The sequence below is a fragment of the Eublepharis macularius genome, chromosome 5, assembly GCF_028583425.1.
Source record: "Eublepharis macularius isolate TG4126 chromosome 5, MPM_Emac_v1.0, whole genome shotgun sequence".
Classification (NCBI taxonomy): Eukaryota; Metazoa; Chordata; class Lepidosauria; order Squamata; family Eublepharidae; genus Eublepharis; species Eublepharis macularius.
In genome coordinates, this window is record NC_072794.1 from 166,922,483 (window position 1) to 166,994,571 (window position 72,089).

At 46.2% G+C, this 72,089-nt stretch overlaps 1 protein-coding gene across 1 annotated transcript; it reads right to left on the minus strand.

Annotated features, from left to right (window-relative positions):
• Positions 1-11,171: 11,171 nt before the first annotated feature.
• On the minus strand, positions 11,172-55,149 carry PRPF6 (pre-mRNA processing factor 6). Its single transcript, XM_054979340.1, has 21 exons — positions 54,926-55,149; positions 52,639-52,807; positions 50,620-50,738; positions 50,117-50,195; positions 49,314-49,490; positions 48,672-48,827; positions 48,206-48,300; positions 46,047-46,203; positions 44,702-44,864; positions 36,842-36,960; positions 34,107-34,325; positions 32,817-32,939; positions 31,755-31,876; positions 31,506-31,644; positions 28,965-29,084; positions 27,437-27,613; positions 26,778-26,911; positions 26,589-26,680; positions 23,609-23,723; positions 13,808-13,934; positions 11,172-12,837 (listed from the first exon to the last, which is right to left on the minus strand). The coding sequence occupies exons 1-21, from the start codon at positions 55,129-55,131 to the stop codon at positions 12,685-12,687; spliced, it is 2,961 nt and encodes a 986-aa protein (XP_054835315.1). The 5' UTR covers positions 55,132-55,149; the 3' UTR covers positions 11,172-12,684.
• Positions 55,150-72,089: the final 16,940 nt, after the last annotated feature.

Consider the following 72,089-nt stretch of genomic DNA (forward strand, 5'->3'; position numbering starts at 1 on the left):
GGTCTGGGGGAGCCCAGTGACGCCTGGTGTGGGCTTTCGGGGACCACAGTTCTCTTTGTCAGATGCATCTGGCAGGGAGAGCTGTGGTTATCGAGGGCTTATACTTCATAGGAATTGGATGCTTTTACTGCTGCAAACTAACACGGCAAACTGACTCCACACCAAAAGGAGATGTTTACATTTACTAGCAAAGGAATGTTTTGGTTGCCTCCCCGCTAATTGCATCCTGTCCCCTTCTGATATATGTCTCCTTCTCTCCCCTATCTCCCCTCCTCTTCTGTATTTGACCAGTTTGGATCATGCATCTGACGAAGAGAACTTGATTCTCGAAAGCTTATGCTACAATAAAATTGGTTAGTCTTAAAGGTGCTACTGGACTGTTTTTGATTTCACTCAGCATGGCTGTGTTATGGGCACCAGTGTTGTGTGGCCAGCGAGGAAAAGGCCACTTTATGGTTAAGAGCATGTCACTGAGACAGCGGAGTTACAAGAATAGAAAGGTCAAGGAAAGATCAGCCTGGTAGCTAGTCTGTAAGGAAACAAAACTTCTTCTTCAGCAACTCCAAGGGAAGAATAAGGAACTCCGCATGTTTATTTTGTGGTTTTGGGCGTTCAAGGCAATGACAGTGCCATCAAGATAGCCCTTCTTTTGTCCTCTACGTTTACTGTATGTAATCTTTCTGCATTGCCTTGCTATTCGTTTCAGACTCCCGCAACGAGAGTGCAGCCGATGTCTTTCCAAGTGTGTGGAAACTGCTTTTTCGCTTCACTATGTACATTTACAGCATTAATTGCTCAAAGGTGTTTGGAGATAGGTTGCTGGCTTTTCACTGGCCCTGATCCTGAACGTTCACTGACAAGAGTGTCAACCTTCTTCCTTGGCAGGGCTCCTGCACTTTTAACACCTGGATACTAAGCAAAGCCAAAATAAGGCAAGCTTTGGTCATTTCTGCATGGGCGTGATTTTGTATGAAGACAGCACGGAACTACCCTCAGCCTCTGGAGTTTTTTAAGCAGTGGTTAGATGGCCATCTGACAGCAATGCTGATTCTGTGAACCTAGGAAGATCATGAGAGGGAAGGCAGGAAGGGTTACATCGGTGCTTAGTTCTCGTGGCCCCTTTTTGCATGCCCAGGGTAGTGCCAATCGCCACCTTGGGGTCAGGAAGCAATTTTCACCAGGCCAGTTTGGCTAGGGATCCTGGAGGTGTTTTGCCGTCTTCTGGGCATGGAGCAGGGGTCACTGGGAGTGTGGGGGGAGAGATAGTTGTGAATTTCCTGTGCTGTGCAGGGGGTTGGACTAGATGACCCTGGAGATCCCTTCCAATCCTATGATTCTATGAAGGAATAAAACGCAATAGAGATTCTTGACATTCAGACCTTCTCACGTTGGTGTTGAGACTATTCCACACTTTCCACCACACTTCTGTAGTTTTTTGTATTATATATGTACCTCTAAAATTCCTCTTTATATATTTATAACCATTTACAGACCCCTGGTACTTAGTACCTTCTTTTTGCTGAGGAGCAATCCCCCGAATTCCTTGTGGATTGCTAGGCTGCCACAACGCTCATTAACCATTGCCCGGTCAACCAACTTGGTGGGTACATATGCTTGGTGGGTACATATGTTCCTACACTTCCTCTAACAGAAGCAGTAAACCTCTGAACACCAATGGATGAGGGCAACGTCAGGAGGATGTGGCGCTAGCAGTAGAGCAGTGGGAATGAACCGAGGGGAGGGGGGTTAAAGAGCAGGAGAAAAATGGGGCAGATACACAATGTCCCGTCACCAAGACATCACTTCCGGTGCAACCCCAGAAATCACATCACGGTATCAGTACAATGCTCTAGGAAACCAAGAATTCTGCACTGGTGTGACGACATCACTTCCAGGATTGTGCAGGAAGTGATGTTGCAGAGTCAGAATGTCATGTGTTTAGATGACCTCAGCTAGTCCACCTCCCATCACTTGCCCACATCGGGCTAGCAACCCTAGATGAAGGCATCTTTGTTCTGTTTGTTGGCATGCAAGAGGATGGTGGACTGGACAAAACTACGAGTCTGACCCAGCGCGGCTCTTTTTATGTTTTTAAGTGAACACACTTCTCCAAAAGATTTTTATTTTTATTTTATTTGGATTTCTATTTCGCCCTCCCCACGAAGGGCTGAGGGCGGATTACAACATATTAAAACACATTAAAATTAATTTATACAGTTAAAACCATACATAGATTGTTAAAACATATAATTAATATATTTGCATATAAAATGTACATTCAGATGGCGGCAATCAATAGCAGCAGAAACAACTTGACGCAATAAGGTGGTGGACAACCTTAGTAGGGAGGGATTCAGATTTTATACTTCTCCATTTTTCATTTTTCAGCTGGTGGAGGCCAGGCCTGACCTCAGCCATATGCCTGGCGGAACGTCTCTGCCTTACAGGGCTGGGGAAATGGTAATACATCCTGCCGGGTTCTGGTCTCAGTGGACAGAGAGTTCCACCAGGCTTGGGCCAGGACTGAGAAAGGAAAGATGACCAGGTGTTCCAGCTGTCTTTTCCGTCGTTGGCTGGCAGGGATTGCATCTTTCTCTGCTTACAGAAAAATGGTGATTGAGAGACTGCAGGAAAGCTCTGAATTGTTAAAAAAAGTTCTTGTAAACATACAGTTCAAAATGGAGCTTGTGTCTATGCATGTTTAGACTTCTATGGAAAAGTGGTGCCAACACAGCAAGGCATCGTACAGCTCACTGCTGCCCCCTTGTGTCCCACCTGTGACATAACACCTCACATTTTCATTTAGGAAGAGTTTATGAGATAAACATTGCTTCCCACAGTGATAACCTCGTGCGGAAGGTGGTAGATCGCTATAGCAGAATAACGTTGCAATGATCAAATTTCACTCTACTGTTTTTTCCGGCATCATTTTTTAAAGGACAACTCCTCTTTTCATTGCACAGATATAGGGATAGATCCAGAGGAGTTATCCGTGTTAGTCTGTAGTAGCAAAATAGAAAAGAGTCCAGTAGCACCTGACGAAGAGAACTGTGATTCTTGAAAGCTTATGCTATAGTAAAGTTGGTTAGCCTTAATGGTGTTGCTGGACTCTTTTCTATTTTGCAGATATAGGGGGCATCCTTTCTGTTGGGAATTAGCAAGTGTTCTTCGTTTAGTCATGAAAGAGTTAAACTGCTGTTGTGTTACTTAGTTAGTAAACTTATTTGCATGTAACTATTTAGCTTTTAAGTTTGCCATCATAGAAAAGGGAATCTTTATGCTTAATGAAGTTGATGTGGGATTCTCTGTTGGGCAACCAGTTTATTGGGGGGCAATTAGCTAGAAACATATACTGGAGGTTTATTGCTTTGTCTTATTTATTTATATCATTCATCATCCGCCTTTCTCACGGAGACTCAAGGTGGATTACATAGTGTGAGATTAGTACAATCAGTATCAAGGACATTTCCATAAACAATGTCATAGGGAAAATAAATACACATTTACAAAGACATCGTTTTAATTAGTGGACGGATAACTGCCTGTTTGAGTGGCTGGGGGAAGGAGCCCCGAGTTAGCAATTGATTTGCAATAGATCTCAGTGGTTCAGTTATAACATGAGTGGCCAAACTGCGGCTCAGGAGCCACATGTGGCTCTTCTAGACATAGTGTGTGGCTCCCGAAGGTCTCTGAGTATCACCATGGCCTTACAGTTTAGTTATTTCCCTCTCTCCCTTCTCTCCCTTTCCTCCTTTCTTTCCATGTCTTTCCTTCCCTTTCCTTCTTTCTTTCCCTCCCTTTTCCTTTTTTCCTTCTTTCTTTCCATGGCTTTCATATTTCCAATAAAAATGTTGGGGTTGCCGGGTCTGACTCAGAAAATACCAGGGAACTTTGGGGGTGAAGCCTAGCAAGGATGTGACATCACCTTTGTGATGTCACTTCCAAGTCAAAGGTCAGGTGATGGCTCTTCCCAAGCTCCACCACTTCCGATGATGTCACCTTCCAGCATACTGCACCAAAACCCCACCCCTTCCTGTGATGTCACTTTCAGGACACTCCCCCAAACCCGCCTCTTCATCTGAAGTCACTTCAATGCATCCTGTCTTGCGGCTCTCAAACATCTGATGTTTATTCTATGTGGCTCTTATATTAAGCAAGTTTGGCCACCCCTGAGTTATAATAACAACAACATTCGATTTATATAACGCCCACTCAGAGCGGTTTACAATGTTATTATTATCCCCACAACAAACACCCTGTGGGGCTGAGAGAGCTCTGGAAGAGCTGTAACTGACCCAAGGTCACCCAGCTGGCTTCAAGCGGAGGAGTGGGGAATCAAAGTCGGATCTCCAGATTAGAGTCCCGCGCTCTTAACCATTACACCAAACTGGCTCTTTACTTGATTTTTACTGGCGATCTACTTGATTTTAACAACAAGATGGGCAAGGATCAAGCACACAAGTAGTGGCTCTCATGGATGCCAGGATTCTGTTAAGGTCTGTCATTGTAATTGGTTCAAAGCAGTCCAAAGTTTTTCTGTCTAAAATGCAACAGTGTGCATTAATCAGTGCTTAAGTCTAACCTCCCAGATATAGCTAAATAGCCATTCTTTATTTTCTACCAATGTAACCCTTCTTTTTACTCTATGTAGTAAAGTATTTTATAGAGCTAAACATCGGAGTCTGTACTTATTATGTCCATTGCTCATATTCTGCACTCTGCTAACTAATAACCAACACTTTCCCCTGGTATATCCACAGTGAAAAGGGCTACAGATGTACTTTTTCTTTTAGAATAAAAGCTAGGAATTCAGATCAGCTAGCAGATCATGACAAACGATGGCAATGTTATCTGAAAAAAGCCCTCCAGGGAGGGAGGAGGGCATTGAGGCTGTGGGGCACACAGATGAGGAAAATGGCACCAGAGTGGGTGGGACCTTTGAAAATGCACAGCTTTGCATTCACAGGGCATACCAAGGTACTTTGACTGCAGTCTTTCCAAAATGATAATTCCAAATCAGGTTTAGGAAAGATCACATCAAATGGTATTGAATGCACACTTCAAAAAAACCTGTTCTGGTTTGGATGTCAAACTGGAGAAAAACCTCTGAGTCGAAGCGACCCCCCCCCCCAAAAGATATATTTTAAAGTACTGAACACAACACTCATGGCAAGAGCCTAACAGAGGTGGTTTGCCATTGCCTGCCTCTGCAGGCCTGGTGTTCGCTGGAGGCCTCCCATCCAATTACTAACCAAGGCTGACCCTGCTTAGCATCCAAGATGTGGTGAACTCAGGCTCACTTGAGCTATCCAGGTCAGGGCATTCAACATGTTTTATAGATCCCAGCACAATTTTGACCACTCTCCAACACAAAAATGTTTGCACGTGGAACTAAAAATATATGTGCTTCTTTCTTATAGCTCTGTGGGATCTATATATCCACCTTTGGTGGGTACCTTTAGATCCCTGGTGCGCAGTCCCAGACTGCACCAAGTTCCCTCTGCAGTCTTTTCAGAAGAAAGGAGCAGAGATGGCACACAAGGAATATTTAAAGAGGATGATTTCCCCTTTTTGTACAGCAGATGGGGCTGGAAGTTAATTTTTTTAAAACCTTTTATTCAGCAACCGGAACTGTTGAGAAACCAACATTTTGCTTTGTCTTTAATATTTGCAAAATAATGCTTGCACCTGCTGAGCTTGCAAATATTCAAAACTGCATCTCAGGAGTCAACTTCTGAGATGAAAGCAACCTTTCCTATGATATACAAGAAGAGAAACGTAACAGCACCCCTGAAGAAAAGTCGAAAGAAACACACACAGTACACAAGCCCCAACTCCTTGAATCCAGAAAATTTCATCACTTCTGCACTGGGACTTGAGAATTGCAAGATTTCCCCCCTAGGGACTAGAAACTTGCCCTAAATTTTTGTACATTTGCCTTTTTTTCCCCCCATAGGTACATGTTTAGGTTTACCTTGTTTTTCAAGATTAGCACTGACACTATGGGATGGAAGCCCTTCACCACTGCTTAAATGCATTCACCCTTCTCAAAAAAACGACCACCACAACTACCTAAGGTAGAAACTGAGGCCTTAGTCAAGAGGAGAGGGCTTTGGACTGAATGAACTAGTCTAGCATTAATTTGCTTCTTTTTAATAACAAAGGGTCTTCTCAAAGCGAGACATTAAGAGGGAAGTGCTGAATTAAAATTCATCCTACTCCCATACAAACTTACCCAACTACTTCTGCCATATCCCAAGGCTTTCGGTGCAGAGATTTGACGAGTGGCAGAGAAAGGGCCTTCTTAGTTACGGAACCAAAACTATGAAACTCTCTCCCAAGGGATATTCGTCCATCCTCTTTGGTCACTGTCTTCCTCCAGGGTTGAAGACTTTTTTTGTTTCACCTGGCATTTCCTTAATGATCCCTCCCTTCTGGCATGTTTTAACTATTGTTTTTATATTTATAACCCTTGTTTTAACGGTTTTCATTGTCATGTCTGAGCCCTATCCATGCCAGTTTTGATTCTGTTCTGCTGAACACAGTGTATCTTGCCATAGCTCAATATCACTTTGCTAGTGTCATAACTATTCTTTTCTCAGGCTTTCACAGGTGTTTATCTGTTGGACTGTAACAGCTTCCAGTGTTTATGACCTCGTGCTCATTCCCAGGCAGTGCTGTGTCTTGCCTCCTAGTAACTCATCGTGATATCACAAATATGTGAAATGTTCTCACACCAAGAGAGCGCCAAAGTATTGTTTGCGGTTGGGAGGGGAGAGAAAGGAGTAAACGAGAATGTTAAAAGAGAAGTTCCTCTCACATGATGTCATGTCTATCAACTTCTACTCTTGCTGCTTAGATGTCTACCTTGCTTCTAAGTAGTCCTATGGACCTGTATATAGAAAAGATCTGATTTCTGAATAAAAGCCATTTGACCCAAGAACCTGTGTCTTGATGCAATGGTCCAGGGATCTATCTGCTGTATCCTGTCATCCACAGCCTGACGTTCATAATCCTTGTTTTAACTGTTAGCCACCTTGGTGGCCTTGATGGGATGGTAAAGCAGAGTATAAATTTTGTAAATATGTTTGCCAGGACTGGCCAGAGGTTCAAAAGGTTTCACAATTTTCTCAGTCTCTGTTAGGGATGGTGGTATCAGACTGCTGAATTTTATAGTCTACGGGGTGAATGACTCACCACTTTTCAGTTTTGCACACAAATGTCACCGGTCAAGCTTTTTCATCCCATTTTTTTTTTCCATTTCCACTCTGTGTATTAAAAAAAAATCTCGCTAACTGAAGATTCACTTTATCTGCGTCTGAGGAAGTGGGTCCAAGCTGACAGAAGTTTCTGGTGGAATAAATATGCTAAAACAATGTATAAGAGGTTCCTCCACCCAACACAAAACTACATGAACAGAACAAACTGTATGTGAAGGAGATTAATAATAGTAAACAGTCAATCAGATATATGAAACTACTAAATTATGTGTTTAAATACAATGAAAATGGAAAGTCACAAAAACCAATCAAAGATGTGTTCAAAGCATACATTCATACAAATAAAACCGTTCCAAGAAGTCAAAAGTGGAGTCTGATCCAGCGAAAGCAAGTCCAGGGATAAACAGCACAATAAGAGAAAATCTCAATCAATGTAAGTCAACACAAATAGGTCTTTCTGTTTCTTCAACAAGTGTGAGGAGCGTAGCAGGAAGCAAACGTCCCGAAGACGTGTCTGTACCACCCAACGACCAGGGCCAGCAATGTTGCCTGTTGTTTCGTCCAGGGGCGGGCACACATCTCACCAATGAATTATCCTGAGAAATCCTATCAATCAGTCAAAGAGCAAAATCAACAAACAGAAGCTAGAACGGCAGAACAGAAAGACCTATTTGTGTTGACTTACATTGATCCGTTTTTGTGACTTTCCATTTTCATTGTATTTAAACACATTATAATTTAGTAGTTTCATAGATCTGATTGACTATTTAGTATTACTAATCTCCTTCACATACAGTTTGTTCTGTTCGTGTAGTTTTATAATAAACCTGCTAGCCTTTAAGGAGCTGCCGTACCTTTCTTTCGTTTTCTCTTGAACATCAAGATAGTGGAATGAAAAGTTCACACGCTATGTTATTCTGGATAGAATCTAGTTTCAAATACTATTGCAAAGGTGAAGACGTAAATGGGAAAAAAGATGACATAGTATGGAGATGTGGAATGATAGCTGTTATGTACAGTTATAGCCTATTGCTTTTGAAATTTCAACAGTAGCACGCTATCAGCACTCACACTGGTGAGAGAGCATGTGCACACAAGAGTGTGTGCATGCGTACATGTAGGGAAGAGATGCATAATAAATTGCAATGTAAGACCTGAAGCACTGCCTATTGAACTGATTCAACTTGCAGTAGGAAGAGGATGCCAGTATTGGCTGGGCCTAGAGACATGAAAACCCGGGGGAGGGGGAAACAGAACCCCCCCCCCCAGAGAAAAGGAAGGGGTCCCCTCCCCAATTTTTTCTAAACACTGGAAATTTGCAGGGGGGGTGTTCTGAAAAAAAAAACCTTGTATGTTTTCTCTTTTAGATTTCGTTAAATGCTTTTAAAAACAAGGTGGGCACACTGTCGACCTACACGGCTCTTAATCCCAAGGCGCATTTTCTGCACCTAGAAAGTGTGAAAGAGGAGTTTGTTTCAATTCTTGCAACCCTCTTCTTGAGAGTTGCATAAGGATAAAAATGAAAGCTCAGAAGCGTAAGCTTCAAAATCGGATTCTGATCAGACTTGAGCAGCTGATACTTTTATTTTTAAATAACTAATGTCGTACATAATTAAAAGGCTATAAATATGCTGATAATACACTACTGAATAGTTCAATGCTTTAATGTTATGAAGTTAACTATGTATCAACATGTTATTCGTTTTAACTGAGTGTATGACCCTTTTTCTGACCAACTATATTTTATTTACCACAAAGCTAGTTTTTTCTGTTTATCACCCGTTTTTCCTACTTTACAGATAGCAATAATTAAGATTGTGCTATGGTGCTCAGGTGCATCTGCTTGCAGTTCTCTCTCAAGTATATTTGCAATTTTGCTTTTAGAAAACAAAGGCATTTATAACTTCTGGGTCAAATATTGTAATTTTATATGTTAAGTAAGTTATAAAGGATATATTTTATGTTGCTAAGGAAGTAAAATTAGTTTAGGTTTGATAGGAAAGTAAGTGTTGCATACAGGTCAATTTTTCCCAGAAAAAAAGGGTGGGGGTCCTGCAGCTTAGGGACCATAGACTTCAGTGTTGCTTTAAATATGTATTCCTATGTACTCTCTTTGCTTCGTGCTCTCTAATTTCAGTCCTTGAACTGATTATGTTCTGTTTCAGCAGTTCTTCTGCTCTGTATTGGAGTCTTGCTAATGCTACGTCTTCGGAAATTTGTATCTATTTACCCTATGGCATTGTTTATAGAAATGTCCTTGATACTATATGGAAATATACTTGATACTGATTGTACTAATCTCATACTGTGTAATCCGCCTCGAGTCTCAGTGAGAAAGGCGGACTGTAAGTGACATAAATAAAAATAAATTAGTTCAGGTTTGATAGGACAGTAAGTATTGCATACAGTTCAATTTTTCACAGGAAAAAGGGGGCAGGGGTTCTTGTGGCTTCAGAATTTCCAGAAATTTCACATCTGTAGCCAAGTCCAGCATACAATGTGCAAGACACACAGATCACCAGGGCTGAGAAACTCTGGGTTAAGGATTTGTGATGTACGTACCAGTTGTAAGGGACCTGCATGCCACGAAGAAAGATCAGTATGAATTTAATTGGTTACTTGAACGCTGGCCCTAAAAGATCACTTTGGAAGAGCTACTGTTATCAGCAGTAATTATCTGGTAGCAAGTTTGGTCCTTGGTACAATCGGTTTGCTGGTTGCAATGCTAAATGGACAGGGTAGCCCTTATTTACTGAGCCCTTGATGTGGATAGGGCAGCACTTAGTGACCGCGAGCATTTAGCTTTCACTTTTCTACCTATATTGGATCCCAATCGATGTAGGTTTTAAAATTCCAACCAAAAAACCACCCCTTTAAAAATAAAAAACTGAGGCTGCAAGCGAAAACCCCTTCCTCTGTGCCTGCCCAACGCAAGGGGGCTGTGATATCCCCCTCCCCCAAAGCAGCAAGGTGGAAGGGCCACAAACAGACCCCCCCCCCTTCTGATAGTGTTAAAGCACAAATTATCTCAGCAAGGCCAATGGAGGGGAGGGGGCCTTGCTCTCTCTCACCTTGGATCCCCACCTCATTCAGTGTTGTGTATGTTATGTGCCGTCAAGTTGCTTCCAAGTTATGGTGACCCTATGAATGAAAGACCTCCAAAACGTCCTATCACTAACAGACTTGCTTAGATCTTGCAAACTGGAGGGCGTGGCTTCCTTTATTGAGTCCAGCCACCTTGCTTTGGGTCTTCCCCTTTTCCCATTCCCTTCAGCTTTTCCTAGCTTTACTGACTTTGCCAAAGAGTCTTGGTCTTCGCATGATGCGACCAATTAGTGTTGCTGCATCCAAAAGCTGCCTGCCCCCTTCCGCACTGGCAGCACATAGTATCTGAGACCCTAACTGCACAGCATGTCAAGAGAGGCTGTGTGCAAACTCAACTCAGGCTGCCGAGAATTCGGCCAGGTCCAGAAGACCAAAGGAAACTGTCGACACAGCCGGACCGCCCCTGGTGGACAACTGCCACACCCTCTCTTCGTTTAGCTAGTTTTTGCATTGTTGAGATGGGAGGAAGCCAGGTCACTCAGCCAATATAAGGAAACAGACCAGGACAGGGATGCTGGATGACGAAGGCAGCAAGAGACTCCACGCCACCAACACCCACCGGCGTGCAGGCTCCCTCCGCTTAACAATACCAACAGGGCCAAGCTTATACGCAACTCCATGAACGCAATGAACACAATGACTTGTCTTCTTGGGGCAGCAGACAGCCAAGCGGGAAACCTCTCTCCTTGTGGGCTGTTAATTGCTAGCACGGCTTTTTGCTTCTATCCTGCTCCCCTTTCCACCATCAGGACACTTGAACCTCAAAACCCCTTTGAGGAGATTAATGACCTGCCCGACCCGGTTCCATGGCTGAAAGTTAGCAAGGGCAGAAGGGAACAAAAAAGATAAAACGCAAAACAGAATTGTATTTTTACAGCTTGGTACTTTGTACAGTCATCATTGGCTAAAACAGTTTTTCCAATCAAGATGTCATGCAGAAGCACAATGGTAGAAATCCCGCTACATCCTAACACACAAATACATGTTGCACCAAAGGGGGCTTGGGGGTGCCGGGCTGCTCCATCGGAGAGCAGAGGGTTTTGTTGTGTTGAGGGGTGGGGGAGAACGGGACACGCCTTTTGATAGGGAGTAAAGAGTTAAAACTGGGAATGCATTTTTAAAAATACATCTGTACAAACGGGCAAAACCTTTACCCAAGCAGAGGGAAATTCAATGGACGCTTCTGAGCAAGATCCCACAAAATCGTGGTCCTACACAGCACCCAGTCATTTTAATGGAACTTTTATGCTGGAGAAATTCTGGGCTGTTTCTCTCCAGCGAAGACCCTCCAACAACCAATTGGTTCTCCTCCCCTTTGGCGTGGAGAAAAGATGCTATTTGGGCTCCTCCCTATGGACTCCTGTGGCTAAAGAGCTCCCTCTATCTGAATGCCACTAAAGCTCCTCCAACATTTGGAGGCATTTTCCTCTAAGGAAAAAAAGACCTAACGCCTCCCCCCACCCCTTCCCATTTTCAATGGTTTGGTGAAAAAAAATTATAACCTCCATAAATAGCTGCTTATTCTGACTTTCCTCTAAAAGCCATTAAGGCATTTTGACGGCTTAGTCCCCGTGCCCCAAGGAAGCCGCTCCTGTTTGGGCCTCTCGTGCCTTGCAAAGAACATTTTCATCTTCCGCCTGGTTCTCCTCCCACCCTTTCTGTGCTTGGCTGCCTTCAGGGCCGCTAGCAAGTCAGGTCTACAACGCAATCTCTGAACTGGTCTCGGGGTCACAGCTTCCAGCAGGGAACGACAGAAGATGTCGCTTGGTGACAGCTCTTCAGGACTGCCTTTTGCTCACCCAGTGGAGAAGTTCCAAGAACCCCCTGCAAAATCACGGTTCCTTTGGAACACCGCAATGGGCTTAAAAGACCAGAGGGTCTCTCCGCTGTTGAAACAGACGGTCTGGTCACTGTAAACTCAAAGCTAGGATAGTTTTATTGAAAAAGTGATAGGAGCAGACAAATGTAACATCTAGATAGCCCACAAACATTGGCAGATGCCTGAGAGGGAACCTGGGGGCAAAGCAACACCAGAAGTTCAGGCATCGTAGTAGCGATGAAACCTGCCAGCTGGGCCTCCTGAGTTATTTCCGCTTCAGTTCAGGGACTGAACTGAACCAAGCAGGCATCTGCCCGTGCAAATGTCATTTTGCTCATTGCTATTACCGGTTCTGTGCACAAAAGTGGCTCATGGCCAGCTTGGCTCCTCTTAACCACTTCACCAGGAAAAACCTGGCCACGTCCATCCTTTCTCCTCCAAAGCTCTGTTGCTTGTTCTGGAGAGATAAAGACCCACCCCCCCGGCAGTGGTGCCAAAGGGAGAGAGTCCAAGTCCCATGGGCTTGACGCTGCCTGGGCTCTAAAAGGTGTTTTTGATCTTGGCTGCCACCAGTATTAGGATCTCGCCAATCTTCCTCTGCCAGTTGCTGATGTCCTTGGAGACCTCACACCACAATTCTCCGTGGCGGGGCTCTGCGTTCTCACAGCGCTTCCTCACCTCTTCCTGCTGCTCCTGTGTAGGGGAAGACGAAGCGCGGGGGGGGGGGAGGAGGGGTGTTACCATCATCCTTTGCGGCATGAAGTGTCCCACCCCAGCCCCCCCTCGGTCCCACCCCCCAGTCCCATTCATCAAGCCAGCTGCCGAGGGGCCAGTTCCATCCTCTCTTAATAAGAGCAGCATCCCCCACTGTGGGTTTATCTGCTTGCCAACCAGATTTGCAGGGCTAGGTGCCAATGGGAAACTCTATACTCTTCACTGGCATTTGAACACACACACACCACACACACACCACACACACACACACACACACACACACACACACACACACACACGAAGCTGCTTTACACTGAATCAAACCATCGGTCCATCAAGGTCAGTATTGTCTACTCAGACTGGCAGCGGCTCATTTAGGGCCTAAGGCAGAGGTCTTTCACATCGCCTATTGCCTGGTCCTTCTAACTGGAGGTGCCGAGGATCGAACCTGGGACCTTCTGCATGCCAAGCAGATGCTCTTCCATTGAGCCACTCCCCTACCTGGGGTCTCACCTAATCAGAGGACTCATGGAGGAGAGCCACAGCTTAGTGGTCTCTTGCATGACACATCCCAGATTCAACGACTGCCGCTTCCAACTCAAAAGGGAAAAGCGGCAGGAAGATTTCTGCCCAGAGATCCTGGAAAGGAGCTAACAGGTTGGAGTGGAAGTAAGAATGTGCTTCTCCAGCACAGCACAGCACAGGTTTGTCAGTGGGGAGAAAGGGAGCCGTCCTTCCAAATGGGCTCCAAGTTGAGGGATCTACAGCCCCTCCGAAGCCCCTGCCCAAGATCCCAAGAGTCTGAGAACAGTCCGAGACCCGTCTTGATTTTCTTATACTTGGAAACAAAAAGCGCTCCCTTTTCCTGCAGCCACGGATGCTTCCCAAGACTACGAGGTCCTCCTCATTAGGTCCCACTGAGTCGGCAGATCTCCCCCCTCCGGATTACCTCTGTGCCGTGCTGAAGCTCGAACTTGTAGAAGAAAGCCCAGGCGTCCCCCAAATCAGAGTCGATCTTCACCGTGCGATGGAACCACTCACGAGCCTTGGTGATTTTACGCTCGCTCCAGAACAGCCTGGGAGAGGGAAGGGTTAAGCAGAAGGGTTGTCGCTGGGCCACCAGCACGCCCCTGACTAGCCACCGTTCACCCCTCAGCCCTTCCCATGCAGAGAGGGCAGTTTGGGGGATGTTCCTAAGAAGGGACTTTTGCCCTTTCAAAGCTTTCCAACAGACACAAAACAGAAGTGTAAGAGCGAAGGTGTGCCAGCCTAAAAAACCAGCTGCATCTTGCCCACATGGAGGAGAGGCTCTCCTACTTTATTTGACTACCACCCATGTGGTTTTTCTGTGCACAATTCCTCCCCTGCATGGCAAGCCCATAAACGCAAGGGGAGCACACACAGCCCTGCTGCTACCGAGAGGCCCGAAGATCAGGCGCTCTCAAAAATGGTCACTTGCGCATCTCACCAACAGCGGACACCTCCGCCACCCACTCAAGACCCTCTGAAAGGCAGATCAGGAGAGGGAGGGCAGGAAGGGTTGCATCAGCGCTTAGTTCTTACGTCCCCTTCTTACATGCCCAGGGTGAGGCCGATCGCCACCTTGGGGTCAGGTTGCAATTTCCCCCAGGCCAGTTTGGCTAGGGATCCGGACGGTGTTTTGCCATCTTCTGGGCATGGAGCAGAGGTCACTGTGTGTGGGGGGGGGAAGGCGAGGTAGTTGTGAATTTCCTGCACTGCGCAGGGGGTTGGACTAGATGACCCCAGAGGTCCCTTCCAACCCTAGGATTCTAGGAAAGTAACAAGAGCCCCACAGAACGCCTGCTCGTTTAAGCATGATGTCAACATTTGACCTAGTCAGGCCCTCGCCCTTCAACAGAGTGCCGCCATTAATTCTGGAAACTCCCCGAGAAAGAAGCCAGTCAAGGCCTTGGTGCCCCAAAGGAGGCAGACCGTGTCAAGTGAGCCAGAGCTTTCAAGCTTAATTCCAACCTTTCAAGGATTCACTGTCCCCCGCCCCCCCCCCATGTTCCAAAACGTGCTTCTGCCTTTTTAAGACTTCTCCTCCGAAGAGCCAGCTGCACCATCCCTATTTTAAAAGGGCCAATTTCTGCACATCAAAACAACAGCTCAATAGAAACCAGCAAGTTTTCCTTTGCTTTTATGCCTTTGAAAGGTCATCTGGCAGGCAGAACTTTGGGATGCCGGATAAACAGGATTTTCTTTTTAAGCTTCTGGACGCCTGGCTTTTGAGAGGAAGAAAACAATAGCCCTAAGCCTCTCTGATTAGGGCACCGTGCCACCTTTTCAAAGCACGCGGACCATCAGGGGCTGTACGCCACCTGGCGCCACCTGGAGATCCTTGTCTATGATACATGACCCTCACCCACACATCCCACCCTGACCCAGAACATTTTGCACGCAGGTTTACCCTGCATTCCCTCAGATACTCCCCCTTGGCATGAATCCTCCACAACCGCCTTGCAATTTTACTTGTGCTGCTGTAGCACGGTGGTTAAGTGGTTTGGCTGCGAATCAGCACTCTGCTGGTTCAAATCCCACTACTGCCCTGAGCAAAGTGGGTGGCCTTAGGTAAGCCGCTCCTCTCAGCCCCAGCTGTATTGTGGGGATAACAGCAACACTAGCTTGTTCACCACTCTGGGTGGGGCACTAATCTGTCTAGAAGAGCGGTATATAAGCGCGGTTACTACTACTTTGGGTGAAACCTGGCGGCATCTCTCGTCTGGGCTGTCCTGGACGACCCCAAACGGTTTACAAAGAGAAGCTTCTTCTATTACCCTTGAGCTATGCCTCCAAAACAAGTGTTCCAGGGTCTTCCAAACCATCACGGAACCCCAGTCCATTGGAGCACAGCAATGACAGAGGCGGGGGGATCACGGCCAGCTCTTCAGAGCCCCAGCTGGTGCCCCATATTAACAGAGATCATGCCCTTCAACATATCCAATAACACACAGGCACTGCAGGGAAAGATCTTTAGTGGTGGACAAGCTGTCGTTGGGGAATTTCATCCACCACTGATTTTCCCACTGAGGGAACCACATACCTCCAATAAGTTTTTAAGGGGCTTGAAGAAGTTCCGTGGAGGAAAGGCCCCTTCGAGGCTACTCAACATAATGGCTGCATAGAACCCCCCCCCCCCCCGCCATGTTCAAAAGCAGCCACCCTCTAAATGCTGGGAGACAACAAGGGCCTTCCTGCCATACTTGCCCTACGTGAAACTATCTGGTTGGCTACTATGTGAAACAGGACGCTGGACGAAAGGTGGCCATTTTACAATCCAGCAGGTCTCTTTGGATATTGCTCAATTTCAAAACAAACATTTGGCAATACTGGACAGGTCAACCAACCAGCATTCTGAACCCGCCAAGAACAAACAGCGTTCTAGAAAGTGAAATAGAAAACTTCTTCGTTACGTGCCAATCTAAGCCCATCAGGCATCACTAGTATCTTGCCAACCCCTACACTACAGTTTACTCACATGGAGCGTATGTAGCTTGCTGTATATTCCTATTACCTGTTCTTGTAACAGGCCCCAAGCCCAAAAGATCTTTTGTTTTTTAAGTTGCAATGTTTATTTTATTGTGGAAAAGTTAAAAAGATAGAACAGAAAGGAAAAAGAAACACATATAACTAATAAAGGCCTACAATGGCCTACACAAACAAATAGATAAAACTAGCTTACATTGTTAGTCAGTACAGTTTTTCCCTTACGACACTTCATCCTTTTCACAGCAGTCAGCTTGTGGTCTAGTTAATTTCCTTTTAATATATATATATATGTCTCATCTTGTCTCCTTGACATCCACACCCAAAATAACTTGAGGCTAAACTTTTCTCTGAGAGTTGGAACGTGAGAAGAAGTGAAGGTCTGGAGCTGGGAGCTGAGCAAGGCAAACTGTCCTTAAACTGTCCTTAAGCTGCTGCTATGTTCAATTGTACTGTGGCATTATTTGTTATTAACTGTATTGCTGCCATCAGGAAAAAAAGAGTGCTGCTATTTTTTTTATTTTTGTATGATGCTTTTAAATGTTTTATATGGGATGTTTTAAATGTTCTTAATGCTGTTATCCGCCATGAGCCTGCTCGCGGGGAGGGCGGAATACAAATACGATAAAATAAATAAATAAAATAAATAAAACAAAGTCTCGGCTCCAACGGGCCTTAATGCCACTTCTGACCTCTCGAGCTTTTTGCAAAATGCAGCAAATCCCATCCGCAGGATGAGAAACGTGAAGCTACCAGAGCCAAATTACACGAGGACAAACATGTGAAGGGATTTGCAATGTTAGCCGGGAAGCTGAGTTTTAAAAGAGATCGGAAGGCTGTGTCAATTTCCCCTCTCTACAGAGCCAGGGAAAATCACTCCTTAGACAGTTTGTTAATTTCCTCTTTGCCTCTGTCACTTTCACCTCCCCTTCTAGGAGGTGAAGAGGAAATTAACAAACCCTCTTGAGTAGCATCTCCCTGGCTCTGTAGAGAGCGGAAATTCACAAAGCCTTCCGATCTCTCTTAAAACTCAGCTTCCTGGCTAACATTACGACTCCCTTCGCGTGCACGTCCTTGTGTAATTCATCTCTTGTAGCTTAGCTCTGAGTTTGCACGAGGGATTCAGGTTTTGCCCTCTGCAACATACATCAGAACACAAAGCTGCTTTACAATGAATAAAAAAACAGGTTTTACTTACCATAACTGTTGTTCATCTAGGTCTTCCGTGCAGGCACACATGGGACTGCGCACGCGCAGGCCTGCCGATACCGGAGATTTTAATAGCTAAACACCACCAGGGGGCGCTCCCGCCTCTCAGCGCGCATGCGCGGCCGCTTTCCCGCCGAAACGGACCTTAAGAGGCGGAGCGCCCCTCACATACCCTCAGTTCCTCTTTCGCCGCCCCCTGCAAGGTAAGTACCAAGAGAGTTAGCGGGGAAGGAGGGAGGGCATGTGTGCCTGCACGGAAGACCTAGATGAACAACAGTTATGGTAAGTAAAACCTGTTTTTCATCTACGGTCTTCCTGTGCAGTCCCACATGGGAAGATTCCAAAGCTAAATACCTGGGTGGAGGTGACGCCAAAGCATCACTCAAAGATGGAGTGCAGAACTGCTGTGCCCACCGCTGTCTCCTTTCTATCTAGGATGTCCAGCGCATAATGCTTCACAAAGGTATCCGCCGAGGCCCACGTCGCCGCCCTACAGATGTCCTGGAGTGGAACACCTCTGAAGAGAGCCGCTGACGACGCCTGGGACCTGGTGGAGTGGGCATGCACTTGCAAAGGACAAGGTAAGTTAGCAGCAGAATAACAGGTCAGTATAGCCTGGACCACCCATCTAGAGATAGACTGAGCCGAAGCCCGGTTACCCTTCTTCGGTCCAGCAAAACAAATAAACAAATTAGAGTCAATCCTAAATGGTTTTACCCTATCTAAATAAAATAAAATGGCCCTGCGAACATCCAAAGAATGAAGGGCCGCCTCTGCCTCAGAAGCCGGAGTCGGAAAGAAAACCGGCAGAACCAATTCCTGAGATAAATGAAAACGGGATACTACTTTAGGTAAAAACTCAACCTTTGTACGAAGAACGACCTTCTCAGGGTGAAATTTCAAATAAGGGGGCTCGCAAGATAACGCTGCTAGCTCCCCAACCCTCCTGGCTGAAGTAGCCGCAACCAAAAAGGCCACTTTCATGGACAAAAAACGAAGTGGACAGGAAGCCAAGGGTTCAAACGGCTTAGACATCAAACGAGTCAGAACCAGGGGCAACGACCACTGAGGGACCAAAGCCCGCACAGGGGGAAACAAATTATTCAATCCCCTCAAAAAGAATTTGGCAGAATAGTGGGAAAAAACAGACTTTCTATCCACTGGAGGGTGAAAAGCAGAGATGGCTGCCAGATAAACCTTGACTGAGGAGTTGGCCAAACCCTCCTGTTTTACCTCCCACAAAAAGTCCAAAATCTCAGAAAGGGTGGACTCAAAAGGATCCAAACCCCTGCGACTACACCACACAGAAAATTTGTCCCACTTAAGGGCATAAGACTGCCTGGTAGACAAACGTCTAGCATTTAAGAGAACATTAGTCACAGCCTCGGAGAAGGCAGCCCCGGCCTGATCAACCACGCTGTGAGTTTGAGTCTCCTGATGTCGTGGTGAAGAACCCCCCCGCAGGTCAGGAGATCGGGAACCACCGGGAGACGGATCGATTGAGTCTGTAGACTCAGAAGGGAGTGAAACCATGGTTGCCTCGGCCAATACGGGGTCACCAGGATGACGGACGCTCTGTCCCTCTGGATCTTGCTGAGGACCCGTGCCAGAAGCGGGAACGGAGGGAAGGCATAACACAGGGGACCTGACCAACTTAACTGAAACGCGTCCCCACTTGATTCTGGGCCTACTCCTCCTCTGGAACAATAAGCTAGGACCTTGCGATTTTCCACAGTCGCAAACAGGTCCAACTCCGGAGTCCCCCATTCCGAGAAGATAGGGGCGAGATACTTGTCCTGGAGGGACCACTCGTAGTTTTCCCTGTGGAGCCTGCTCAGGTGGTCCGCCATGGAATTCTGCACCCCCGGGATGTGAACTGCATGCAGCCAGACAGCATGATCTATGGCCCACTTCCAGAGTCTCATCGCCTCTGTGCAGAGAGCCACAGACGCCGTGCCACCTTGCTTGTTGATGTAAAACATCGCCGTCGTGTTGTCGGTCAGGACCTGAACGGACTTGTTCCGCACGACATCTGTAAAGGAGATCAATGCATATAAAATTGCCCGTAACTCAAGAACATTAATATGTTCCTCACGTTCAGATTCAGACCATAACCCATGGGCATAAAGGCCAGCACAGTGAGCCCCCCAACCGAAAAGGGAAGCATCGGAAGTAACTGACAGATGAGTTTGGTGAAAACCAAACTCCATCCCTTTAAATAAATTAGCATCATCCAGCCACCACTCCAGGGAGGACAGCACCCCCCTAGGGACGGAAAGTCTCCTATTTTGAGAATCACGGGCCGGTGAGAATACTGAATTGAACCACAATTGGAAGGGTCGCATAAATAACCTGGCCAGCGGAACCACAGCCGTAGTAGAAGCCATGCAACCCAAAAGGGTCTGGATAAAGCGAACAGATTGGAAACGACACCTCTGAAGGGTCGAAATAAGCCTCTTAATTTTTGCAGCACGCTCTGAAGGCAAGAAGCCTGCATCCCGAACACCATCCAAAACCACTCCAATAAATTGGATGGAGCGCACCGGGGTCAACTTGGACTTCTTCTGATTAACAAAAAGACCCAGGCGTAAACATAAATTTAAGGTGAGATACACCTGATTGGACACAGAGTCAGCAGAATCACCAACCAAGAGCCAGTCATCCAGATAAGGAAAGATCTGGCAGCCCTGGAGGCGTAAATGAGCCACCACTACTGCCACACACTTGGTGAACACCCTAGGTGCAGTGGCCAACCCAAAGGGTAAAACATTGTATTGAAAGACACGTTGCCCATAGACAAAACGTAAAAACTTCCTGTGTTCAGGGAAAATTGAAATATGAAAATACGCATCCTTCAGATCCAGGACTGCAAACCACGACTGTTGGGGCAACAAGGTCAAAACCATCTGTAAAGTAACCATTTTGAATTTACGAACTCGTATAAATTTATTCAAACCCCTAAGATCCAGGATAGGCCGAAGCCCACCATCCTTCTTCTCCACTAAAAACAGGTTGGAATAGAACCCCAAACCAGCTGAAGCAACCGGAATCTCCTCTATAGCCCCTTTCTGCAATAGGGCTGAGAGCTCTCCCAGGATCTCTGAACGAGGGGGGTCAGAAGAAAACACAGGGAGACGTAGGTAAGGTAAACCAAGAAATTCAACTTTATAACCAAACTGGATAATAGACAAAACCCAAACATCGGAACAAACTGAACACCAGGCATCCAAAAAAGCATTAAGCCTGTCCCCATCCTGTGATTGTCAGAATTGCTTAAGCAATTGGTCCTGGTCCTTGGCCTGATGCTGTTGGGAACCAGGCTTGGGACGTTGGCCCTGCCTTCGTCTGGGAAAGGCAGATTGTGGGCTCTGGTAGCTCCTGCGCTGCTGGTAAGCATACCCTTGATAGGGCTGATAGCGGTGTTGTCTGCCACGCTGGAAGGAGCGATAGTATGGGCGAGAAGGCTGCTGCGACGGCTGGTGTAGAACCCCATACGAGCGGGCTGTCAAACGGTCAGTCCTCTTCTTAGAGAGGAACTCGTCAGTTTTCTCTGAAAACAGAGTGGTGCCCTCGAACGGCAGGTCCTCAACCCTGTTCCTTGTCTCAACTGGCAGGGCGGTCGTGCGAAGCCATGCGTACCTGCGCAGTACCACCGAGGAGAGAAGTGATCGAGACGCAGTGTCAGCCATACTTCTCCCAACATTAATTTGGTGTCTGGATAGACGAACAGCCTCCTCCTGAATGACCCGAAGCAGAGTGCGCTGATCTTCGGGAAGCTTAGGAAGAAAAGACGCCACCTTCTTCCATAAAAACAGCTGATAAGCCGCCATCATTGCGGCATAATTCGCCACTTTGATGCCAAACGTAGCCGAAGTATACAACTTCCTACCCAAGGCATCGATCTTTCTACTATCCTTGTCAGTGGGAGCCGATAGCGAGCCCTGGCGAGGCCGAGCTTGCATCTCCTCGGTGACAAGTGAGGATGGAGGAGGGTGAACGGCCAGGAACGGATGAGCATCGTCCTTGGTTCTGTACAAGCTCTCCACTTTTCGATTAGTGGCGGTAGCAGACGCAGGTCGAGACTGCAGCTTCTTCCATAGATCAGCAAACCCCTCAATAAGGGGAAAGGCAATCGAGGGAGTAGAACCCGAATAGATATGTTGCAATATCTTATCAGTAAATTTAGATTCAGTGGAAGTCACTTCAAGGTCCAGGGCTTTCGCCATTCTTTGGAGCAACTCGTTGTAGGCCCAAAAATCATCAGTGGGCGAGGCCTCATCAGATGGCCCAATCTCCTTTTCAGGTGACTCCGACAGAGGAGAAACACTGTAACGGGCCCGGGGTCGAGGAGAGACCCGATCCGACGGGAGGCGGGACGGGTCATAGCCAACATCGGAACCGACTCGAAATGAGGGAGACAACGAAGCACCTCTATAATGCCGGTCCGAGTAGTATGAACTCTCCCTACTAAAGTAACAAGGGACAGGATCATCTCGACGTCGATTCTCCCTGGATCGGCTCCGATAGGACCGTGGGGTCCGACAGCTAGAGCGACGGGCAGACCGACTCCGTCGACTCCGAGCCGACTGAATAGAGTCCGATTCGTACGAGGCCGATCGAGCCCGACCGGAAGGGGTAAGAGGCTTCTCGAGGAGAATGACATCGTCCTCCTGAGCCACCCGGTCCGGAGGAGTCTTGGACTGCGGACGATCACTCGCCTCTGCCTGCTGCTCCACTTGGACGGGAGCGGAGTCGACCGGAACCGACGGGGAAGAGATGAGTAAGCCTTCCAACACTGCCTTATCATGCTTACTGGAATGCTTATGCTTCTTCTTTTTCTTTTCAGGAACGGCCTTCGATCTCACAGAAGGATCCGAAGTCATCGGAACCGTAGAGGTGGTCTGAGTTGGCGGAGTCGACCTCGGAACCGACGGGGTCGAACTTCTATGGGCGCCACGAGCAGGTGAAGCCGAGACAGCCGACGAGATCGAAGGAGGTCGACTTGCTAGATGTCTCGGAACCGAAGCGGTCGGTTCCGACAAACTCCGACCCGAAGGGATCCTCTCGGACCTCGACTCCGAGCGACTCGGAGACGGCTGAGAACGAGGAGTCTTGGAACCCGAAGGTACAGGAGGACGAGAGGACGCAGACGGAGCAGACGAAGACTTCGGTGGAGGGTCCTCGACCGACATCGCACGCTGCCAGAGAAAGGCATGCAAACGATCCGTCCGTTCCGCCCTGGCCTTTGAGGTAAACGCGCGGCAATGCTTGCACGCCTGAGTGTTGTGAGTTTCCCCAAGGCAATATAAACAAATGGAATGGCCATCCGACCTTGTCATCTTACGACTGCAGGTCTCGCAACGCTTAAACAAGGCCTTCTCAGACATCGCGAACGAAGAAAGCTGTAAACCTCAACGATCGGCGGCGAAAGAGAAACTGAGGGTATGTGAGGGGCGCTCCGCCTCTTAAGGTCCGTTTCGGCGGGAAAGCGGCCGCGCATGCGCGCTGAGAGGCGGGAGCGCCCCCTGGTGGTGTTTAGCTATTAAAATCTCCGGTATCGGCAGGCCTGCGCGTGCGCAGTCCCATGTGGGACTGCACAGGAAGACCGTAGATGAACCATGGTTCCATCAAAGTCAAACGTCTCTACTGAGACTGTAAGAGGCTCTCTGGAGTCTCAGGTCTTTCACATCAGCTACTACTGGAAATAACTGGATCTGGATGGCCCAAGCTAGCCCGACTGCATCAGATCTTGGAAGCTAAGCAGATCTCTCCCTGGTTAGTACTTGGGATGGGAGACCCCAAGGAAGCTTAGGGTCACTCTGCAGAGGCAGACAATGGCAAACCACCTCTGTCGGTCTCTCGCCTTGAAAACCCTCCACGGCCACCCTAAGATGGCTGTGACTTGATGTCACTCTACATGCACACTATCGGAGATGCCAGGGACTGACTGGGGCTTTCTGCATGCAAAGCAGATATTCCGCCACTAAGGCTCGGCCCCTCTATCCATGGGAAATTAACAGGCGAAGTTACTCACTTGGCCACCGCCAGGAGGACGTGGGGGTCGTGCTCACACTTCTTCAGGGCATCCACGCTCTTGGTCTTCCTCTGGGGTCTGGCCTCTAGGAAGATTGCTTCCGACCACAGGATCCCTAAAAGCCAAGATGCGGGAATCGGCATGAGTCGAAGACTCCACTGGCTTACCAGTGCTGAGCAGCAGGGGGCGCCACAGTCGCAGAGCCAACAAGGTCACCATGGAAAGAGTTCTTCTTTCCCGTTTCAGCCACTTCTGCACCCTCTGGCATTAGCCCAATGTGCTTCAGGAGCCCAGCGTGCCAGGAGGCCTCTCCTACTGCAGCCAGCCTTCTACAGAAACCCACTAAGAGCTGGCACAGAGCAGCTTTGGCCGTACGATAAACCACGACACACTCAAATTACAGGTCATCACATTCCTGATTCAAGAAGCTCCAGGAAAAAGAAACTGAAAGATGTAAGGGGGAAAGACCCCCCCCCTTTCTTTTAAGGACTGTTTTTCCAATGGAAGCCTTGGAGATTTGGAGGAATACTGGGGAAAAAAAGTCATCCAAAGTATTTTCTCTTTTGGAATGAAATTTATTTCCCAAACGAAGTTTTTATTTAGCCAAAGCACTTGTCCACATACTCTCCAGTGATGCAGCTGGGGGGATTAGTTGCCAAGACACCCCAAATCCAGATACAGCACCAGACAGTAGAGCCCACATGGGATTCTACCAGTATGAACATGCAGAGGAGAGAAGAATTACTTCTGGTGGAATAAAGGTCAGTTTTGATGCATCTCAGGGCACGACTTGGGAAAGCCGCACCTTGCCCACCCAGCAGACTGTTGTGTTGCAGTCAACATACTACGGAAGGTAGGTATATCTCCACTTAGCACATTGGCATATTCCCTACAGGAAGTAGGAATGTAGCGTATAACCTCTTGGGAGGAGGAGAGATTACCTACAGGGACCGGATGGGGCTGAGGCAAGCAGTGCACCTGGGTGGCAAGGATCAGAATAGAGCCCTGCCATGAAAACTGCATGGACACACTTTCCACCCTGCTTATGAAGATGTTCTCTACCTGCACTCAAGACACACATTCCCCTCCCATCACAGGAAGCTGCCTTATATATCTAATCAAGCCATTGGTCCATCAAGGTCAGTACTGTCTACTCAGTGGCTCTCCAGGGTCTCCGGTCTTATCACCTACTACCTGGTCCTCTTCTGGAGATGCTGAGGACTGAACTGGGACCCTCTGCGTGCCAAGCAAATGCTCTGCCGCTGAGCCAAAGCTCCTCCCTAAATTGTTCTTGCTTCATTTAGTTCCTACGTTTCCAAGATGGAACTGCCCAAAGCATCCTACTGATCCTTGGGGATCATTTCCCAGTCCCCTCATCCATCTCTCGACCCTCAAGGACAAACCCTGGGACGATCCGCTCCACAGGAGGCAGCTCGGACAGGGAAGATCTCTACCAAGGTTGTTCCTGGCATTTTGCTGTGGACACTGGCAATTAATCCAGACCACACAGACAGCCGAGAAGCCGGGAGGTGTGGAATCTTAATTGCGGCCGACAGACCCATGCAGAGTCTCTCCCAGCCATCAGCTCTCATCTCTTCCCCGATAAGCAAACAAGACCCGAGGACAACCCTCAAGAGACAGCCGTGTCACAAAATGGAAACAGGGACCATCTGGATGCTGTCTGGCAAGCTTCACAGCAGAACAGAACGAGGAGGAGGGGGGCATTCTGCAGTGGCCTGCTGTAAACTGGGAGTTAGTGGACCAGAAAGAGAAGTCAGGGAGTCCACTCAGACCCAGGAAAGCACAAGGGATTGCACTCATCTCCCCAGAGGGCTCTGCTCCTTCACACCCTCTTGGGAGGCAGGAGGAAAAGAGACAGGAAATCACCAGTGCCGCCCCCCCCCCCGCCAAAAAAGAGCAGCTGCACATATTTTCTAGCCTGAAGAAGGAACAAAACTCAACTTAAAAGTCTGGCATTTGCATGGGAAAGCCTGCAGGGCGGTCGGTGGGAGGGCAAACCAGACCTGGATCTCCGCCCCCAACTCCATTAAATACGTTTGACTGGAAGTGTGCAAAACTGAACTATCCAAAAAGGCTTTTTACTCAAATGGGAGGGCTGCATTGTAGGGAGAGGGTCTCAGGTGCTTCACTAACGAGTTGGGGATCATAGACTTCATCGCTATTTTTGCCTTATATATTATCTGCCGCTTTAAATATGTACTCCTGTGTACAACCAGCGCTCCATGTTGTCTAATGTTAGTCCTGGAATTGATTACATTTTGCTCCAGTATTTTTTCTACTCCGTCTTGGATCCTTGCTGATGCTACGTCTTTTAAACTTGTATCTGTTTACCTTATGGTATTGTATTGAAATGTACTTATACTTGATACTGATTATATTAACCTCATACTGTGTAATCCGTCTTAAGTCTCAGTGAGAAAGGCGGACTATAAATGACGTAAATAAAATAAATAAAATTCTCCTATTTGAACACTTTATTCTAAAATTCAGGGGGTGGATACACAGAAGGCTAACAGCCCTGCCTAAGGGAAAATTATACCATTGATTTTGCCAAATGAAGGCACTGCTGCAGAGAGGCATCCTTGGCAGAGAAATTCTTTTGGAACCAAGGGTTTTTTTCCCAGCCTGTGTTCTGGCCAGTTTTAAACATTTACTCTCCCCTTCCCGCAAGGCCTTGTGCAGCCAGCGTTTCTCATTCTTTAAACCCCGCAGGCCCATTCAGCGTCTCCTCCATCAATTCCCCCCCCCTTCCCAATTGCTTTTCAGCTGTGGTGCAGCACTGTAAGCCAGCACCAAAATTAAAACTCACCACAATCATGAACCGCAGGGCAGATCCTGCATTCATAAGAATATGCCATCATCTGGCCATGATGTGAAAAAGTATCTGAGGGGGTATTTCCCCCCTCTGTAAAAAAAGGAAAACCTGGAAACTGAGTAAAAGGAAAACGAATCACGTTACCGGAATTGGGGCACTCCTGCAGAGCTTTGGCCATCAGGGTGTTCGCAATGTTCTTCAGTCCGGCTCTGTATTCTAATCGGACGGACTCCAGCCTGATGTAGGGAAGAACATCAAGATATTATTGTATGCTGAGAGAGTCTCAAGAACGACGCCACCGAGAAAGACCGGCCTCCCCTGTGTCACACTCACCACAGGTCTTGGTTCTTCGGATTCTTTAACCGAGACTTCTCCAAGATGGCCCTGGCTCGGGTGAGCTGCCCCACCTTCTCCTCCAGTCTGGACAGCAAGAGCCAAAGGGGGATGGAGCCAGGGCACTTCTTCAGCTGTTGAAAGCAAGAACTGCTGGATTAGGGAGCACGGGCATGAGAAAGTGCACACCAGAACGACAAGGCACCACCACCGCGACAGGAACACAGGGGTTTTTTCCTCCCACACTGCAAGGAAGATGGATTATCCTCTTGCCATCTCAGAAGGAAAAAGACAGATGAAAGTAAGTTTGTCCCTTGGTGATTTTCCCAGTAGGGCACAGGCAAGACCCCCTGATTTATTATTTGGTAGTTACAGGCGGTCCTGCCAATTAAGTCACTTTCCCCAGTACAAGTCATTTATCTTTGCAGAAAAGAATTGCTGAAGCAAAACGTACCCGGAAGGCTCGAAAGACTGCTGATGCAACCAGTCACTTTTTGATACTTTGCTGCCAAGTTGTGCTTATGCATGAAATGCCCTGAGCATTTCACTTCAGTTGCTCTCTTCCGGTTAGATTATACCCAGGCTGCAGAGACAGTTATAAACCTCCGAAAGCTCTCTAAGGCGCCCTGCATTCTGTGGGAAACCGATTTTGGCCTTACCCCTTGGTTATAGGCCTCTCGGGCCCTTTCCACCAGGCTCTGCTGCTCCTCAATCTGCCCTTTCATCATCCATAGCTTGGGGAACTCTTCGTAATGCTTCAGGGCTTCCTCGCAGAGCTCCTGAGCCGCAGGGATGCTGTCGAGCACCCACTCAAGCTTGACAGACTTCATAAAGACCTGAAAAGAGAAAGGCACGTTCCAGGTCAGGGAAGCATTCCACTGCAGAGATTTTTCTGAGTTAAAACATGTGTACAACCCCCTCTGGGGCTTTACGACCGCTGACTGGCAGTTGATTGCAATGGATTAAATTGATTTTACTAGACTTAGTAATGTAATTGTTAAACATAATGCAAGTCACCTCTCAAGTTCCAGAGGAACAGGGTAGGAATGTTTAGGACAAATGAATAAATATGGGGCCATATTCAGATTCTGCCACATCCTGAGGCTACACGGAAAAATAATGTGCTTCAGAAAAGCAGACAAGTAGGAGAAATGAAGAAAGCTGACAGGGAGAAAATGGATTCATTTGAAATGTAGTGCTGGAGGAGAGTTTTGCGGATACTATGGACTGCCAGAAAGACAAATAAGTGGGGTACTAGATCAAATCAAGCCTGAATTCTCCTTAGAAGCTAAAATGACAAACCTGAGGCTATCCTACTTTGGCCACATCATGAGAAGACAATATGCTCCTGGAAAAGTCAATAATGCTAGGAAAAGTGGGAGGCAGTAGGAAAAGAGGAAGACCTAAAACGAGATGGCTGGACTCAATAAAAGAAGCCACGTCCTCTAGTTTGCAGGATCTGAGCAAGTCTGTTAGGATGTTTTGGAGGTCTTTCATTCATAGGGTCACCATAGGTCAGAGGCGATTTGACAGCACATAACACACACAACGGGAGAAATGCTGACCTGGATGACCCAGGCTAGCTCAGACCCTGGAAGCTAAGCAGGGGCAGTCCTGGTTAGCACTTGGATGGGAGACCACCAAGGAAGTCCAGGGTCACTATGCAGAGGCAGGAAATGTTCTTGCCTTGAAAACCTTATTGGGGGTGGGGGGGGTCACCATATGTCAACCATGACTTGACAGCACTTTACATACACAAACAGGGGAAATGCATACACCCCCATACACACACACACACACACACGACTCTAGCTGACCCAGTGCTAGCCTGACTCAGAGCCCACCACCCGATTTTTGGGAAGCAGGACATCTACCATCCCTGTTCCCACTCCCAACAATCAGAGAAAAGCTGCTGCTGAAGTCACAACTGTGATGGACGCGGGAGGCTCAGAGAGAGGGAACAATGCATGTGGACAGTCCCAAGTTCAATCCCCGGCACAGCCAGCTATGAAACATCTCAACGCTGCAAGCCTGGGAAAGAGCCTTGCTGCAGGTTGCAGCCAGCCAGTGTAAGTGCCAAACCCCGTGGATCAATGGGTCTGACTCAGTACAAAAGACACCTTCCACATGGAACCTAGGGGCAGCCACTGCGAGGACAAAACGCGCTCAGACCTACATGCAGCTTACCCGGGCCGTTGGGGCGTTGCCTCGAGCTTTTGCCAGCAACTTCCTGGCTCTGTCGTATTCGTTGTTTTCAGATTCCAACTTGACAGCAGCCAGCCAAATGTCTTCGCTGTTGGGATTGGCCTAAAGAACCGAGGAACAGACGGACGCAAAAGCAAGGGCAGGCATTAGGTTTGGTTCTTTTTCAGCTGCTTTAATGCACACCAGGCTGAAACTTTGGCTCTGCTCCATTAGAAGCGGCTTTTCATATTCACTAAGCCTAACCCACCACTGGTTTTCCTGCCATCTGAGGATTCCAAGACCCAAGTTCAATTCCATGCCGTCTTAAAAGAGTCTCAAGACTGCAGGGTTTGGAAACATCAAGCTCCCTTGCCCAGTCAAAGAAACTCTGACTGCATGCTGCTTTCACTCACAATAACTGAAAAAAACATGGACCTTCTTGTTGGGAGTTGGCAAGATCCAAATTCCGGTCATTATTGGGTTAACACATTTGTTTTGATCTCGAGAGACCTAACTTGGAAGTATAACCTTGGCTTAGAGTCAATCCTGTTTATAAATCATAAAAGGGTTAATTACCAGCAAGCAGGTGTGAGACGCTGACGCAGATGCAGACGCACAGCCTTGCTACTGTATAGCCTCGTTACTTTTCATTACCTATTAGCTAGCTACTCGTATGTATGATTTAACTTGTTTACTGAAGTACTTAATTTACTGATACAGATAAAGTTTTTATTTTCTCAAACGGCTCTACTTTCCATGCCTCTACCTTTTATCCCACAAATTTGGTAGCAGAGGATGGCTTCGATCCATCGACTTCTTACCACTCGGGAACCTTAAAACAAGCTGTTGACTCACACACTTTTACCCTGAACAGGCACTACTACTTTGGATGCCTGGATGGACAATATTTCTGGGCCTCTCCAAGAACCACCTTCACTGCCTACTGCAGATTTAAAGCCCCTCCGGCAGGCTTTAACTGTTTGCACAATGAGTCGCATTTTGATCCTTCTTCAGAGGGATCTTGAGAATGCATTCACCTCTCATTCTTGATTCTTTAAAAACTTGCACGCCACAGGTAAAATGGAGGAAATGCATGTCTAGTTCATATTAAACATGTACCCTGTTTGTTAAAAACACTGGGTTGGATCCAATGGATCTGTTCTGCTTGTATTGGTGGTTTCAGGAGACTTTTCCTGAAGCAAGCGGCCACCGCTAGCTGAAGAAGACGCACAGGATCCAGAAATGCAAAAGGTATTAAAATTTAAATTTGTGACGAATCTCAAAAATCTGTTGTTAAAAGTTATACCAAGCAATATCACAAAAATGCATAGTGAATTATTCAAGTGTGTGGTGATGGCAGCAAGAGTAATTTTTGCAGCATAATGGAAGGTAGAAACATGCCCAGATTTGAAGCAACAGAAGAATAAATTACATGAATGATGCCAAAATTAGCATCTTAGATACATAACGGACCCCTCTCAGAATTTCAAGAAAAATGGAAAGTATTTTTTGACTATTTAGTTAAAAATCAAGAATAAGTAAGAATTTTAAGTTTAAATTAGAATAGGTAAAAGAAATCGGCAATACATGTTTGTAATATATGTTTATAACAAAATCATTCCTGAAAATGAAGATAGATGGTAAAGCTAGAATAGAAATACTGAAATAGAAGTGAAAAATCATAAGGCAAGTGCTATACAAATAATGTGATTTGAATTATTTTAGATTATGTTAACATGTATACATCTAGTTTATGTTTTATGTAAATAAATGTAATAGTAGATAATAGTAGATGTATAATTAGGATGATGATATGATTATATTTTTGAGTTTATAAACTGAAATAAAAATTATTTTTTAAAAAAAATTCACAGGATCCAACTCATTATTTTTTCCCCACGTGCCACAAATGACTATCACTGGCATGTGTGAGAACAGATAGTTCAGTAAACGTGTTTACAGCCTAATAACTTCTATGGAATTCTTTGCAAGGTGTTTGGTGCCAAGGTTATTTGCTGGAAACCATCTGGTTTTACATCTCTTTATAAGAGGCAATATACTGCATTTGTTCCTGGAGAACTTCCTTATGTTTGTCCGTGTTCAACCAAGAGAAGATTTGATCTTCATGAAGCTGTCTTCAAAATACTGCTTTCATTGCAAGGTTAACACATTTTAAACGGTCATCTGTCAGTGAAGTCTGCTGAAAACCAAAGCATGTAAAGGCCATGTATTCCCCAAGATTTCTGGGATCTCAAAGAAAAGATAAGATGGGGAGAGAAAGGAGAGGACAAAAGTCACTCTGCTTCCCTGTTCGGAAAAAGAAAACCACACACTAGACCTGAAATCTAAGAGGATTGTGGAAAATGTCAAGAGAAACAGATGCATTTGAGTACGGAAGACCGCAGGAGCCCAATCAGGAGGATTCAGCATTTCGTTGCTGCTAAGAGAAACAAGATCTCCCAACACAGAGGAACCCCACCCCTTCGGCATCCTGTCTTGCCCAAACCCTCTCACGTAAAAGCTGCGCAAGGAGACGCATCTCACCTGGAACGCCAAAGACAAAATACTTCTGGCAGCAAGTACATCTCCAGAGAGCCACTTGGACTTTGCCCCCATGAGCCAGAGGACTTCGGCTTTGGGACAGTGAGCCACAGCCCTCTGCAAGAGAGCCTCCAAAGATTCCCTGCAACAGAAGAAAAACAACGTGATTTGGAAATCCCGGTTTCCGGGTACTTTCGCTTCGTTGTCAAAAAGATGTAATATATTCCAGGCCACCTGCACACCGCGCTGTACCTGGTTCCGTGATTCTTTTCAAAATAAGCTGCTCGCAACCAGACGCTTTTCTTGCTGGGGAAAACTTGCAGGGCGTAGGCGTAGATTGCGCGGGCGCACTCCAGAGCATTATGAGCCACACACTGTGGGACAGGTGAAGGATGAAAAACATCAAAATCAGCACGGCTTCTGTGACTAACGGCAAAAGGGGACCATGCTTATCCACCAACAGGTCACAGCTTACTGTGTAGACTTGAGAATGATTTCTGCAAATTAGTTATTATAACCCCTACAATTAGGATGATTAAGGCGTGGTTCTTCCTCATCTTGTCAATGAAGATTTGTGAAAAGACTCAACACAAAGACCCACATTAACAATCCAGGCCATTCTCTGGGGTTAACTAATCCAGATCGTGCATGTGCCACAATTTAGGTGAAAAGCCCAAAATTCAAATTAACACATAAGAGCTGTGACTGCAGCAAGGTTCTTGCTCAAACCACGCCCCGCCCCCATCCTTAGAGCACATCTGCATTTTAAATTGTGAAGGAGCTGTGAAATGGCTTGCATGCACACCTGCTCAACACTACACACAAAAAGGAGAAATCAAGCCTTCGAGGCAGGTAGAGTCCCCAAATCTGGGGAACGCTTATCACCAGTCTGGTACCAGATTAAATATTCACGTTTCATCAGAAGGCCAATGGACGCAGTTCTTTTAAAAGAGACTCACAGCCTCATGCTAGGCTCAGGAGAAGGCTGGGGACATCCTAACCGTGGCTCAGTGACAGAGCATCTGCTTGCCGTGCAGAAGGTCCCAAGTTTGATCCTCGGCATCTCCAGTAAGGATTGGGTAGTAAGTGACGTGAACGACCTCTATCTGAGATACTGGAGAACCATTGCCAGTCTCTGCAGACAGTCTCTGACGGACCAACGGTCCGATTCGGTATAAGGCAGCTCCATGTGTGTACTTCAGCCGTCAGCAATGTCCCCGGAGGACCCACACTTATCAGCCCTGACTTCTGGCACACACTCAGCAGCTGCACCCTAACTGCCTTCAGCCCCCACTCCTTGGGGAACGGACTCACGCTGTCTGCGTCTTCCATCCAGGTGTGCTTCCGGTCCTCCTCCTCGATCCCTATCCCGATCACAGCTCTCATGATCGCCTGGCACGTGGCCACACTGCCAGCTTTATCGCACTCCTCTGCATCCTAGAAGGCAACACCGCATCACCGTTACTGTTGGACCCAGATGGCTTCTGGGACCGGACAGTCAAGCGAGGACAGAGCAGGAAATGGAGAGCTCAGAACTGTAGCTTTCACTAAGACTAGAGGATGCTCAGTAGCGGAGCACATCTTTTGCTTAACGCCCTCATCTTTACTGACCAAAGAGCTCAAGCACCATGGCTGGGAAAGACCCCTCTTCCCAAAACCCCTAGAGAAGCCAGTAATGGGGCTGGACAATTCTGTGCCAACTCATTTACCCACATCTACTTACCCACTGGAAGGAAAGGGGGAAGGGAGAATAAAGAATAAATGGAAAGAACGCAGGAAGGAATACAATAAATATTTGTGACAGAGCCAGCGTTGCCTAGTGGCTAGAGCATTTGGCTACAAACAGGAAGTCCCAGGTTCAAATTCCTACGCAGCCAGGCATTCCCCTTCAGCCCAACCTATCCTCCCAGGAGTTTTGTAGTGGTTAAAGGAAAAAGCAGGCACACTGCTCTGAGCTCCGTGGAGGAGGGGGCAGGGTAAAAATGCAATCAACAGACCTGAGATCTTAGCACTGGTCTCATTGGGTTTGTATGTTCTGCCACGTGTTGCTTCAGGAAAGGAGGCAAAGTCCATACAAGCAACTCTGAGGCAGCAGATGCAGCACATAAAGAAGCCCTTGCCCTGCCCTGCCAGCTAGTATTCAGGGACAGCCCATGGCAATAACGTTCGACCTGCCGCTGTGAATCTGTCTTAGCTCAGTAAAAAGCAGTCTCAGCCGTATCTCACGGCAGTGAATTCTGCAAATTAATTGTGTGCCTGTGTGAATTAAGACTAGGACATTTTACAAATCAACTTCCACTTCCTTTTCCATTGCCAGGTGACTCCCCACAACCCACCACGGGCATCCATTGTAAATCTCAGGCACCCGCATTGCAGCTTCCATAGAAATAGCTGTTTTTAGTCTGAGGTGCCTTCCAGTCCCAACATATTGCTTTTGGAGGCAGACTGTGAAACCCACTAGCATCCGCTTTTATGATAAAAGCTATCTTCCGTGTCTCTTCAAACTGGACTGCCTAATAACATCCGCTCTGAGCACAAACTACCGTCCACAAAACACAAGGTCAGCTTTAACAGGAGTCCCCAGTATAAAGGCCAAATACGCACCTGGATCCACTGTTCCCGGTTTATTTCCACCCCGTTAGCCCTTAACGAAGTGATGGCTCGGTCCACAATCTTCTCCACCATCTGAGTGTTCCCATTCGCCTCCTCCAGCTTGGCAGCTGTGATCCAGATGTGTCTGTCCGTTGGGATGTTCTCACGGGCCTTGTTCAAGACTTTGCGGGCATTCTCATAGGTTTCCAGCCTTGCCAGAGCAAGCCAGAGCTGCACGGCAAGGGGAGAAAGATCCCAACATTAAGACAGAGTCACTTACTACCACGGAAGGGTATCTTCCATTATAATCTCCAAATCATTCCTCTCTCTCTCTCTCTCTCTCTCTCTCTTTAAAAAAATAAAATCGATTATAGCTGGACAGACAGAATCACAAAAATCAATCATAACGTAACCAGACACAAGATTTATAAAGCCCAACATAAATAATTAGTTTTTTTTAATGTATTTATCGTAATTATAAAGAAATACAAGAACCATCAACATCATGCATAAGGAAACAGAGAAACCAAATAGTTAACATTTGTCTAGGCAATCTAAACGGTTGCAAATACAAAAATATGACTCCGTCGTCATAGAGATTTATACAGTTTGAATAAAGACACTCTTACAAACTAAGTAGAACATCAAAACAATCTTTAGGTTTAACAATTTGTTTAGTATAGTTATCTGCCAACAGAAATTCCGGAACTGGAAACCAAAATTCAATAAAATGTGATTTGTAATCTGGGTTTTCACGTATAAATAATTAGTTAAGACTAATTCATTCCCATCTACACAGCCACCTAAACCCACCCAAATACAAAAGCCAAATACAAGACATGTGGATTGTGATGTATCAGCTAGTAACATAATTCATCCAAGCACCGAGTTCGCAGGTCACCCCACAGGGAGGTGGCCCTACAGTTAAGGGACTGTATTGTCGAAGGCTTTCACGGCCGGAGAATGATGGTTGTTGTGGGTTTTCCGGGCTGTATTGCCGTGGTCTTGGCATTGTAGTTCCTGACGTTTCGCCAGCAGCTGTGGCTGGCATCTTCAGAGGTGTAGCATATGTAAAAGAACCTCCTCAGGATACAGTGAAGCCTCCCTCCATTCGCATTCCACACCCTGGGAAACTCTTACAGGACGACTCAGCCCAAACCCACCTTCCTGAGTAGATATAAATGGCCTGCCAACTTCTTTTCCACACTGTGACACTGAGAGATCTCTGTCTTTTGGTGCTACACCTCTGAAGATGCCAGCCACAGCTGCTGGCGAAACGTCAGGAACTACAATGCCAAGACCAGGGCAATACAGCCCGGAAAACCCACAACAACCAGTTCAGGGACTGCCGGATGACTTCAACAGCTGGTATCCAGCTGGACCTGAGAGGGGGTCAATTTGGGGGGATACTGTAGTCGTGTATGGAATTTGGGGGGCAGGGGGGAAAAGAACACTTTGTCATCAGAGTCTGAGAAAGTGTATTTATAATACGATTCTTTGGTATGTGGCAGGATAAACAGCTGTCCTTCAGGCACCACCACCACCCCACCCCAGCAAGATATAGCAACCTGTCCTGAGCATATAACAGACTGAGGTTACAGAACAGACTGTTTTATTAGGCCTTCTAATCCAAATCCTGGTCAAGAGGGAGCCCTGACCAGGGCTAGCCACAATGGACATCAGTGCAGACAGGAAGCTTAACCAAAATTAAGGACAGCCTAGAGAGGACAGGATGGGAGAGGGGAAGACTGGAAAGGAAAGGGGCAGGAAGAAAGGCAGGCGTTCCACTACGGAGCTCATAAACCGGGTTAAGAGGGTTGTCAGTGTTAAACCAGCGCTGGTCCAATGAGCATTTCCAATTAAGCTCACAGTTCAGATTTACAGCTTATGGTATGTTATAGGACCAAACTACACTATATGTTTTTTTTTTAAGAAACAGGTCCAGGGAACCCAGACACAGAAGCGGTGGGCAACAGCATTATAAAAGTCTGCAGGGGTCCAATTCGGTGTAATACCGCAGCATGGGGTGAGGGAGGGCTCCTGCCTCTCTCCATCCTCCCAGGGATGCTGTTTCCCCAAGCTAAAATGGCCCAGGAGGGAAGTTATTTGCCCCTTTTTGGAGCTGCGCATCTCACCCCCCCCCCCATGGTACAATCCCAAGCTGAGCCCTCGGAGATTTTTCAAATATTCCACCCAGGTAATAACAACATCAACATTCAATTTATATACCACCCTTTAGGACAACTTAACACCCACTCAGAGCGGTTTACAAAGTATGTTATTATTATCCTCATGACAATCACCCTGTGAGGTGGATGGGGCTGAGAGAGCCCTGAGAGAGCTGTGACTGACCCAAGGCCACTTTACTGGCTTTGAGCAGAAGAGTGGGGAATCAAACCCGGTTCTCCAGAACAGAGTCCCACCGCTCTTAACCACTACATTAAACTGGTACTGTGTGGCTCCAGCAAAAGAAAGCTGGGTTCAGGAAACTGGGACCTGGATTGTTAAAAAATGTATTATGTGGTTTGGCTTAAAGTGTTTTCAAAAGAAAGCCACAAATGCTGTGGATTCAAGGGGAGAGATGTTTTCCATGGCTGCAGGTTGCCTTTCACATTATAAGACAAGATCAACATGGATTCATCAACCATATAGGTTCTGAGTTCATTGGAGCAGGACACCGGACCCAACACCACCATTCTGACAGGGACATCTGTAGGCAGAGGGGGAGCAGAGACTCACATACTCACTTCCACACTGGTGGGGCAGCATTCCACAGCTCGGCTGAGCATGATCCTGGCATCTTCAGGCTCCTCCAACTCCACTGCTGCCTTCCACAAGCGCACAGAGTTTGGAACATGCTCTAAGGCTAGGGGGATAAAAGGAAAAGAGCCTCCATGTTAGAAGGGGCATCATCCAGAGAAGAACGCACCAGTTATTGTCACTGAAGCAAAATGGAGATTCAGTGAAAGGGAAAATCATTGAGTGAGCTACTAGTGACTGGAAGAGAGAAAGTGTTCAGAGTTTATGAGATTCTAGAAATGAGTAAGGCTTACAGTCAAGAACGTGCCATCCTTCTTCAACCTACAGATATGCAAGTTAGTCTAAGGGTGGAAGGACAGCTAGTCTTCCAATCACGAGATCACACTATTAAGGGTATGTGTTTGGGTATATCCGGTCCAAATATATATCTGAACATTTTCCTACCGGTGTTTTCTGGATATATCCGGGTATATTCGAGTATCTGGAGTGATATTTAGATTTTTCAGAATGCTGAGATTGGGTCCCCAAAATTTCTGGAAATATTTGTAAATATTCAAGGCTGGCATTTTAAGGGTCCCAGGCCTGCATTTCTTCAATTTGACACATTTGGCTATGCTCGCAAGAGCATCCCTTGCTTAAGTTGGTTGGCTTGGATTCTCTGGTTTGACACTGGCTCTGTTGGGCTGGGACATGGCTCTGCTGGGATTCTCTGGTTTGTTGATTCCACTTCCATTTTTAGGCTTCTGGCCAGTGGCTTTTCTCAGGTGTGTGGCTTCTTTGCCCAGGAGAAAACATGGAATTCCCCTCCCCCCCAAATAGGAAACAATGAAAACAAGCAGGGGGCACCTTTTACAGAAGCCTGTAGAACTGGACTCCTTCGTCCAATTTGCTTGAAACTTGGGGCAGGAGGGTCTTTAATGAACAGGCAGGACTAGGTTCTACGCAATTTTGGCATTGTTTGAAAAGCAGGGGATAATACCCCCGCCCCAAAAATCAGGGGGAAAAAACCCTGGATCCGAATTCTGAAATGGTATTGACGTACCCAGATAACCTAGAATAGGAAGGAACTCCTCCTGAAATCTAAATCTGGAAAAAATCCAGTTTTGTTTTTCAAGTGTACATCCCTATGCATTACCTGCAGCTTGGCTGGTATCAGTGCTGTAGCTTGTGTGTTTTCTAAAAATAATCTCTAGCTCTCCTAATATAAAGGAAGCTTTTGGCAGCTAAAATACAGAGTTTAATAACCGCTGATTTTCAGAGGAAGCAGCTGTCTGGCTTCCCTACAGCAGTCCAATTCCAAGTAATCTATTTTGTAAAAAGTCCATTTCAACCTGGGTAATCCACAGAGGCTCCCTCCATTACCGTATTATGATTCAAACTACAGACCGAAGTGCGGTTTCTTCACTTCCTTCAAAAAACAGGGGAGGAAGAGCTCTGTAGGGCTCAAAAACTCACAGAAAATACTATGAATCTTGATTGTTTGCAATAAAGGTTATTTTTTCCCCCCTCTCCTTGTTTGGAATGTTTTCCTTAATGGGCCAACTCAGCTGTTTTGCTCTTTAAAATAGTTGCTGACAGCATCATGGGGACATTCTTTCCACAAAACAATCAATATAAACTGCCCCCTACAACAGACTGTTTTTAGAAATGCCACAGGCCTGTTTTTAATTAAACAAAAGCTGCTGAGCCTGCGTATTTGTTTTTCGGTAATACAGAAGTTTCCCCCCCATTTAAGTGAGGACGCGGTATGCTCTGTCGTGCCCAAATAGAGAAGAGTTTCTCAAGAAGCCCAAGGGAATTGCTGTCCAAAACATTAGCGCTCTTTTGCTGTACTTTGCTAATCTTCAAAACTAAGAGAAATCTACATATTCCCTGTATTATAGTTGCCATATTTTTTTAAAACTTACAAGGGTGATCTAGTTGACCTATGTGCCCTCCCCCATGGCTCCACATCTCTTTCCCCAGTAATACAAAATGCAAGATGGCATGGCATAGTGCACACCTCCCCCTTAATAGATGAACAGGGATTTGACCTCAGGCTTCCTTGGCTCAAGTCCAACCGTGTATCTAATATACCAAATCTGGTTTTCGAATGGGAGGCCAGTTCTTGGAATTTACAAAAATAATTTTTTCTAATAGAATTATCTGGAGGCATCACTTCAATTCCCAATCTGTTAACATAAAAGAAGGGCCAAAAAAGGAAGAGGAAAGGGTCCCCTGGTTAACTTGGGCAAGGAGCCATACAAAGAGTTGGCCCCCTAGTAAAACTAACCCAGAAGGTTTTACAGGGGTCAGGGAGTATAACCTGCCCATTCTGACTTGTCAGAGCAAGAAAACTTTCCACTGCACTTCCCTTCTCCTGTCAAAACGGGAGAGCGACACAAAGATGGTGACACCTCTGAAATCCCAAGCTCAAGAACGGATTGACTGATTTGACTTACACTCCGCTCTTCCTGCGAACGGGCTCAGAGGGGATAACATCAGTATTAAAATGTCCATTAAAATCTGACATTAAAACCATAAATAGGCATACAATTCAGTCATAAAACTACTCTAGACGGTGGTCCATATTACCCAGCCCAACAGAACACAAGAATTGTGGCAGACTCAAGTCCTGATGCATTTTAAGGAAGACATCGGGTTGTCCTGCCCAGCCTCTCCATGGCTCTGTGGTACAGCATCTGCTCGGCATACAGAACATCCCAGATGCAATCTCTGCCGTTTGCGGTTAAAAGATCTGGCAGTAGATGACGTGAAGGACTTCTGGATGAGACCCTGGACACCCACTGCCAATCAGAGTAGGGAAAGCTCACTTCGATGGACCAAGTGTGCTATTTAGTATAAGGCCTGAGCAAACACAACAGAGGCTCCTCCACAATACAAAATCAGCGAACAAATAGGACCCTCCCTGAACTGGAAGAAAAAGCAATGAATCACAGCCTTATATAATTATATTTAAAGTGACTAGTGCAATATGTGAATAAATAAATAAGTTATACACAATCTCATACAATCTTCTTACAATGCTATACAAAAGACAATCATACCCATCTAAACACAGCAAAGGGTATTCCAATAATTCCAACAGCGATAACCTTCAATCAGTATCAAAAATAGCTCAATTACACATAGAAACTCATGTTCATGTATATAGACATATGGCCAGTCTTCCACAATACAATTCAGTCATTAAGAAGATTTTCTCTCTCTTTCTTTTGCAGAGCTGCCGGAATGAGGTCTTACGCCGACAAGCACCATCCTATGGAGATCGTCCTGTAAGTACACCAGTGTCAATGAAGTACACGAGCTCCTACTGATTCATTCAACCTTGTGTACTTACTAAATGATCTCCATACGACTCATTGCTTTTTCCTCCAGTTCAGGGAGGGTCCTGTTCCTTTTCTGCTTTAGTATAAGGCAGCTTCACGTGATGTGAAGAAGGAACCAAAAGACAACAGTACAAGCCAGGCCAAAAGGTCCGTGCAAGAACTGCGCTCTTCTTTTGACCCAGCCAGCAACCCTGCTTGAACGCTTTGGGGGATGCACTCCAAATTTTACAAACTTGACCCCCACTCATTTGCCTCGCACCCTCCTCTTCCACAGCTCTGTGCCCCCTCTCAAGTTGGAAAGCAGGGGTCAGCGTGGTGTAGTGGTTAGAGTCTCGGACTAGGATCTGGGAGGTCCAGGTTCGAATCCCCACTCTGCCATGGGTGATCCTGGGCCCGTCACGGCCTCTCAAATGAAACTACCTGACAGGGTTATTACGAGGATAAAATGGAGGAAAACAACGTAAGCTGCTCTGGGTCCCCACCGGGGAGGAAGGCGGGCTATAAAGGAAAATTTTAAAAATAAAGAAAAAAATGAAAGAAAAAGAGGTGACGGAAACTGCAGACAGATGGCAACCCGTCCCCCAAGGGGCACGTTTTAAATCCAGGTCACCAGATGGTAAACTTTTAATTTAAGCACATCGCATCAGTTCTGTTCGGGAAATCTTTCCGTTTACAGATATAAAAGTCGTTCCAAGTGATAGGAGAAAGGGAAGACGGCGTCACTTTCCCCCTGCAAAACTGCGGCCAAGAAATCAGCACTCAGATAGGGTGACGAGCAAAAGGTTTGCAATTACTTTTAACTCCATTCTCAAATGTCAAGCCGGTGCTGCATCTTTAATTATACTCGCAAGAGCAGATGAAAGATAATGGTTTTGTTATCCTCGGGCTTGGAGGTGGCAGAGGACACTTTCTGAAAATTTACTGCGACAACATTCTGGCTAGTTGGATGTTAACCATCCTCTATCACGTTTATAGGCACAGCGGGGGGTTCTCAAAGTGCCTTTCTCAAGCTTAATGACGTGCCCTGACGGTCTGAAGCGGCGCTCAGCGGGAGGCCGCATGTCCCCGTAACGAGCATGTTCAATTTCCACATGTCAAGACAAATGTTACACATGCTCCAGAATAGTTTTGTCACGTACAGCGTCACACCCAGCAGACAAACAAACAAGCACAAATAATACCACCAGAGCACTGCCATAGAGCGATTCTCAGCGTTCGCTTCTCAGGCAAATAATGGGGTTTAAAACTACAGTTCTCAGAATTTCAAAAAGGCAATTGCGGTTGTCAAGGGAGAGCAGCTCTTCCATTGGAGCAAATTCCACCTTTACTTTCGGCACTGGCACCAGTAGCTGGGCACTAACCATGGTAAAGCTGATTGGGTACCCCACTCAGCTAGGTACCACTCCTGGAGGAGCAAGGAACCTGGCTAGTCTGACTACAGTTGAAGAGATCAGAGCTGCTCACTCTTTTGCAACTGCCTGTGAGACTCCTGGCCGTGCTCTCCTTCTCTGGAGGTTTTTCAGCAGAGGCTAGATGGCCACCTGGCTGGAATGCTGATTCTGTGAACCTGGGCAGATCATGAGAGGGAGGGCAGGAAGGGCTGCATCAGCGCTTAGTTCTCGTGGCCCCTTCTTACATGCCCAGGGTAATGCCAATCGCCACTTTGGGGTCAGGAAGCAATTTTCCCCAGGTGAGTTTGGCTAGGGATCCTGATGGTGTTTTGCCATCTTCTGTGCATGGAGCAGGGGTCACCGGGGGTGTGGGTGGGGGGAGGTAGTTGAGAACTTCCTGCACTGTGCAGGGGGTAGACTAGATGACCCTGAAGATCCCTTCCAACCCTATGATTCTATGCGGGAGTCTTCCTCTGCAAGTATTTCCTGAATGTCTGGTGTAATGTTTAAATGACCAACTGCATGGCTGGGGACAGGGGTGGTTGCACAGGCCCTTGCCAGCTACTTCCATAGGCAAGGCTCCAGCCGTCAGGATCTGCTAACACACCTGGACTGTTTACGTTTTCCTGCCCAGGAGCCTATTAGAGAATCTCAGGCTGCAGGCTTGGAAAGGCCTCCGCCTGATACCCTAAAGAGCCACGGCTACTCAAAACGGACACTACTGGACTCTGAGAGCTGAGTGTATGACTCTCGATAAGGCATGAAAGCCACTGCCACACAGCTAAGGGGACATTTAATGTGCCCGTGTACATCCTTAGAATTATGAGATCTATGGCTTCGAACACTGTATTTACAGGGCGCAAAATGCCACTGTGGCATCTTTCCAAAGGCTTTTCCTAAATCTTAACAATGATTAACCTGTTCTCCAAAAACATTTCTCACTGCTTTGAATGACTTCTCCTAAATTTCTCCTTTCCTCATAGAACTTTCGGCTCAATTGTATATACAAATCTCATACATTTGAGATATGACACATCTTCTTTCATTCTCCTCTAACACTTTCAGATTCCATCAATTCTGTTTATAACCTATTTCTTTCCCCATTTCATCAAATCGTAGGTAATTTGACTACAGCCAATCCAAGGAGGCTTTGCATTATTCATCTTTTCCATTTCCTGGAAGCAATTACTTCATTATTTTGAAGAACAAGTTTTTTTTAAAATATCTAATGAAGCAGGGGTTGGGGTATTAGGGGGCCTCTATTTATGTAATTATTTGGGGCAGTAGTACAGGTAGAAAAAGTACTGTCACGCCCTCCAATAGCACACTTCATGAAAGCAGCAAAAAGAAGCCCGCCAGACACCCAGAAACATGTTACTTCACACATTAAGGGGTACTCCCATCTCCTCTTCAAACAGTGTGACAGGGACCGCGCAAGCTCGGTGTTCCCAGAATGTTGAGAGCCAATTAAACCAGAGGTGAGTGGTACAGGCGACCTGTGCAGCCCCTTAAGACAACAGTTCTCAACGTTTTTAAAGCAGGACATACTTGGTGTACTTTGGGTGAATCCCTTACAAAGTTAACTTCCAGCTACTTTCCTCTTCCCCAACATAAAATGCGGGAGCTTCTCTTCAGCCAGCACTGGACAAGCTTATACTTCACTTTTCATGGTTGCTATAATATAGGATTGGTGAACACTAGACTGTATTTCACGGTTTGTAGAGGCAAATTCAAATTTGACGCTGAGCTCTCCTATTCTGGATCACCCTGCTTCTCCACCACCCTCCTGACCTCATATAACCCAGCTGTGAAAAGAGTCTCAAACCGCTTTTGGGTCCCAACATTTGAGTACCCCTCCCTCAAGCGCTTATAGTACTAACAGCATCCTGGAGGGAGAGATTTGCACCAGGGGGGAATCTTTCTTCACCCCCTCTCTTCCTCAGAAGCCCTCAAGCACATTTAAGTTATTTCAAAGCAGAAACGTTCAATTTGGTATCTGCTCCCTTTTCAAGACCCTCTTTACAATCCAGGGTTCATCTAACTGCTCACCTCTGGCAAGCATTCCTTCCCTCTTTGGCAAGCGTGAAGCTGAGCTCAACAGGGAAGATTTCCCACCCTCCTCCACAAGTCTGGAAAGGAGGGCGTGGGCTCACTTTGGCAGCTGTGCTTGGCTTCAGTGTGCCAACATCCGACGAAGAGAGCTGTGGCTTTCGAAACCTTATGCTACAATAAAGTTGGTAAGTCTGAAAGGTGCTACTGGACTCTACTATTTTGCTACTACAGACTAACACAGCTAACTCCTCTGGGGTGTGCCAACAGCTTCCAAAGTTTAGTGCAACATCAGTCTCCAAACTCCAAGGGACAGGGCCAGCAGCAAGCACACATTCTAGCCAACTACACACAAATACACATGAAGCAGCCTTATACTGAATCAGATAACAACAACAACAACATTCGATTTATATACCGCCCTTCAGGACAACTTAATGCCCACTCAGAGCAGTTTACAAAGTGTGTTATTATCCTCATGACTATCGCCCTGTGAGGTGGGTGGGGCTGAGATAACAACAACAACAACAGCGCTTATATATCACTCTTCTAGACAGACTAGGGCTCCACCTAGACCGGTGAACAAGTTAGTGTTATTATTATCCCTGCAATACAGCTAGGGCTGAGAGGAGTGGCTTACTCAAGGTCACCCACTGAGCTCATGGCAGTAATGGGATTCGAACCAGTAGAGTGTGGATTCGCAGCCGAACCACTGTGCTATAGAACTCTAGAAGCGCTGTGACTGACCCAAGGTCACCCAACTGGCTTCAAGTGGAGGAGTGGGGAATCAAATCTGGTTCTCCAGATTAGAGTCCTGCTGCTCTTAACCACTATACCAAACCAGATCATTGGTTCAGCAAAGTCAACGTTGTCTGTTCAGAGGAGGCCTTTCCCATCTGATCCTTTTAAACTGGAGATGACTGAATCTTAACTGAGATACTTCCAAGGGTAACGAGAAATATTTTTAAGGGGAGTCAAATGTCTAACAAGAGTAACCACAGAAGTGATTTGAAAGTCCTTAGAAGTAGTTTGTTATCCACCCATTTTAATCTCTTGTACTCCCAGGGGAGCATCTCACCTTTCCGAAGGACTCGCTTCTTTGCTCGGATATCTGTCTCCAGCTCCGCCGCTCGGATATAAATCCGGACTGACTGAGGGAGGTGGCGGACCGCCTGGGCTACCACAGCCTTAGCAGTATCCCCGGGTTGCAACCGGGCAGCTTCCAGCCACACGTCTTCACTCTAGAGCGCCCAGGAGAAAGAGAAGCAAAAAGATTTGTCGGTTAAGTGATTAATGTCAAACCCCACTGCTAGGAGGAGAACCAAATAGGAGATCAAGGCAGGTATGTTTGAATTATTTAATTACAATATATGTGTGTATTACTACATAAATATATATCCTGAGTTCATCGGTGGCTTAAAATCCTTCCTTTTTCCTCTCTGACTCTACGTCTGAAATGACTCTTCCAATACACAGTTCTTCTCTAGATAATTATCTTGCATTCCTAACATCTGTGGTAACAAGCGGCACCTTTCCTGGCTTCCAGAACGCAATGCCATAGACATAACAGGAAACTTCCACTCCGGGCCTCATCACAGATAATAGAGATTCCAAGTAGAGACAGCAACGGAATAAACCACCAACACAAACAATGTAGCCATCACCTACTAACTAATATGACACTATAAGATACTTGACACAGTTCTATGCAAAAATACAAAATTTACTAGTACATAAAGTGAACTCTTAGTGGGTGAGCGAGCCATAACTATGTTAGATGTGGAATACGAATTGCTTTGATTGGCTGGATTTGTAACTGCTCTGAAGAAGGGGAAACCGGAAACGGGACCTCTTGCTAGCTGACCCGTTGCGGTTACAATTTGAATATGTTTATTACAATTTACAAACTGAATTCTTATTGACCAGCGATTCTGGCGACATACGTGTGTATTTTGTAAAAAGTATACTGATACTTGGATGAATTTTTGTAGAGGCTTTTCAGCCCTATTATAATTGTATTGGCTCTGAAGACATCGGGGATTGGTTTGAATGTTTTCCCCCCCTCTTTTTTTGTTGAGGTGAGGGTGTGATATACGTTCTACCATGTTTGCTTAAACAGAATTTGCTTTATTGCCCACTTAGAGTTCACTTTATGTACTAGTAAATTTTGTATTTTTGCATAGAACTGTGTCAAGTATCTTTTAGTGTTATATTAGTTAGTAGGTGACGGCTACATTGTTTGTGTTGGTCATCACAGATAACAGCAAACTTCAGGCACTAGTCTTCTCTTTTATGTCTCACAGCGCAAGAGATTACCAGAGCATTACGGTCATCCATCGCACAACCACGTTAAAAGTTTATGAGGAAAGAAATAAAAGAACAGTGCAGGAAGACTGAGAGACCAGCACAAGAAAAGATCTCACCTTTGGACACATTTCTGTCCCCTTCATAATGAGGTTGCGAGCCACTTGCAGTTTGCCAGTCACCTCTTCCAAGCGCGCAGAGGCTATCCAGGCTGGTGGGTGGTGGGGGTTGGTCTCACGTACGGACTTCAGAAGCAAGCGTGCTTTCTTGATGTCACTAGCAACAGTGAAACAGAACTTAATAACCTCCAGGTCCACATCTGGCGACTACATACGGCATCTTGCAGGTACACACACACAGCGCATGAAACAGGACCAAAATCGAAAGAGTCCAGTAGCACCTTTAAGACTAACCAACTTTATTGTAGTGTAAGCTTTCGAGAATCAGAGTTCTTTCGGTGCTACACCTCTGAAGATGCCAGCCACAGCTGCTGGCGAAACGTCAGGAACTACAATGCCAAGACAATGGCAATACAGCCCGGAAAACCCACAACAACCATCGTTCTCCGGCCGTGAAAGTCTTCGACAATACAGAGTTCTCTTCGTCAGATGCAAGGGAACTGTGATTCTCGAAAGCTTATGCTACAGGAAAGTTGGTTAGTCTTAAAGGTGCTACTGGACTCTTTCGATTTTGCTACTACAGACTAACACGGCTAACTCCTCTGGTTAAATAGGATCGTCAAGAAGCTACTGCTTCTCGATGATCTCGACTTCTCAATATTCAAGGTCAAAGTAAAGAGAGGGCCCAGGACAGGTTAGAGCAAACACAGTGCAGTGATAGTAGGAGGGCAAAGGAAGTGGGCATGCATGAAGAATAACATGGGGAGCTGCTGCTCTTTATACTGAATCAGACCCTTGCAGTGATATCTTAAGCAGAGTTACTTCAGCCTAAGCCCACTGAAGTTAATGGGCTTAGGCTGGAGTAACTCTGCTTAGGATTTCACTGTTGGTTCATCAAGTTCAGTGCTGTCTCCTTTGACGGGCGGCTGCTCTCCAGGGTCTCAGGTGGAAGTCGTTCACATCACCTGATCCTTTTACCTGGAGATGCCGGGGATTGAAGGGGGGACTTTCTCTATGCTGAGCAGAGGTTCTGCCACTGAGATGTGCAAAATGACAGGTGGGGGGAGAGTTCAAAAAGGCATGCGTGTATGTCACCAAAAATGAAGTGCAAACCAGCTATACCAAGTAATTCTCAGCTCATAAAACCAAACAAATGTGAAGGTATCACAATGTCAAAAAAATCAATACAATTTAGGAAAATAAAGAAACAATAGTAAACATCATCAACGTTAGAAAATTGGGTTCTATGTACATAGTTAATAAAGTCTGTTATGATGTATGTTCTTTTTCATATGTATCTTTAGAACTATTGTATGTGAATAATCTTCTCAATGAAGACCTTTTTTAAAAAAAGCATTAGCGGGCACACAAGCAAACGAAGGAGATGGTGCACGTTCAGGTTACCAGTTATACACGTGAACCCTTTACTGGTGATTATGACGCTACAGAATTGGTGACAGCAAGCCTTTTGTGTCAGTTAAAAACCGACAGTGGCAACGTGACTGAGAAGGGGAGTCCTCGTGGTCCAGGAGACTTAGGTGCCGATATGAAACCTCTGGAAATCCACACACCCTGCTTTAAGGTACACCAGACAAACCTGAAGCTGAAGATACACAGCTGTCTGAGAGCCAGTTTGGTGTAGTGGTTAAGAGCGTTGGACTCTAATCTGGAGAGCCGGGTTGGATTCCCCACTCCTCCACTTGAAGCCAGATGGGTGGCCTTGGGTCACTCACAGCTCTCTCAGAGCTCTCTCAGCCCCACCCACCACACAGGGTGTTTTGTTGTGGGGATAATAATGGCATACTTTGTAAACCGCTCTGAGTGGGCATAAAGTTGTCCTGAAGGGCAGTATATAAATCAAATTTTGTTGTTGTTATTAAAGGGGACCAGGTCTTGGGGACCCTGAAAATGGGTGGGAAGGCAGCACTGAAATTAAATAAATAATAAATAAACGGCAAATTGACGGTGGATTCTTCTTCTGGATGGGTCTTAATTCAGTGCCTGCCAGTTCAAAGAGGTCTACTCGTCTGTTTCACCAGTCAGTGATGGCTCTCTCTCTTCACGCCGAGTGAAGGGATGCATCAGCTTCTCTAGAAGCCCTCATGAGAATAAAAACCTTAGAGCCAAGATAACAGAAACCAATTTCCCTGTCGCCTTACTTGATATCTCCACCGTGCGTGGGGATCATTGAATTCAAGTCAGTGAGATAACCTTTGGGATCCACCACAGTCTGGCCACTGACAGAATCAGACACCTGGGAAGGAAACCCAACAATAGGTTGAAATCGTTAAAGGATGGCACAGAAGTTTTACCCACATTCACCTGCATACACTCAGCAACCAGGCTGAAAAGCTGCCTCCTCTCAGCAATATTCTACTGCAAGAAAAACTCAGGCCATAAGCTCAATTGTTGCACAGAACAGCGTGTTTTAAAAACATTAGAAAATACACAAGTCTAAGTTCTCCATATCATCGGGAAACTCCTCCCGCAAATTAAGCAAGTCTAGGTAAAGTATGCCAACTCCAATAGCAATTCCAGCGAGTATTTGGAAGTTCTAGCACGATACTCTAAGCCCAAGAGGAATGAGCAGCAGTTCCCACGGCTGTTCTGCACCTTGGCCCTTACCTGGCTGAGTCTCATGTCCATCAAGGTGTTCCTGGCTTGTCCAATCTTCCTCATGTCCAGCTCGCCTGTGCCAGGTGTCATTAGCCCAGGGGTCATCCCTCCGGGATAAGGAGTGTTTAAGCCCCCAGGGTAGGGTGTGTTCAGACCACCAAATTGCTGCAAGGGAAATGGAGCAAGCCAAGTTATTTAAGGTCTCCGGTGAAACAGAACAGGCACTCAACTGGCGGTCACAACTAGAGCATCAGTTTAACCCCCTCCCCCCACCCAAAAAAACAGTACTACTTTTGCAAACAAGAGGGTCAGGTACAGAAGAAGGATGTATACTGCAAAGCAGAGGGGGAGACTTGCTCCCACACTACAAGTTGTGTGTCAGTTGGGCAAGGGAAAGTTTTGCTATCACTGTAGTGGCTTGTATTCACCCCTGCAATTAATTTTTCTTAACGGGAGGCAGAGACTTTCTGCTGCAGCCCAAGGAACCCCCAGAATTATGGAGGGAGGGGGCAGTGGGTCCTCAATGGGGGATGTGCATCGGGGAGGGAGTAATGAGTAAGAATCACCACCCCCTCTTATGACAGCATCTGTTGTGTCAGGCCACTCTGCTTTTGCCAATGAGTCCCGACAAATCTACTTCCCCCCTCTCACCGTTTGTCTGGGATCCACAGAGGTGTGATTCTCCCCCGTCTGCAGGTGCTTTGCAAAGAAACTGTCAGGAACAGGCGTCAGCTTCTCATAACGTGGATTCCTCTGCCGTTTGTTCCTTGCATCGCCAACTTCAGGGATGCTCAGCCATTCCTCTTCAGTGACTTCAGCGAGTTTTCTCTAGCAAGGACAGCGATTCTCACAATTAACTGAGATCGTTTATGTTAAACTCAACCTGCCCGATTACCACGGATCTATTAGGCTTCTATGCTTCTTTGGACAATCTCCAGAACTCCCTTAGTTGTCTTCCCTTTCTTCCTGTTAACAGCGCTCAGAGGCTTCCTGTCCAAGGTTCTCCAGCCCTAATTTGGTTATACGTCTTTTCTTTAATCCCTTACTCTTTTCTGATGCCCCAACAGCTGAGGTAAGGCGCAAACCAATGGATCCCATGGGTTCATCCCTTAGTAGAAGAAAGGGGCGGTGTAAATACAAATTAGGGCCTGTTCAGGAAATATTGTTTCTGTGGTTTCTCTATACTCCGTAACTCTTTAAAGAGTTTCAACCGACAGGAAGAGTGAAAATCCAACACTGAAATAGCTGTAGGGTCTCTTCAGTTATTCACTTGTTCCCATGGCGAGGGGGCAGCGAGGCAGGAACAGGGGAGAGTGCTGCTCCAGCTGAAAGATTCTATATATATATTACTCATATATAATTGCCAAATGTATTTCTTTTCAGCCCCAACCCTGCAAGCCTTCCCACCCCCTCTTCAGAACATTTAAAAAAACAAAATATTGTTCTCTCCTCACTTTTAGATCCGAGAACTGCTGCTGGATTTTTGGCCGTTCCATTCGGTACTTCTCAATCTCCTCTTTTTCACGCTGTTCTCTAGAATCCAAAAGGCACAAGCATCAGCCATAAAGTCATCTACCCCCCTCTTTATACATGACAAACGTCACATAATTTTAAAGCTCAGAAACCCAATCTTAGACCGAGTAGCTAAGCCAGAAGTGCAAGAAAACACTCTGCTTATTGTTACTGTTGATCAGCCAGACGTGGGCTTTCAAAGTGGCATACGTCTGAAATCAACTAAAATACAAGGTAATTCTCAGTGATGTCTATGTCCAGGCATGACGGAAGGCTGCCTGGCTACTGCCCCTTCTCCCTCGGGTGTCAACAATGGCAGCCAGCAACTGGAAGGAAACAGTTTAGAACAGTACACAAGTACTTCCTCTTCTCTCTTTCCTTGCTCTCACATGCAGGTCCCAGATATCAGCAAACTTAAAATACTTCTAATACAGAAAGCCCCTACCTTCTCTCTTTTCTCCTTTCATCCATCCTCTTATCCAGAGCAGCATAAATCGCATCTGCTTCCTCGTCATCTTTTTCATAAGGCCCACTCGAAAACAGGCTCCCAGCATATCCATTGAACTACAAACGACAAAAAAAGGTAGGCGTCCATTTTAATAATCCTGCTATCCACTTATGTATTTGTTTATTGCATTTGTAGTCTGCCTTTCTCACTGACACTCAAGGTGGAAAAAAGTTAAATCAGACAGCAAGGACCTCCAATACAGCAGAAAAAGTATTACAGAACTGGCAAAAAGTGCAAAGAAAGAAAAAATACTGTCTAAACATGTTATGTCATAACACAGAAAGTGGGTTACAAAGGAAGAATACAAACCAGTAAACATTATAGCAACAACAGTTCATTTGTATACCACTCTTCTGGACATATTAGTGCCCACTTAGAGCGGTGAACAAAGTCAGTGTTATTATCCCCATAATGGAGCTGGGGAGCTGAGGCTGAGAGGAGCAGCTTACCCAAGGCCACGTGCAGAGTTCATGGCAGTAGTGAGATTCTAAACCAGCTCAGCACTGCACCTCAATTACTGAACTACTATGCTACACCAGCTCTCCCAGTCCGCCCCTCACCCGCTGCATCAATAGGAAGTCCTCACAATTATAGGGAGCGGCTGTGGCTCAGTGGGAAAGTGTCCATTTTGCATGCAAAAGGTCCCAGGTTCAATCCCCAGCACCTCTAGTTAAAGCAGCGGTTCGCAAAGTGGGAAATAGGGCGTAATCCCTAGGTGGGATTACCTAGAGGTGCTAAGAGGCAAGGGGGTGGCCACATGCAGAGTTCATTGCAGTAGGAAACAGTTTTGAACACTACAAAAGCAACAAAAAAGGACTTCTAGCTACTTCCTCTTCTCTCTCCATGCTCTGACATGCAAATCCCAGATATCAACCATCTTAAAATACATCTCTCTCTCTCTAATCCGGCTGCATTGGAGGTCCTTGCTGTCTGATTTAACCTTTTTCCACCTTGAGTCTCAGTGAGAAAGGCAGGCTATAAATGCAATAAGCAAATACATAAGTGGAAATAAGCTGTAATCCCTAGGTGGGGTTACCTAGAGAGGTGCTAAGAGGCAAGGGGGTGGTTTATTCACAACTGACCAGGCTAGAGTGAAACACTTTCCTCGCTTCAAGTTACTGCCTCTGCATGGTGTTGAAATCTGGTGGAATTTTTTAGCAAACATGCCACCAAAGCTCTAGTCAAACCACTACACCATGTTTTGAGAAACTGCCATTATTGTTATCATCTTCCTAAGCGGGTCGTGCAAACCACTGTTCTGAATAATGTTTTTTTATAGGGTAAGATAGGGGGCACAGGGGATGAGGTTACAGAACCAAGAAAGACATAGCCTGAAAAAACTGAGAATCATTAAAGACTCGCGTAGTGGGTGATGTGAAAGACCGGCACCGGATACCTGGAGAGCTGCTGTCAGTCAGAGCAGACCCTACGGACTTTGACGGACCGATGGTCTGATTCAGAATAGGGCAGCTTCATATATGCATTCATTTATGAGTACAATCGGATTGCATGTCTTTTTCACTGTGCTCCAACTGATTTAACAGAGCATTTCATAGCTCAGTAACAGAGCACATGCTTCACACATAGCTCAGGGTGCCAACTGACCTGGAGGAAAATGTCTTGTCCCTTTCATAGAGGCTTCAGGTGTGAAAAGAGGCAATTGAAGCTTTTCGTGACTTAAATAGCGTCACGTGGTAAGTGACACCCCATTCATTCTCTATTGAAGGAACAAGACTTTTTTTTCCAGTCTCGGCAGTTCACAACTCTCTCCACCAAACAGCCCAAGTTCAAACTCTGGCCTCTCCAGTAGCGGGAAGGAGAAGACTTCTTCCAAAGACCTTGGCTGTGTAAGTAGAAAGCACTGAGCAAGGCAAACCAAGAGTCCGACCAGGCGAAGCCGCTTCCCATATTCAGCTCTCAAAAGTGAGCAATGAAACCAGGGCACGGAAGAATCACCTCATCATAATTGGTGTCATTGAGATCTTCGTCGTCGTCATCGGCTGCCTGGTTTTTCTTCATCTGATCCCCAACGGTTCTCTTCCCTGGCGGCGCATGGCGGTCATCCACAGGGTCATTTGCATCTCGAGCAGGACCAATATCCGAGCGAGTGGTAAAACCCGTAGCACTAGAGAGACAGAAACGCAGCATATTCAACATGAGGCATTATGGGAGACAGATGTTACTGGGATCCTTCACCACTGGTTCTCCTTCAAATCACTCCTTCAGTTTCACTGCCCAACAAGCAGAGATGCTGGTATTTGGGGGGGGGGGGGGATGTCAGACTTTTGCAATTTTTTAAAAGAATCCCAAACCAGCAATGTTGGGGGCTGAAGAAGAAACCTCTCAGTTAAAGCAACAGACATAGGTGATTTGGAGAAAGGAGGCACACAGCAGGCACTGAAGCGGGGCTAGTCTCTTCCCCCAACCCAAAGGCAAAAAACAAGATGATGCACAAGAAGCTGGTTTTTGAAGAAACAGCAGGTGTATGGCGGGCAAGGAAAGCTAGTTATGTGGTAGGGAAGGGGGTAAAGGGATGTACAGCCAAAGCAGCAGGAGGCTGCTTAGCCAGGTTAGCTACCAACCCCTGCCTCAGGAAAGAATCTTCCCCTGCAAAGCTGTTTAGCAAAAAAGTAAACCCAACCAAAAAATGACCACAAAACTCCACGTGTGACAACGGAAAGCATCCTAACTGTTGATTATATTGTATTTCACTTGCACTGTGTAATCTGTCTTGGGCCTAAGTGAGAAAAGTTGGCAATACATAAATAATAATAAAATCAATTCTAAGCAGAGTTTCACCCTCCCAAGTCCACTGACTTCACAGGAAGTAGAAGAGTTTTAACTCCTCTTAGGAAAGTGCAGTACTTTTCCATAGCAAACTGTATTGGATTTCTGCTGGGTTTTATATGGCTAATTCCGCACACGTTGGATAATGCACTTTCAATGCACTTTATCAATAGTTTGTGGTGGATTTTTTGTTCCGCACACAAAAAAATCCATTTCCAAATGATCTATAAAGAGGATTGGAAGTGCATTATCCAACGTGTGCGGAATCACTCTATCTTAACAAATTTGCATGTATATACCCATTACCTGTTTATTGAAATGTCTTTGATACTGACTCACACTGTGCAATCCACCTTGGATCTCGTATGAAAGGAGGACTATCAATAATAATGATAATGATGATAAATAAATAATAAAGTCCATTTTAAGAAGAGTTACACCCTCCTGTGCCCACTGACCTCAAAGGACTTAGAAGAGCATTAACTCCACTTAGGATGGGGCTATACCTTCCAATAATAAATATTTTTAAAATGGAGAAAAGGGATACTGGGTCAGTGTGTGTGTGTGAGGGGGTATCTACACATGCTCAAAAGCAACTTGAAACCCCCCCCTCACCCCGGCTTTCCACTAACATGCTTAATATTAGAAAAGAGCAAGAGTCCAGTAGCACCTGTAAGACTACATAGAATCTGTGGTAAGGTATGAGCTTTCATAAGCCACAGCTCACTCACTTCTTGAGATACGCTTCATATTGTTTATCAGTTCCCATCTCATGGGATATTTTGTTCTGGGTTAAAGCAGTATGAGCTGCCACCTTGCGTTCTATCTGTACTGAATATGTTTTTTAACGCAGTTTTTATTATAATTATATTATCTGCTCTGAGTCCACTTGTGGGGAAAGCAAGCTATAAATTTAATAAATAAATGAGTCCAGAGCCCAGTAGCATCTTGAAGACTAACCAACTTTATTGTAGCATAAGCTTTCAAGAACCACAGCTCTCTACATCAGATGCATCTGTGATGAAGAGAGCTGTGGTTCTCAAAAGCTTACGCTACAATAAAATTATTTAGTCTTAAAGGTGCTACTAGACTCTCTACTATTTTGCAACTACAGACTAACACGGCTAACTCCTCTGGATAAATAAATGAGTTTCCATTTTATAAAGCTGTTTTAAGGCACCTGGGCCTCCACATTATCCTTTTTTAAAAAAAAACCCACACACGTCCTGTCCTGAGGAGCAAGGAACTCTGCACATGTTCAGAGATGCCTTTGCAAAACAGAAGGCGACCATTTTAACCCAGCGCTGAGGGAAGAAGCCTGAAGGCCTTGGCGGGGACGCGAGCGCCCCGGTTCGGCCTGAGGCCCAAGCGAACGAAGGAGCCGCCCGGGCCCGCCCGACCCCTCATCCCGCCCGGCCTCCACCTCTACGCGAGCGCGCTGCCGGGCTCGGCTCACCCGCGGCCCAGGCCCGGCACGTATCCCAGCGGGGCGGGCATGCCGAGGAAGGGCTTCTTCTTCCTGTTCATGGTGCCCGTCAGCGAGGCCGTCAGCCCCGAGGCCCCTCCGCCACCTCCAGAGCCGGAGCCGGCCCCGCTGGAGCCGGCCGGGGCGGCCCCGCCGCCGGAGGAGGAGGCCGAGGAAGGAGCAGCCGTGGCGGCCATGATGGCGGCTGAGGAGAAGCTGGAGCAGCGGCGGCGAGAGAGGGAAGAGGCCGGGCCTGGCGAGGCCTGCTCCGCCTCCGCGCTGAGGGGAGGGAAGGAAGGAGGGCCCGGCGGGCGGAGCGCGGCCTCCCCTCACAGAAGCGGGCCTCGCTCCTCTCGGGCCTTTCCTCTGAGGCTGGGCGCTGTTTAGTGTTTGGCCTGCGCTGAGTGGCCCAGAAGGGTCGGCTGGGCACAAAAAAAGGCCCACGGGATTTGTTGTTATTGTGGTGGTGGTTTAATGTTATCATAATCCACCAGAGGTTTGTCTGGAATTTTTGGACCCTCACTGACGTCCATTTTATTATTCCATTTTATTATTATCGTCACGCATCTGAGGAAGAGAACTGTGGTTCTCGAAAGCTTATGCTACAGTAAAGTTGGTTAGTCTTAAAGGTGCTACTGGACTTTCTTCGATTTTGCTACTACAGACTAACACGGCTAACTCCTCTGGATCCGTTTTATTGTTATTTTTCTTTTCCACAGGCCACTAGATGTTTGGGCTGGTATTTTTGGGCCCTCACTGACGTCCATTTTATTATTGTTATCTTTCTTTTCCACAGGCCACTAGATGTTTGGGCTGGGATTTTTGGGCCCTCGCTGACTTCCATTTTATTATTGTTACCTTTCTTTTCCACAGTCAACTAGATGTTTGAGGTGGGATTTTGGTCCCTTGCCTATTTGCATTTTATTGTTATTGTTATTATCTTTATTTTCACAGTGCACTGGATGTTTGGGCTGGAAAATTTTGGTCCCTCGCTGATGTGTATTTTTTTATTATTGCTATTGTTGCTATGTTTATTTTCCATAGTCCACCAGATGTTTGGGCTGGAATTTTTTGGTCTCTTGCCAACTTGCATTTTGTTGTTGTTAAATAGAAAAGAGTCCACTGGCACCTTTAAGACTAACCAGCTTTACTGTAGCATAAGCTTTTGAGAACCACAGTTCTCTTTATCAACAACAACGGTTGTTGTTATCTTTATTTTCCACAGTCCACCAGATATTTGGGCTGGAATTTTTGATCCCTCGTTGATGTGTATTTTTATTGTTGTTACTGTTGTTGCTGTATTTATTTCCCACCTTCCACCAGATGTTTGGGCTGGAATTCTTTGGTCTCTCACCAACTTGCATTTTGTTATTGTTATTGTCGTTGTTATCTTTATTTTGCACAGTCCATCAGATGTTTGGGCTGAGATTTTTGGTCCCTCGCCAGCTTAGATTTTATCATCATCATCAATCATCTCTATTTTGGTGGGGGGGGGGGGGTTGTAATTAAATTTTTATTTCAATTGATAATTCAAAAACATACAACATAAAATACAATCAGTCATCCAGGTTGTAACTCCATCATCTACAACTACAGTCATCAGTAATCATTTAGATCCTATACAAAGCATCATCACATTATTAAAATCATGTATATATAAAAATATAATAGGTAAATTGTGTATCTGTATGATCATCTCTATTTTCCACAGTCCCCCAGATGTCAGTGAGGTAATCATCTTAGTATGTGGCATGTTCTAAGCCATGCAGATGTTTGCAGCTGGCCAGTTGTTACCCTTTCTATGTTGATATCACCTAGCTCTTTAGTTAGTCCTTTTGGAATCCCACCTAGCATTCCTATCACTACTGGAATAGCCACCGTATTTTCTCCCAGGTGAACTTCAAATCTTAGGTCTTAATATTTTGTCATCTTTTCAATATTTTGTCAATCCAACTGTCACCTAAGATTGCCTCTTCAGTCATCATCATTACTTAGTTTCAGGTAGGTAGACATGTTGGTCCGAGGTAAAACAGCTGGGTTCCAATCCAGTGGTGCCTTAGAGATCAACAAAAATTGGAGGGAGCTTTAATTCTTGAAATTCTTACACCCTAAAAATCTTTTTTTGTCTCTAAGGTGCTGCTGGAGTGAAATCCTAAGTGTTTAGGAGATTTGTATGGTACCTGCTCTAGGGAAACCTGCCCCAGGTGCTTACAAGATAACATAAGCCAGTAAGTAGTAGCAGTAGAACCAGCAGCAGGCTGCCTGTCAAGGATCCATTTACTCATAAACCAGCTACAAACCACCTCTTCTGAATACTCACACTAGTAGCACTTTAGTAGCACATTAGTAGCCTTTACCTAATAAACCTAAGAATTATCCAGCCCATAGATTTTCCACCCATAGATTTTAAATGGAAGACAGGCCCTTAGTCTTTCTCATTAATCAAAGCGACTGTAGAGCACTTGACAATTGGCTGGTTTGTGGCACAATTTTACGATATCCTCATTCACGGGTCTCTTTGAGGGTTGTGCAGATTATATGCATTCAGTATGCAAATTCCGTAATGTGCACACAGTAATTTCACGCATACCTCAGGCATGTTAACAGTTGTTTCCTGTGACCTGAGATGGATTGTAGCATTTCCGATTGCAAAAGCCTGCACCCTAAAAAAAAAACCCGAACATTTCAAAATGAAGTAAAGAACATTTTGAACCTCTAGAAAGGTAAAGGGAGAATTTCTATAAAAAGTCCGAGTGATGCTGAATCTCTGTTTTCATTTTCCGGCAGATGGAGTTCTTAACACACCAAGTCTTTCCCCCTGGCAAGTAGGTTTTTCGATATACAGCTAATGGTTGTGAAAGAAGTGAAGGGTTACTGTCTGGGTGCGTTCTTTTAGTATGCTGGCCTGGTTTCTTGTGCCGAGAATGTGAAGGTTTCATACACTTCTTATTTCTCCTTTTTTCTTCTTTTAAAAACCCCTGGCCAAAATTAATTCAGCCCCCAAGGGGATAAATTCTTCACAGCTTGAGTAAAATCCTACATGCTTTTCAACCAAGCAATCTTAGTGGAGCTTTGCCAAGCGACTGCGCAGGCTTCTCATCTAAGAAGCCTTTATGAAAAAATCAATATCATATTTTAGTCCTTTAACTTTAATCTACGTGGATGAATTTTTTTGGCATTGCTTATTTAAGGAATAATATCCATAACAGGTGTGTTCAGAGCAAGAAACTGATCTTGCCCTTCATGAAAGGCGAGTGCAAAGGTATTTAATCTGACAGCAAACTCCATTTCTATGTTGTAAGTACGCTTCTGCGCTGTGAAATGGATGCTACTGTAAAATGAGAGAAATTTCACAGCTATATTCCTGTTTCAAGAGAAGTAGCTACTGGCCCACTTTTGATAGTCTTCATTCCCCTGGAAGTTACATCTATCAGGTTCGTTTTTTGTGACCCCATGTGCATAGAAATTCATGAGAGACCTGCTGGATCTTCAGAACCCAGGCCCTATCTATGTTCAATGTAAGAAAAAGAGCAAGGACATGGTAGGCCCATTGCAGGGACAGGGAAGTGAAATTGTAACAGGCGATAAAGAGAGGGTAGAACTACTCAAGTACTACTTTTCCTCGGTCTTCTGAGAGGGAGATGGTGCTCAACATGGCAATAACAGAGCAGATGATGGAGGAAAGGGGTTACAGCCTAGGATCAGCATAGAGGTAGTTCGTAAACACCTAGTTTCTTTAAATGGAACTAAGTCCTCAGGGCCAGATGAATTGCACCCAAGGGTACTAAAAGAACTCGCAGATGTAATTTCTGAGCCTCTGTCCATTATTTTTGAGAATTCTTGGAAATCAGGTGAGGTGCCCGAAGATTGGAGGCGGGCAAATGTTGTCCCCATCTTCAAGAAGAGGAAAAAGGAGAATACGGGTTGGCTTGACATCTATACCTGGAAACGTTTTAGACAAATCATCAGTCAGTCAGTCCTTGAGCATTTAGAAAGAATGGCTGTGATTACTAAGAGCCAGCATGGGTTTCTTAAGAGCAAGTCATGTCAGACTAACCTTACCTCTTTGAGAAAGTTACTACCTTGCTGGATCAGGGGAATGCGGTAGACATAGTTTATCTCTATTTTAGTAAGGCTTTTGATAAGGTTCCACATAATATTCTTATCGACAAGTTGGTAAAATGTGATTTGGATCCTATTACTATTAGGTTGGATTGCACCCAAAGAGTGTTAGTTAATGGCTCCTCATCTTGGAGAAGAGTGACAAGTGGAGTTCCTCAGGGATCAGTCCTGGAACCTGTTCTTTTCAACATTTTTATATATGATCAGGGCCAGATGTAGGGTGGTGGAAGCAGCGTGTGGGGCTGGGAAGCTGCCCGCGCCATTCGCCTCCCCGCAGGCGAATGGCGCGGGCGACCTCGCAGCCCCCCCGCGCTCCTTTCGCCTGCCCCGCGGGACAGGGCAGGCAAAAGGCAGCGCGGGGGGGCTGCGAGGCCACCCGCGCTATACGACTGCCCCGCAGGACAGGGGGCGGCCGGCTGCCCCCTGTCCTGCAGGGCAGGCAAATGGCGTGGGCAGCCGCGCTGCCCTTTGCCTGCCCTGCAGGACAGGGGGTGCGACAAGCCAGCCGCTCCCTGTCCCGCGGGGCAGGCAAAAGAAGCGCGGGGGGGCTGCGAGGCTGCCTGTGCTGCTGCCCGCGTGCTCCGGCAGCTGCTTCCGGCGCCTCCTCCCTGGGCGAAAACAAAATGGATTTCAATAGAGATAAATTCAAAGTTCTGCATTTAGGAAGGAAAAATCAAATGCATAATTATAGGAGGGGAGAGAATTGTCTTGGCAGTATGCGCAAAACGGATCTAGGGGTCTTAGTAGACCATACACTGAACATGAGTCAGCAGTGTGATACGGTAGCTAAAAAGGCAAATGTGGTTTTGGGCTGTATAAACAAGCATAGTGTCCAGATCATGAGAAGTGATGGTATCTCTGCTCTGGTTAAACCTCACCTAGAGTATTGTATTCAGTTTTGGGCACCACAATTTAAGAAGGATATAGACAAGCTGGAACGTGTCCAGAGGAGGGCAACGAAGATGGTGAGGGGTCTGGAGACCAAGTCCTATGAGGAAAGGTTGAAGGAGCTCTGAATGTTTAGCCTGGAGAGGAGATGACCATCTTCAAGTACGTGAAGGGCTTTCATATAGAAGATGGCGTGAAGTTGTTTTCCACTGCCCCAGAAGCTCAGACCAGAACCAATGGCTTGAAATTAAAAGAGCTTTCAGCTAAACATTAGGAAGAACTTCCTGACAGAGTGGTCCCTCAGCAGAACAGGCTTCCTCAGGAGGTGGTGGGCTCTCCTCCTTTGGAAGGTTTTAAGCAGAGGCTAGATGGCCATCGGACAGCAATGTGATTCTGTGAACCTGGGCAGATCATGAGTGGGAGGGCAGAATGGGTTACATCGGTGCTTAGTTCTCGTGGCCCCTTCTTACATGCCCAGGGTAATGCCTATTGCCACCTTGGGGTCAGGTAGCAATTTTCTACAGGCCAGTTTGGCTAGGGATCCTGGAGGTGTTTTGCCACTTTCTAGGCATGGAACGGGGCACTGGGGCGGTCGGGGGGGGGGGTAGTTGTGAGTTTCCTGCATTGTGTAGGGGCTTGGACTAGATGACCTTAGAGGTACCTTCCAACCCTATGATTCTATGATTCTATCTAATCCAGTATCCTGGTTCAAAAGGTGTCAACTAGACATTGGCTTTGCTTTCACTGCACCCTTCTTCCAAGGAATAGCTTCAGGCCAGAGACTCCCATATTGTGTAGAAATGGACAATTGAAGCTTTTCATGGCATAGAGGTCAAGAACATCACCTGGCAAATAACATTCCATTAAGCATCTCTTAAAGGGACAGGATATTTTTCTCCAGGATAGTTATTGATGGGGACAACCGGCCTTTGGCTGTCAAGCTACCTGGTATGTAAGTCACCTTCATATCGTCTTCTCTTTTTCTCTGCCCATCTGCAGATGTAAGATGGATGGCAAACATCGACAGGGCACCTTGCTTTGGAATGCACTACCCTCTTGAAGCTCACCGAAACCTACTTTATTCCCCTTTAAGCTCCAGGCCAAAACATTGCTCTTTATACATTTTTTAAAAAAAAATTAAAGGATTCCGTCTTTTGGGATGTTTTCTGGGATACTCCTAGCCTGAGAACTGTTTTGGTGATATCATTTTATACTTCTTGCTGTTTTCTGCTTATGCCCCTGATTGCTTTTACTGGCTATTTTTAGTAGTATGATTTTTTTATTGATATTTTAAATATTTTGTGTTATTTTATTGGTATGATTATTTATATTGTTTATTGTGTTGGGTATTCTTTTGTTGTTGTGAGCTGTCTTGAGCAGGTCTGGAGAGGTAGCATACAAAATTTCTAAATAAATAAGGATCTTGAGGTCTTTCTCCTTGTTTTATCCTCTCAATTACCCTGTGAGATAGGCCGAGAGAAAAGGATAGACTCAAGGTCGCTTAGTGAGTGTCATGGGATAGAAGGGATTTGAACCCAGATGTGAGGCACATTTGAATTCTGTCTATTTATTAGCTTTAGTTTCTTCATAGGTACTGGACTGCTATGGAGCAGAACAAGGGCTGTCTCCTTATGCAGACTGCTTATTCTAAAGGTTGCCAGCAGGCCTAGAGAAAAATGTCCTGCCCCTTTAAGAGAGACTTAATGTGTGGAAACAGGCAGTTGAACTCGCCGTTAAGCATCTCTTAAAGGGACAAGACATTTTTCTCCAGATCCAATTACTGATGGGGACGGCAGGCAGTTGGCTGTAAAGCAACCTGAAATGTGAGTCATCGTCACCTCCGGAGACGGCTGAAAATAATTTTGTCAGTACAGAAAGTGTGTGTCCAAAACACAAGGATTTTAAGGAGAAAGCATCCAAGTTAGATTTTGCTTGCAGAGAACCCATTTAGGATATTGAGGCATCAGACGGACATTTCTACCTGTGTGCTTGCTTCTAAGTTACCCATGTTACTTGCTCAATATTTGCAATAGATATACAGTATTGCAAAAACACCCATTTTTTCAGTCTCCCACACTCTCTTCTTCAAAGCAATCAGTAAATCCCTGATTTTTCAGGGAAGGAAGTACAGGAACCATTACTTTGAAGCAGGGCTTTTTTTCTGGGAAAAGAGGTGGTAGAACTCAGTGATGGAACTCAGGACCGCGCAATGATGTCACTTTGGGTCAGCTGGAACAAGGAGGGAGTTTTAAAAAGTTTTTAAAAGTTTAAATCGCCCTTGGCGAAAATGGTCACATGGCCGGTGGCCCCGCCCCCTGATCTCCAGACAGAGGGGAGTTTAGATTGCCCTCCCTGCAGATGGTCACATGGCCGGTGGCCCCGCCCCCTGATCTCCAGACAGAGGGGAGTTTAGATTGCCCTCCGCGCAGATGGTCACATGGCCGGTGGCCCCACCCCTGGAGGGCAATCTGAACTTCCCTCTGTCTGGAGATCAGGGGGCGGGGCCACGGGCCATGTGACCATTTTCAAGAGGTGCTGGCACTCCATTCCACCGTGTTCCTGCTGAAAAAAAGCCCTGCTTTGAAGGAAGCCACGTCGTGGATGTGAAGCTTTCTTTATTGCAGTTTTTCCTTTTCAGGTATAGGGGGGGAAAGTACTGGAGTAGATGTGAGTAGCTGTCAAGGAGGTAGAAATGGTAAGTAGAGGGACCTTAGAGGCATAGGCCTAAGATCCTGAACGAGGTCCTTCAACCCAGGAGTATAAGGAGAAAATGACTTCTATAAAATCAGACGTGGAAGCTTATTTAAGCTGCAAGAGAACAGCTTCCCTCTCCAAGCTATCAATGTGCCACTGTATACATGCGCAGGCGGGCTAATAAAAATGCAGGGCTAAGTGGCTTTGGTGAATCTCTTTGTGTGATTGATTTCTGTCTCGGGCATGTTTGCATGTAGGAACTTTCACCATGCCAACTTCCCTGCTTTAAGATCATACAGGAAAGCACACAGAGCTGCATGTGGAGGAATCCTGCGCTTGGGCAGCATTCTGTTCCTCGTGAGGATTGTTTTCTCCGTGCCAGGTGTCTGTTGGAGACAGGCCAAGGATCCATGCATATTACGCACAGATGATAGGTGGCTTGGAAAGATTAAGTGGGGTGGATGACCACAGAGTAGGGGTCCCCAACCTTTTTGAGCCTGTGGGCAACTTTGGGATTCTGACCAAGGGCAGTGGGCACAATCACAAAATGGCTGCTGCAGGAGGCAAAGCCAACCCCCAAATAGCTGTTGCAGGGGCAGAGCTTAGGGTTGGCTGGTACTGCTCACCTCCCATCGGGAAGGTGGAGTCCCTGGCACTTCCCTTGTGTGCTGCACAAGGTTCTCTTTCGCGCACCCTGGAGCCGGCATGATGACATCACTTCCGGAAGTGACGTCACTACCCCAGCCGTGCAAGCACTCCCACACTCTGCATGGGGCTGATTCAGCCCGTTTGGGGCCCAAATTGCCCCCGAACAAAGCATGGGAATGCTCCCATTGGCAGCGTGACATCGTCACTTCCAGAAGTGATGTCGCTGTGCTGATTGGGAGTGTGTGTACGGCGCACGCTCTTGAGGTGCCTGCTAGTGGCAGGCAACCTCTGAGAGGCCCTCTCCCGCCGATTGCTGGATGATCAGCGGATAAGGGGGGCAAATCCCTGAGAGTTTTCCTGCCCTGACAGGCACCTGGGAACCCTAGCAGAGCTAGACACACAGATGAAGGTCAGGTGCAGAGGAGAGGGGTAATTTTTTAAAAATCATAGAAAAAGAGGAATGAGGAGAAATAAAGTCACACTGAGTTGGAAGCTGTTTCCTGAAATAACATTATTTTAATCTGCACAGCCAATCAGCTCTCCAATGGCCAATCAGAACCTTATCTGGGCAAAAAGCCCTGACTGACCCAATACACATCCTAAAAACCCTTGGTGGGTGCCATGACACGCCAGGGCACCGAGCTGGGGACCCCTGCCATATAAGAAGCTTATTTTTTTAAAGCGTATAGCATGCTATTATTATTCTCCAAATAACCCTCTCTCTGTGCAAAGCTATTTCTACAGCGGGCAAAATGATTGCACATCAGAGGCCAGGCATGCTAGTGGCTTTTTCGGCTTTACAGTGTTCTTCTATAGCCCGACAAAACGTGATTTCTGGGAGAACCGTTTCCTGACTCGGTTTTGCTTTTTAACTGAAAAGCAGCATCTCTTGAGGTCAAGAGCGCAAAGCCAGCAGGGAGAGGCACCGCTTCCCCCTTCTGTTGTTCATCTGCTCAAAATTGCCCCCCACCTTCAAGCCTCAGCTGCATTCGCATTTACACGGGGAAAGGATGTGGGGGGGGGGTGTCTCTTTTTCACTGGGGGAGAAAAGCAGCTTGTGGGGAGCAATTCTGAGCCAACAAATGGCCGCTCCTCCACTGAAAATTGCAGCAACCCCAGATGTTTTTCAGTTTAAAAAAACTATGACAGATGTTCACAACTCCCATGTGTTGTCCTATAATTCCCTTGTCAGGATCTGCCCACAGTCTTGTGTATAATCAGTAATCTGAAATCATTATTCATATAATGGTTGTTGTGGGTTTTCCGGGCTGTATTGCTGTGGTCTTGGCATTGTAGTTCCTGACCTTTCGCCAGCAGCTGTGGCTGGCATCTTCAGAGGTGTAGCACCAAAAGACAGAGATCTCTCAGTGTCACAGTGTGGAAAAGATGTTGGCAGGTCATTTGTATCTACTCAGGAGGGGTGGGGTTGAGCTGAGTCATCCTGTAGGAGTTTCCCAGGGTGTGGAATGCTAATGGCGGGAGGCTTCACTGTATCCTGAGGAGGTTCTTTTGCATATGGAGTGAAACTCTTACAGGATGACTCAGCCCAACCCCAACCCTCCTGAGTAGATACAAATGACCTGCCAACACCTTTTCCGCACTGTGACACTGAGAGATCTCTGTCTTTTGGTGCTACACCTCTGAAGACGCCAGCCACAGCTGCTGGCGAAACGTCAGGAACTACAATGCCAAGACCATGGCAATACAGCCCGGAAAACCCACAACAACCATCGTTCTCCGGCCGTGAAAGCCTTCGACAATACATTATTCATATAATTTATTTCACTTCTATCTCACCCTTCCGCCCAAAGGATTCAAGGGTGGCACAGATACTCTCCCTTCTTTTGATCAGTAAAGCAACTCGTCATATAGGGGAAGAAGATTCAAGTCCGGTGGCTACTTAAAGACCAACAAGATTTCAAAAGTGTAACCTTTTGAGAACTCAAGCTCCCTTTGTCAGATACAAGTGGGAATGGAGAGCTCTGAGCCCTTATAGTCCAGTCAGGAGGCAGGAAGGGTGTTGCGAAGAAGGGAGTCAGTATGCAAACGTACAATGCAAAAATATAGCCAGTTGGTATAGTGGTTAAGAGCGGCGGGACTCTAATCTGGAGAACTGGGTTTGATTCCATCCCCACTCCTCCGCTTGAAGCCAGCTGGGTAACCTTGGGTCAGTCACAGCTTCTCGGAGCTCTCTCAGCCCCACCCACCTCACAGGGTGATTGGCATGAGGATAATAATAATACTCTTTGTAAACTGCTCTGAGTGGGTGTTAAGTTGTCCTGAAGGGAAGTATATAAATCTAATGTTGTTATAATCAGCTTGATTAGAGCAGGGGACAAATGGTTAGGGGCAGGAAATAATAATAACAACAATAACATTCGATTTATATACCGCCCTTCAGGACAACTTAATGCCCACTCAGAGCAGTTTACAAAGTATGTTATCATTATCCCCACAACAACAATCACCCTGTGAGGTGGGTGGGGCTGAGAGAGCTATGAGAAGCTGTGACTAGCCCAAGGTCACCCACCTGGCTTCAAGTGGAGGGGAATCAAACCCAGTTCTCCAGAGTCCTGCCATTCTTAACCACTACACCAAATGAAGAAAAATAGCATCTATAGTGAGACAATGGATCCCTGGGGGAGGGGGTCCATTGTTCTGAATTGGTGAGTGAACTCAGTCTAGCATTGTAGTTGTAATCTTTCCTTGAAGCTTCTCTGCTTGAGCACTGCTACTCTTTGGTCGTCAGAGGAATGTCCTGGAAGATTAAAACGTTCTGCTGTTTTTTGTATGTTGTGATTTTTAATGGCAGATTTGTGTCCTTTTATTCTTTTGCGTAGGGCTCCCAAGTGCCTGCCAGTGGCAGGCAAGCTCCCGGTGGCAACCCAGGCAAATGGGCAGTGCATGCGTTCCTTGGGCACAACAGTTTCACTTCCGGAAGTGATGTCATCACGCTGCCCACAGGAGTGTTCTCACGCTTTGCGCAGGGCCAGTTTCAGCTCTCAACAGGCTGATTTTTAAAGAATCAGCCCTGTGCAAAGTGCACAATGATGTCAGTTCCCGAAGTGACGTTGTGGCACGCAGATTGGGAACATGTGAAGGAGAAGAGCACCAGTAAGTAATAGCCCAGCTCCCTCCCACCGGTTGCCAGGGAGACTTGGCAACCCTACTCCAAAGTTTGATGATGTTACTTCCATAGAAAACCTGGAAGCACCGTCTGTAGCACTAACCAAAGCATTTCCAGTGATCCTTAGAAACCTCAGAGTCTCTGTACACGAGACGCAGTACACGAGGATGCTCAGGTGAAGGGAGACGCAATGTTAGCTGGGAATTGTAGTGTAGAAAGACAGAGCGGAAACCTCAGAGGGTTTCATTTTTCTCTTCGCCTCCCTGAAGGCTCTGCCAATTTCCCCTCTCCTTAATCTCCCTCCAGGCAGTGAAAAACACTGGGCTCTCGGGAGTGTTTACATCCTCGCCAGGGGACTGGGTAGCGGTCCAGGGGTGATGAGGTTGTTCTTGTCGGTGAACAGGGCCTCGCCAGGATAGGAAGGGGAAACTTTTAAAAGGGTCTACGTATATCTAATTGAAATATCTCTGGCTTTGAGGAGAGGAGGGCTGTTCTACAGAATGACCGGGGAGGGATGCCTCCCTCGGCGCAAGATGCCTCTCCCCTAGCCCTCTACATTAATGAACCCACCACGGGCTTCCTCCTTTCCAATAGCCTCCATAAGCCCCCTTGGAAAGGCTGGAAGAATGGCGCTGTTCCCCCTCCGCTTGTGAGCAGAGGTGGAAGATAAAGGAGCACTCAGGGGTAACTAATTGTCATGTATGCCAGCATCCGTGCCGTTTTGCATTGTGTATTTCATATGGATTATCAAAGTTATATGTTGTAGTCTATGTATTCTGTACAAATCACCGGAGAGTGTCTTAACTGCTAATATTAATTGCAGAAGAGCAAGAGGCCTCTTCGTTATCTAGAGGGAAATATGTGCTTTCACTTTTGGGCATCCTTGGGACTGAGCTGCAGCTGCTCCGTGCTGAATGTATCCTTCTCACAGGGTGGGATGATTTCACTCTGTACCTTGTCTAGACTAAACTAATCTGTTCTCATTGTAACTTTGGGGGTTTTCACGCCAGAATGTCAACGAGTCAAAAGGGCAGGAGAATGGCCCTATAATTAGTGGTACTCATGTTTGATTAATCACTTCTGCCAACTGCTACCTTTGAGTGCGTACCTGAACTGCATGGATCTCTGAATAAAGTTTCTTCAACCAATGCACCTGAGTGCTTGCTGTGAGGGGCTTGGGGATCTAACTGCAAGGGACTGCCACCACTCCTGCTCCAGGAATTTGGAGCAGGTGAGATCCCCCTTCCTCGATTTTCAGAGCTAGCCCATGTGCGGCTTTGGCCCAAAGGGGAGGGGAAATTGACAGAGCCTTCAGAGAGGGGAAGAGGAAAATAAAACCTTCTGAGGTCTCCACTCTGTCTTTTTACATTACAATTCCCAGCTAACATTGCGTCTCCCTTCATGTGAGCATCCTCGTGTACTGTGTCTTGTGTATGGAGACTCTCAGAGTTTCCAGCAATTCTTAGAACTAGCACTGTCACTTCCAGGTTTTTCCCAGAAGTGACATCACCATGATTATGATGCTACCCCCACCATATCTTTGCCCCCAACCCTATCGCCACCTCATACCTAATTTTATAAACTTCTAAAGTCTCCCTTAGTCATTTTTTTCCTAAACTGATCACCTTGAATAGCTGTCCTGATAGTGGTATTTCCGCACTCAACTGGGAATTGAACCACGTGGTACTTATGATGATTGTGTGTGGTTATAGTCACGTGACTTTGAATGGATGAAATATTTAACGGTTTTTTTAAAAAAAAAATCGTGGTTATTAACTATGAATCTAAGGTCAAATATAGATAGGGTGTTTTTTTAAACCACATTATTGCATCTCCATGAGTCAGCTTGCAGAGAGGTCTTAGGAGAAACCATCAAGTGTAGACCTTGCTGTTGGCCCTTGGATGGCAACCTGCCACCCCGAGGCTGAGCTCCAGAAGTGGAGTCTCGGGGCCAATATCTTAAATCTGGCGATTCTACCTGCAAAGCAGGCTAAGGAAACGACAGACTCACCTAGAGAGGGAATTTAAATCTTCCCTTGGACTTTATAGGGGCACCCCTTCGTAGGGGGAAAGGCAGGGAAGAAATGTTTTAGATACATACCCACTCAAGTCTCTTCCTGTTATAGTCTATCATGCTAAACTAAACTATACTATCTAATCACTGAATACCACAAATGCTATTTTTTTATTTATTTATACATACATACATACCTTCTCTTTCTCCCTAAGGACATCCCATGTGTACCTCACCACCAAGCAGCGGTACCTCTTTGCCAAGAATTTTGCATTATGCCTAGAATGTTATTACCAGGCCAGTTTGGTATAGTGGTTAAGAGCGGCAGGACTCTAATCTGGAGAGCCAGATTTCATTCCCCATTCCTCCACTTGAAGCCAGCTGGGTGACCTTGAGTCAGTCACTTAAGAGCAGCAGGACTCTAATCTGGACAGCCAGGTTTGATTCCCCACTCCTCCACTTGAAGCCAGCTGGGTGACCATGGGTCAGTCACAGCTCTCTCAGAGCTCTCTCAGCCCCACCCACCTCACAGAGTGATTGCCTCGTGTGTGTGTGTGTGTGTGTGTGTGTGTGTGTGAGAGAGAGAGAGAGAGAGAGAGAGAGATGCCGTCAAATCACCTCCGACCTACAAATGAAAGACCTCCAAAACGCCCTATCATTAACAGACTTGCTCAGATCCTGCAAATTGAAGGGCGTGGCTTCTTTGATTGAGTCAAGTCATCTCATTGTAGGTCTTCCTCTTTTCCTACTGCCTTCCACTTTTCCTACCATTATTGATTTTTCCAGAGAATATCTTGTCTTCTCATGATGTGACCAAAATATGATAGCCTCCATTTTGTTATTTTTAGAATTCAGGCTTGATTTGATCTAGAACCCACTTCCTGGTCTGACCATGTGAAAAGCACCAGCAGAAGTCTGAATAATAATGACATTTGATTTATATACCGCCCTCAAAGACAACTCCAGGAAGCAGGTTTCTCTAGCCAGTTCCAATGTATTCTCTTACCGCAAGCTAGACATACCACTGTGTCTTCCAGCACCTGTGGTGGTGTGGATCCAACAGGTGATACCCATCACCTCCCACACCGTTGTCAGCCAGGATTGGCACCCTCCTCATTTGGCCACCTTGAGCAATCATGGGAGTGGTCTGACTGTAGGACTGGCTGCTTCTGCCTCTTTGGCTTTGAGAAAACTTCTCTGGCTCCTAAACTTTGCAAAGGGCCCCCTCCTCATTGCAGCACTGATAATTAGACATAGTGAAGAGACGGAAGGAGAGAAAATGACACAGAACGGCATGTGGGTATCAAAGGAGGTTTCAATGTCGCCGGTAATGAGTCGCTGCTCTCTCCTCAGGACACTCGAGTGGTTCTGAGAATTCGTTTGTTCTCGGCTCTAATCAGTGACATTCTTATTCATTATTATTTGCTCAGTGTTGGCAGATTGCCCAGGACTTTCCAGCCGATGTGTTAAGACATGGAACATCAATAAACAAGTGACATTCTCCCCTCTCCTCCTCTCGCCCTATCCAGTGCAGAAGAGAAAAATGGCGTGCGGAGAAAAAGAGAGAAAATGCAGCGAGGTTTTTGGTCCAAGTACCTCCCCAGTGAAAATAATCTTATATGACTGGTACAGAAAACACGGGTTGCACATAGACAAGAGGTTTGCAGGCCTGGCCGTGCCAGGTTCTATCATGGCAGCTGCCAGCCAGCACTGGGCTAGAGGTACCAATGGCTTGAATCATTAGAAGACTGCTGGATAGACCCCTCTCTGCCAAACACGGGTTACTTCCTTTACAGACACCTCTGCGGATGCTTATATTGTTTGCCACGACTGTATATGCATACGGTACTCTCAAGCTAAAAAATTAGCTCATGTTGTGTTGAAGAGGAGCGGCAATGCAGAGTGCATATATATATATATATATATATATATATATATATATATATATATATATATATATATATATATATATATGAAAAGAAGCCTGAATGAATTGTGGGGAGATGTTGGAGAATGTTCTTCTCCACCATCATTACACCATTGCGTTTTGCAGTTCCTGAGAGCAGCCGCGCATGTCACAGAGGGGGCGTGCCTCGGGGATCCTTTGCAACTGTCACAGAAAATGCTGAGTTGCAACTCTCGGAGAACGGGTGAGTATGTACCATGTGAGAGCACCCGCCCTCTTGAGATCTTATTTTATCCTTTTTTAAGGAAGCACAACACAAATGGCTTTTCCATCCCGCTATTTTATCCTCACAACACCCCTGTGAGGTAGTTCCACTATGCTGTATCAGATCTGTGTTCATGGGGTGAATGTTTTTTTAAGATCAAACCTTGCTTCCATGTGTTAGGAACCCTGAGTGTGTATGAATGAGATGTATCACAATTCACTCTCAAGGAATGAGGGTTCTCGGGCTCCAGAGCAACTGTAGAACTCCTAAGCTATGCAACATCAACTCCTAAGCTATGCAACAAAGAACCTGCGGACACTTACTAAGTATCCCTTTGAATGATGACAATGAACATAAATCATACAACAATTGCTAAGTGTTTTATTGTCAGCAATATAAACACTTCCGTTATAGCTCATACAAGTGTAGTTAAGCTTCCAGAGTAACTCACTGTACTAGTACGTCAGCTAAAGCAATATGAACTCTCTTGTTAGCGGGCCCGACCTTTTACCTTGCAGTTAACAGAACAGTACCTTCTACTTAGTGCAGGAGCAAGCTGAGGGACCACCCATGGGGACCACCCATTTTCCACCGTACGGAACGGCCTGCCTGATTAGTTTAGGAAGACGGGCTCCTGCCCTCCTGGCTTTCTACACACTATGCAAAACTGATTTTTTTCAGTAGGGCTTTTTGCACAGGAAATAGGGCTGTAACAAAACGATTCAGAAAGATGCTTGGGGTAGAGGGTTAAGGACTGTAGATTATACCACTGTGTATAGTTCCTGTCTGTTCCTATTTTCTAATTGTTGCGTTGCTTAGTGGGTCTTGTTAATTCTTGTCCTTTGCTTCACCACTTCTTTCTGATCTCCGGTTGGTTCCAGATTTCTACAATTTCCTATCACGTTGTCTATTGGATGTCCCACTGGGTTGATTGCAGTGACTTACCCTGTGTAATCCGCCTTGAGTCCCGGAGAGAAAGGTGGAATATAAATAACATAAATAAGATTAAATGAATTACTAGCCAGCCATCATTTGTGGACACCACCCATCCTTCCACTCCCCCTGGATGTCTGCATGTTGGGAGGAAGGGAGGGTCTTCCTCTCTTGATGTTGCCTTTTTAGAGTCCATCTTGGTGGGCAGGGGGCCAGTCAGAGGAGGCCATGCTGCTTCTTGCCTTCTCCAGAGCCTTGCACCCAGTTAAACGATGCCCATCCCCTGTGCCAAAGGGCTCCTGGGGAAGGGTTGCACCTTCCTCATTTTTGCACAGGACTTTTGCAGAGGGACTTGTGACCCCTGTCGTGCCAGTCACAGAGAAGCGGGCGTAGAGTTGCCAACTCTGGCCTGAGAAATTCCTGAGATTTGGGGGCGGAGTTTGCAGAGGAGAGGAAGTTCGACGTGGATGTGAGTCCATAAATTCTATCCTCTGAATAGGGTTGCCAGGTGTCTGGTTTCTCCTGGACCGTCTGGTACTCTGGGAGACGGTCCGGGGA

Bases quoted from the DNA above. Each gene is read 5' to 3' on its own strand.
- PRPF6 (XM_054979340.1), bottom strand. From the start codon at position 55,131: ATGGCCGCCACGGCTGCTCCTTCCTCGGCCTCCTCCTCCGGCGGCGGG. The intron at 44,865-46,046 runs GTGAGATCTTTT...TGGGCGCTCTAG, and splicing joins GGACAGAAATGTGTCCAAAG to AGTGAAGACGTGTGGCTGGA. The intron at 26,912-27,436 runs GTAAGGCCAAAA...TGCTTTCAACAG, and splicing joins GAGAGGCCTATAACCAAGGG to CTGAAGAAGTGCCCTGGCTC.